Source organism: Alosa sapidissima, chromosome 21, assembly GCF_018492685.1.
Source record: "Alosa sapidissima isolate fAloSap1 chromosome 21, fAloSap1.pri, whole genome shotgun sequence".
Classification (NCBI taxonomy): Eukaryota; Metazoa; Chordata; class Actinopteri; order Clupeiformes; family Clupeidae; genus Alosa; species Alosa sapidissima.
In genome coordinates this window covers 19,127,414-19,199,502 of record NC_055977.1, presented here as the reverse complement: position 1 = coordinate 19,199,502, position 72,089 = coordinate 19,127,414, and the positions used below count along the sequence as shown (strand labels likewise).

Here is a 72,089-nt window from a genome sequence, read left to right as displayed (position 1 = left end):
GCTGCTTAGACAAATCCACTTGAGGGGTGGGGCAGGGGGCGCGATCGTAACACACACTGAACCTGTCATGAAGAGGCCAAAATGATTGACCTGTCACCCCCCCAATCCAAATGGATGCAACTGCATTTATAGGCTAAGCCTAGGTCTACATGACGGGCCGCAAATAGGCTAAATAACTTTTAAAAAAAAATCCCGGAGGTCACCGGCCCACATATGGACCGGCCCACCGGGCATTTGCCCGGTTGTACAGATTACCAGTCCAAGCCTGTGCTTGAGTCAACTTAGGTTAGCTAGCTGGTAAGTAATGGTTCACGTTAGCCAGCAGCACATCATCGTCAGCCTATCATTTTGACAGTAAAAGTTTAAACTCAACAAACATTTTATGTAAATCATATGAATATAATAAACTCTAACTTACTGACAACTAACGTTAAGGAAGGCCTAATTATAAATCAGACTGCCGAGTAACGTTAACGTTAACATTATGATTAACTGCTAACGTTAACGTAAAACATTAATTTGACCAGCAACGATAACGTAGCTAGCCTAAGTTGACTCAAGCATGAATGAGTTTGTAAGTTAGACAGTAGGCTACGATGTACATAGACTGTAAACATGCCCGAATTTAATGTAGTACAATTTCACATTGAAACATTATCGTTAGATAAATAAATGCTTGCTTACCATTAAGGTGGAGCGGCGAACTTGACAGAGCTGAACACGGTTGGTCTGACTGAACCGTAGCTCAAAATGATCTCCCGCCGGACAGTTCAAACGTCGTCGCGCGGTCAACTAAAAATCCACTACTTTTCAATCACCACGTCAAAATTTCACAGTAAACCATACATCCATGACTTTTCAATATCTTTTACTAAACTATGTATCGATGCTCTATCGATTATGGCAATATAAACTATAAACCAATGTTGTTTCGATGTCTCTCTATCTATGCTCATGCACTGTCGGGGTTTTGTCAGGATTGTAATGCTGATTCAATGTCTATTTACCATTGAGATTTCAATCTCAACCAAAATGATTTGGATGGAAAATCAATGTCACCTTGCTATCTGGGATGACTCCTACCCACTGTAGCTAGTTAGCATGGTTAGCATGTTAGCATTGTTAACATTGTTAACTGCTAACATGTTAATTGCTAACATGACTCCTACCCACTGTAGCTAGTTAGCTAAGTAACATGGTTAGCATAGTAAGCATGTTAGCATGCTAGTTAGCATTTTTAGCAAAACTGTTTAAAATGATTAGCTAAGTCAGCTAAATATGGTTAGCATAGTTAGCATGTTAGTTAACATAGTTAGCATAACTGTTAAAAATGATTAGCTAAGTTAGCTAAGTCACATGGTTAGCATACTTAGCATTTTAACATTGTTAGCATGCTAGTTAGCATAGTAACTTGGTTAACATTATTATCTTTGTTAACATAGTTAGCATAACTGCTAGCAAACATTAGAGCCATTCCAAGTGTCAGTTATCGTCAACTATCTACCTAAATCTCATGCCCTCATACAGACTTACACTACCTCCAGACCGCTGCGCTCCTCTGACGAACGACGTCTAGCTCTACCACCGGTACGCTCAAGCCAATCCAAACTTTTCTCATCTGTTGTTCCTCGTTGGTGGAACACACTGCCAGTTCCTACAAGGGCAGGGACATCCTTTTCCATTTTCAAAAAACTCCTGAAGACCCAGCTCTTTAGAGAACATCTACTCTCATAGCAACACTTACAACAAGTCTTACTGATCCTAGCACTCACCAGCCGTTTTAAACTGACAAGTAACTGTTAAAAACAGCACTCACCGACGCACTTATTCTTACTGTACTCTAATGTTTTTTTTTAAACTGTCCTAAAATTGTGAGAATTGTTCTAAAAACTTACTGTTTACCATGTTAGTCGCTTTGGTTAAAAAGCGTCAGCCAAATGTAATGTAATGTAATGTAAATAATTTAACCATTTAAACTATCCACCTATTTAACTGTTCAGTCATTCCAACTATATTAAACCTCATCTACTTAGCAACCAATATAGTTAAGTGTGCTTGCAAAGCAGCACACTTATTGTTAAGTTTTATTATTATTTTTCCCGTCTCCCTAATTTTGTCAGCCCTAGCGCCTAGGCCCTTTGAGACAGAGACACCGTTCCAACTTTAAAACGTCCGGTCAGTACCGGTGTAAGTTGGTCGCGAAGATGACGTCAGGTGGGCGTGCCGTTCGTCCGCCATATTGGATTGAACAGAAAGCGAAACAAAATTTTCACAGGTCACAAATTTGGTCCGAACGCCACGAAACTTGACGTACATTATCCTTGGACCAAGCCTCACAAATGTTAGCGGAAGGATTTTTGATTTTCGAAAGCGTTTGCCCATCACAGCCAAACGAAATCGGCGGCGAAGCTCCGAAACAGGAAGTCGTCCATATCTCAGGAACACTGTCACATATAGATACCAAATTTTGTATATGAACTGGGGACTCCAGTGTGAGGGTGCATAGGCAAAAAAAAAAAAAAAAATATTCCAAAAGTTTCAATCATTTGGCAAACCACCCACTGGTATTTTGTAACTCACACCATTCACCTTTTCACCATTCACCTTCTATCACAATGCCTTCCATGTATGCACAATGTCTCAGAGCAGACACAATGTTTCCAGGCAACCTTGCCCAATCATGAAATCCTTGCTCTGCCATGGGATAGTATGGACTTACGAACTGAAATATCAAGGAGAACAGTAGCTATATATAGCTTACATAATAGAGTTGTTTTCACATTGACGGTATTCAAATTAATTTTTTTATTATTGTTACATATCATTATGGGAGAGTATTATTAAAAATGTTACAAGTATGCAAATGCATATGTTTACGGGCATTTAGGTTTTACTGTGTTTTGTTGTAAAGACATGCAAGGCATTCTAGGCTATGTAATGAACAGTGGTCGGCAGCACTCCATAGGCTACGTATTAATATGAATAGGTGTTTCTGTAAACCTAGGGACAATAAACAGCTATCTCTGTTACAAAAACGAGCTGGTAATCGCTCATTGAAGAGGGAACTATGATAAAAAGATTGTTTTCCTAAAAGCATGGAGTTGACGAAAGAATAAACGAGCAATGTCACGTTAATGTTAAATAGCCTACCTATCTGAACGCTAGGTGGCAACGTTGTATTACATTTCACTAGTGTAGCCTACTTGAAATACGGTGTGAGATTCACAAGTAATGAAGGTGCAAATATTATGTAATTTATCATGGGAAATTATTGGAAATGTTTATTCTTGCAAACCACACACATCCATTCGGAATCACACGTACACATTTAATACTGAAAGACTATCATGTCGTTTATTTGATGTCGCCTAGCAACACAGCCTTCAGAGCAAAGATTCTAGAACAGAGCTTCAGAGAGACACGTTTTGAGTTTGTGGCCAAGAACCTAAAATATCGGTTTCCATGTGCTGGATGGTGTGCGTCCTTTATGAAAGTAAGTGTTTTATACAGTTAACGTTACAGACATAATGAGTCATGTTGTAGTGGTCAACATAAATGTGCCCCTTCTGTTATTAGAATGCTAAGCGGAGAAGCATGCTAAGCAGAGATTTAGTATCATTCATTTCTTGTGTGGCTAGCTATAGGGAGGAGATGTATTTGCTAATTGGGATTTATGTTGTTTAGCGTAATGCCATGGTCATTTGATATGAGATGCTTGCACTCGTAACTTCGTCACGTGTAACTTTAGGACTGCTATTTTTTTTACTAACAGTAATTCACGAAGCACTTTAGCCCTAAAAGTACAGTAGCACCTACGTCTGTGACCGCTTAAGGGAACTTGCATTGTAGGCATAACTAAGGGATGCAATAACACCACCAACAACCAAAACTAGCCTACTCATTGTCAACATGTACATGAAATGTAACGTTTCATGTGAATCAAATTAAAATGTTTTCTTTGCAAACGTAGGCATAGGCGTATGGTGACAGATTAATTTAATAATGCTGCTGTGTGAATCAAGGTAAGCGTGCAGGAAGTGGCCACTTCTTAATGGGACCCACTGTATGGAAGTGGGCTAAGTAAAATAGAGATGTTTTAAATAAGATAAGGTTAATCAGAATTCAACGATATGCCCGCTTGACAACGGCAGAGATAGAACTGGCCTTTGGCCATAGCAACCATCCATTTAGAACGACTGGCCTTCATAGCAACCAAAGATCTGAGCTGTGTTGCAATGTGAGGCAAAGTATAGAAAGGTGATGAAACAGAGACAGGTCAAGAAATATAGTGCAATGTAGACAGTAGTATACAGTTGATTTACAGACGGTGGTTTAGAGTAATATGAAGTATTCCTTTATTCTGAGAGAGGCTACATCAATAGGCTCTCAAAACCAACCCCAGGCTCACAACAATCCCAAACAGACATTAGGTCTTTATAGAGCAAATCCATATAGATTATTTGTCAAATAAACCAGTAAAACATAATTTGTGGGATGGAATATATAACATTCACACTCATAGCTCATATTTTTTTATTTTTTTTTTTTAAATAAATCAGTGAAAAAGTATCCTGACAAACAAGCAGCTTTTTAATGCCTTGGTCATATTTCATCATTTCAATTCCTCTGTAGGTTACCTGATAGCCCAGTTTGAGAGGCGCAAGACGCGTGACATTATTTATTTTTTGCAGCCAATCACTGCTGTCATTTTATTTTATTGATTTGATCTCAGTCATAGAAGCTAAATTCGAAGGCAGGCCAAAGGTAAAATCCAACGAATCGCATTCAAACCCGCAAGGCAATAGTTGAATAGAGCTTTTGAGGTATTGCCACTGCTCCAACACTGAAAGGCACTGTTAGAATGCTTGGATCAAGCCAGGTTCAGCATAGCGTATGTCACTGTCTGCTCACGTTGGTGACCGGACCAGGGCAAGCACACTTTCGCAGTTCCCGCCGGAAATGTAGTCTAGTTTGTTTTTACTCTGTATGATATTTTACATCATATTTTTGCATTTTCATGCACTGTATTTCCTTCAGGAAATGCTTTTCTAGTTACAGTGCATGAAAATGCACTGTACTGTTCTTCCTAGGCTTCTTATTCTTCTTCTGCTTATTACAGTGCATGAAAATGCACTGTACTGTTCTTCCTAGGCTTCTTCTTATTACAGTGCATGAAAATGCACTGTACTGTTATTCCAAGGCATTTTATTATTACAGTGCATGAAAATGCACTGTACTGTTCTTCCTAGGCTTCTTATTACAGTGCATGAAAATGCACTGTACTGTTCCTAGGCTTCTTATTACAGTGCATGAAAATGCACTGTACTGTTATTCCAAGGCTTTTTACAGTGCATGAAAATGCACTGTACTGTTCTTCCTAGGCTTCTTCTTATTACAGTGCATGAAAATGCACTGTACTGTTATTCCAAGGCATTTTATTATTACAGTGCATGAAAATGCACTGTACTGTTCTTCCTAGGCTTCTTATTACAGTGCATGAAAATGCACTGTACTGTTCTTCCTAGGCTTCTTATTACAGTGCATGAAAATGCACTGTACTGTTATTCCAAGGCTTTTTACAGTGCATGAAAATGCACTGTACTGTTCTTCCTAGGCTTCTTCTTATTACAGTGCATGAAAATGCACTGTACTGTTCTTCCTAGGCTTCTTCTTATTCTTCTTCTTCTAACGCGTTTAATGCAGCTTCAACCGTTTAACGTAGAAACTTCATTCAAACTATGTTACGTAGGTCTTACTTAGGACATGGGTGCTATGTATTTTTCAACTTTGTAACTTTTATACTTTTTAAACTATTAATTAAAAACTAATCAAAATTTCCCCATTGACTTAACATTATGATTATGACATCACAATACGGCCGTTAAGCAATTAGAATCCTATGGCAGGTGTTCGGGCCACCTGGACCAACTGCCAGTCTCAGGCTTTAAGCATACAAACTGGCCCTATTAAGACTACACATCCTGTTCAACTGCTTCCTCTGCCAAAAACTGTTTCAAAATAAAAGTCCTCACTACAATATTTTACTGTTAAACAATTTAACCCTTTAAACTACTGAACTTTTTAACTGTTCAGCCATTGTAACTGTTACTTGTCATCAACTATGACTCCTACCCACTGTAGCTAGTTAGCTAAGTAGCATGGTTAGCATGTTAGCATGCTAATTAGCATTTTTAGCAAAACTGCTAAAAACGATTAGCTAAGTTAACTAAGTAACGTGGTTAGCATAGTTAGCATGCTAGCGCTAGCATGTTAGCATGCTAGTTAGCATTTTTAGCAAAACTGCTAAAAATGATTAGCTAAGTTAGCTAAGTCACGTGGTTAGCATAGTTAACATGCTAGTTAGCATTTTTAACAAAACTCTTAAAAATGATTAGCTAAGTTAGCTAAGTAACATGGTTAGCATAGTTAGCATGTTAGTTAGCTAAGTAACATGGTTAGCATGCTAGCATGCTAGTTAGCATAGTAACTTTGTTAACATTATTATCTTTGTTAACATAGTTAGCATAACTGCTAGCAAACATTAGAGCCATTCCAACTGTCAGTTATCGTCAATTATCTACCTAAATCATTTAACCATTTAAATTATCCACCTATTTAACCGTTCAATCATTCCAACTATATTAAACCTTATCTACCAAGCAAATCATTTAACTATATAAACTATCCACCTATTTAATATTTTTTGCATTTTCATGCACTGTATTTCCTTCAGGAAATGCTTTTCTAGTTTAGTATAGCGCATTTTAACATGCACAAAGTGCAACCCAAAGCGCTCCACATACAAGACATTGACAAAAAACAAAAGACAATAAGACAAAAAATGCCAGACGGAGCGGCGTAGTCGCCAGCGTTGACACCACATTTAAAAAATAACAAACACAAAAGAAGCCGGACGGAGCGGCGTAGTCGCCAGCGTTCCCGTGACACGAAGACATACAACACAGCAAATTGAAAATAAATAAATAAAATAATAATAATCATGTTAAAATTAGTCCAATTTCCAACCGGCTGAAAGTCCAAGGGCAATGATGACCCACGTGAAACTGCCAATGCAAGACCAACAAAGTTCTTTCACTGACCAACTCAGAGAATTTACTGGCAATCTGGAGAGCAGAGCACCGGAAGAACAACAGTCTGAAGTCATGATGGGCAATCTTCCTGCTGATCAGCAGCTTGGTGGCTTTAGCAAGGACCGTTTGTTGCTTCATGGCTCCCGACGTCGTCATCAGAGCTCCCCACGTCAGCACTCAATCCAGACTGCAGGCACCCAGCGTCAGAGAATATACGTTAACGTTATGGCAGCTCGCAGGTCAGCCGCAGCTGGTGGTCGTGACAGCTGCAGACTTCTCGCAGAGTAGGCCCATTGCCCTGAGCAATCTTTCCGTCCAGACGAGTCCAGACAGCATGTGCAGCGTCGAGGATGACTAGTCAAGGCAGCTCATCAGCCCAGTAGAATAGAAACTAACGTTACCGTTAGTTATCAGCCAGAAAAAAGGACCAAGAATAACACAAAACTATCGAAAATAACGTAAATAAAAGGTGAAAACATTTAACTTGACAAATAAATACAAAAAAAAATTTCTCTTCATTCTCTTCAGAATTCATAAGGGCTTAGGGCTGTCCCAATGTCTAATTTCAAAGGGTGTGAAGGTTTGCGATACACACTTAACAAGCCTTTTCCGTAGGTCTGAATCGGTGCAGACTTCACCAAAGGGAATTACCCACAGTTCAAAGCGTTATGACGTTTACCGCGGAGACCATAAGGAAATTACAAAGGTAAACAACAGCACGACACACGTGCATGGTGCACGTGTCCGCAACGTCTTTGTTATTAAACATTGTAAAGTGCTGTCCCAATAAGTGTGTGTGTGTGTGTGTGTGTGTGTGTGTGTGTGTGTATATATGTGGGTAGATGACAAATAGCAGAATTCAGACTGTCCATGTGTCACACACTTATAAAAAATGGCAATTGTTAAGAATTGATATGGAAATGTTGTAGGTCTGGTAGGTTCAAGTTCTGTCATATTAAATTTATTGGATTTGTATTTCACTTTTGACTTAAAATAATCATCCAAACATAAAAAATGTCATATGGTGTGACTGTCCACCATGTGTGCGAACTTCCTAAAAAGAGTGTATATCCATAAAAGGTATAATTACTTTAAAGTTTTACCATGCATATAAAATAATTGGATGTTTTTTACAACCACAGAAAGTTTTGATGTTTATGCATGCTGTCCAACTAAGTTATAATCAAATATATTTTGTCCATAAAATGGTTGTCATATGGCGTGACACTATATTGTATATTTTGAGTGGGCATTCATTTGGACATTATTATTGTGAAGAGGACCCTGCTTAATCAGGAAGTAACAATAGAATGTCAGGAGTAATTGGCATGGTCAAGAGTTGAGTTCAGCTTTTTAGATTTTTATATGAAAAGCTTTGAATTGGACATCATCAATCGTGGCCAAATTTTAGTGTCTTATGGTGTGACATCATTTGCCTAAAAAGTAGCTATTTTCCACAAATATTCTTCATGAATTCTTAAAAAGCACTGCTGCCATGTGGTCAGTTGCATGCTAAATAATAGTTAGCTGTATTTAACTGTCTAGAAAATTAGCTTAACTGTCAAAATGTCATATAGTGTGACGCTGCATCATATGGTGTGACAGCTTTTTTCAAGTCACACTATATGACATTTCTGTCACCGTATGACCAAATTGCATTTTTACATAAAAGTTCTTGTAAAAACATGTTTTAAATTCAGATATTATGTTTTTTTGTTAAATCTGTGATAATTGGGAAAAAAATGTATCTGTACAATTCATATTTCTCATACTTTTTTCTTTTATGTTACCATGCCATGTAAGTTTAAAAAATAAATACTAAACTTTCATCTATTTTGCTGTTACACACATACACCATTCATAGAGTGACTTCAAAATTCATTGTTAATGATTTTATTGTCATTAAAAACCCTGTTTTGCTCTGACACATGGTGGAGTGGTGCAGTTCATCATATGGCGTGACACCATGTCATTTGGTGTGACATTAAATAATGTCACAAAAAAGACTTTATAATTGAAAAATCATTAAAACATCAATAGCACACAAAGGAAATGGTATCTGCGAGAACCTCAAGAATTTTGAGTGAGTTCTTACAAGAAATATCAGAATTAAGCTAAAATATCTGGTTACACTTAGGAGCATTCTCCACCTTGACAAAATAACTTGTTAAATTTTAGGTTTTTCTTCTAAATATTCACAAGGAAATGTTGCAAATCAAAGCAAACATGATTAAAATGTACAGTGACATAAATTAAAGTAGAAAAAAGTATCTAATTTTCATTTTATTTCAAATTATTTTCACGTCACACCATATGACAATTTTAGGCACTAACATGACAAATTGACATATAAATATATATTTCACTTTTTTTTTTGAAAAAAAAAATGTATATTAGTCAAGTTTAGAGATACAGCAACACATATAAACACTTTTTAGGTAGATATTTGAAGTTTTTTTAAATTCCTTTTTTTCAGGCTTATTTGTCATCCACCCACATACTCTTTTGATCCCGTGAGGGAAATTTGGTCTCTGCATTTATCCCAATCCGTGAATTAGTGAAACACACTCAGCACACAGTGAACACACCGTGAGATGAAGCGCACACACTAATCCCGGCGCAGTGAGCTGCCTGCAACAACAGTGGCGCTCGGGGAGCAGTGAGGGGTTAGGTGCCTTGCTCAAGGGCACTTCAGCCGTGCCTACTGGTCGGGGCTCGAACTGGCAACCCTCCAAAGCGCTAACCAGTAGGCCACGGCTGCCCCATCTGTACCTATCTGAGCCCATGTGGTCTCTCACACTCAGTCACTTAGCAACTGAGATGAATTAAGTCTGTGAGTCTTTAGTCCTTAGTCCTCAGGGCTCACTTTAGGATTGGCGCACTCTGTCTATAAGCAGTCGCGTGCGGTCCATATGGGCAAGTGGGGCAGCAAACTACCTGAAACATCCTCCACAAAAAATAGTTCCTTATTAAAGGGAAACTTGGCAGGATTTCCCCCTCTGCTGGAGAAATTGTGCATTATGCTATTTCAAACTGTGGAAAAAGGTAATGATGAAGCACATGGATTTGTTTACAAGCTAGCAAAATGGTTAGCATAAGTTCTGTAGACAATGTGGATGTTACAAGGTAAGAAAGACGATTTAAAACAAGTTTCTTGTTTCTCACTTGTCTTTCTGGGACGGTAGTCTCAATGTTGCAAGGTTGGTTTTCCGCCTGGGGACGCTAGGGGCAGCGGGAAAAGTCACCATTTTCACCGGAACAGGTCTTTTAACCATCCAAATGATTTCTAAACGGGTTTATTACGTTGAAATAGTTGCCAAGTTCCCCTTTAAATCATTTCTCCAAGTCTATTTGTAATAATGTGATAGTTAATGTGAGACTATAGTTTCTGTAGGCTCGATCGATCGCATTCCTCCATATATTTATCGCATGACCCTGGTGGCTTAAATAAGGATTATAGCAACAACGGTTCGCTGGTTTAACCCATAGCCTCTATGGCTCTGTATCTACAGTACTCTGTCTCATACTTTAAAGGCGCTCTAAGTGGTGCCACACATTATTTAGGCTAAAACATTTTATGCCATTTACTGCAAACATCACCTTTTCGAACCGGAGTTCACTGAAGAGGAGCTGCGAGCTTTGGATCTGGGAAGAGAGGACGTTGCAACTAGTCAAGGCGAGTCGGATGAGAGAACGAGAGCAAACACGAACTGGTGGTGTGAGTGTGGAGTGTGGAAAAAAAACTGAGGACTGCAGGATGGATCATTGCTGAAAAGTCATCGGTAGCAGTGACACAAGTGCGGTCACGCTCCTCTTCGGGAGCGTTGCCCACCATCGATGGCAGTATTTTATCCCACTCTGCACAGCATAAACACTCCATTTCAGTCGGCATGGGTTGGCACACTCCACACTCACACCACCAGTTCGTGTTTGCTCTCGTTCTCTCATCCGACTCGCCTTGACTAGTTTGAAAAAGTAGGGTCTTGGATGTTGGTAGTCTAAGTCATCATCTTCGTCTATCGTGTAATCTTCCATATTCATCGCCATTAGAACTCTTAGAGAAAGCCCACCTGTCAGTGTCAGCCTAGTAGCAGAGAACTTGGTAGTCACGTTGGTGTATTGCTGGAAGTTGAGGGTTTACAGTCTTTGTGTTTTTGCGCCTGGCAGCGGTGCTATGCCCAAAAATAGTTCCAAATCTAAATTGGTCTAGTAAATCCCTTCGTGTTAATTTGCATTGATATTTGTACTCGATGTGAATGTACAGGTTACGAGAAATAATTATAAAAAATCTTGAGTTATTTGATTCACTTTTGCAACGACATGCTAGCTGGAATCTCCGGATTACAGCGACTACGCTAAGCTAAAGCTAACCGGGCCGTTTCTAGATTAGGACAATGGCTGGGTCGGCTATAAAACGCTTTGGCTCACTCATCCAACTCTAGGGACTGCGGGGAGTGACTCAATTTCACCTAGGGGTGGCGTATTCCTTTAAACTACTCAACTATTTAACTGTTCAGCCATTTCAACTGTCAGTTATCATCAACTATGACTCCTGCCAACTGTTTCCTCTGCCCACAACTGTTTCCAAATAAAAGTTTGTTTTTGCATTTTATGTTTGCATTTTCATGCACTGGTAATTCCTCGGAATTACATTTTCTGGTTCATTATACTACCCTTGTGTGTAGTAGGCCATCTCCAATCACATTATATGTTCGAACAATAATAGTATTATGGTGTTAGTAGGCTATTATACTGTAGTATTATATCAATTATATATTATAATACTGTAGTATTATATCAATCCACAACCTGTGTTTTTTTTTTAGAGTTTTCCCAGTTAAAAAAACATGTAGGGGTGACATGATTTGTAAATCATTCTTTTTTTATTCACATTTTACAAAGCGTCCCAACTTTTTTGGAATTCGGGTTGCATTACAGACTGTAGAGACACAAATTGCAAAAAAGCTAAGGAGAGAAAGGTTGTCTATTTGGTGAGGTTGAGGCAATTCTACTGTGGTCTACACAACACCGGTTGTTACAGGAGAAAAGAGAAGCATGCTAATAAGAACTGTACAATGTGCTGGCATATTAAAGCATGCATACCCTCACATATAACAAAGCGACTAACATTTCTAAAGTGACTCATGTAAGCAGTCTCAAGTGTATCTGTATCTATCCATTTATCTGTATAGGTCTTCACCTGTGCCTTTTGGATTTTTATATTCATTGCTGCCGATTTTCCCACGGTCAACTAAATGCAGTTCCAGTTCCATATCCAACTTTATCCCAACCCTTGGTATCTGTACTAGTCTTATGATATGAAGACTTGCAGCAGTGACCTTAGAGGAAGATACTGTTTGGTTGGCCACTGGGGCTCCTGGTATTTTTCTTTTACTTCATGTCTATAAAGTATTTTTAAGTAGAGTGTCACACATGCTGGCTCAAGTATGTGAAACATAAAGGGAGGTCCATGCAAGAGTAACAATAAAGTATATTTATTAAATAATTATAGAGAAGTCAGTATGTGGAAGCTAAAAACTAAAATGTAGTGCATAGTGTCTAGGGGTATGAGTACAAGTGTTACATAACATAACATAACATAAGCACTATAACGACGGCCGAGAGGAGAGGGAGCCCATCTGCATCCTGAGAGCGGGCCGTTTTAACGTCTGGCTCATTAGGACCAATCGACAGCACACCTGTGCACACCTGCACGGCTACAGCCCCCTGCTGGAAGATGGAAATATTTACAGAACAGGGGCGGGGTTTGGTGCAGGTCTGACAGGGTCCTGACACCCCCCCCTTAAAACAGACGACCCACCTTGGTGGGACGTCTGCACCAAGGGCAAACATAATCAAACACCAAACATTTTAAGCTATGAAATATTTAAAAACATAAGGGCATAGACAACAATAGAAACCAAACACCATCAACACCCATAACCCAACCAGACTTAAGCAACCCATCCATCACCAGCCTGTAACATCCCACTACCCTCTAGACTCCCCCAAACCTCCATGTCCCAGCACACCCAGCAATCTCCCGGCGCCTGGAAAAAGCAGATCTAAGGATAGACCGGACAGGAGAGACACAAGGACAGATGAGACAGAACAAGACATGACAATCACTCAGTCATCCTCATCCAAGGCACGGGACAGGGCATCAGCCATGACATTATCCGTACCACGGATGTGACGAATGTCTAAATTATAAGGCTGCAAAAACAGTGCCCAGCGCATCAGCCGCTGGTTGGGGTTCTGAAGTGTGTGCAAAAATGTAAGAGGATTGTGATCCGAGTACACAATCACCGGCTGTGCACCACTTTCCACAGACATCAAAATGTTGTAACGCCCACACCAAGGCGAGGGCCTCCTTTTCAATAGTTGAATAATTGAACTGATGCTTGTTAAACTTACGTGAAAAGTAGCATACGGGTCTATCTATGCTAGCATCATCTGTTTGCAAAAGCACAGCCCCTGCACCTACCTGGCTTGCATCCACTTGAATCTTAAATGGTCTGTCTGACCGAGGAGCAGCCAGGACAGGTGCTGAGCTTAACAGCTGCTTAACATTCTCAAAAGCATCTTGACACTCTGACGACCAAACAAATTTCACCCCTCCCTTTAGGAGGTCTGTGAGTGGTGACACAACAGTGGAGAAGTTGGAGCAGAAACTCCGATAATATCCTACCATCCCCAGAAAACGCATCAACTCCCACTTAGTAGTAGGAGGAGGGAAACGGTCAATGGCCAGCACCTTAGCCCTGACAGGGCATACCTGACCTTGACCCACAACTTTCCCCAAGTAGACTATGGTAGCACGAGCAAATTCGCATTTGGCCAGATTTACTGTCAACTTTGCCTCAACCAGCCTCTCAAAAAGCGCACGGATACACGACAGGTGTGACTCCCAGGTGTCACTAAAAGCCACCACATCGTCTAGGTACACCGCACACCCTTTGAGACCAGATATAACATGGTTCATTAAACGCTGGAACGTTGAGGGCGCGTTGCGTAGGCCAAAACTCATAACAGTATATGAATAAAGACCTGACGGCGTCACAAATGCTGATACTTCCTGTGCTCGTGGCGTCAACGCAACCTGATAGTATCCTTTCAATAGGTCAAACTTACTGACGAAGCATGCAGAGCCTACTTGGTCTATACAATCATCCATTCTGGGGAGTGGGAATGAATCTGGCTTTGTAACTTTATTGACCTTACGGTAATCAGTACAAAAGCGATAGGTATTATCTGGCTTACCCACCAGTAAGCAGGGAGACGCCCAGCTTGAGTATGAGGGTTTAGCCAAACCATGATCCAGTAAATAGTTAACTTCAGCATCTAAAAACTTCTGCTTTTGTGGAGCAACTCGATAAAAATGTTGACGATAGGCTGTGCGTCGCCAACATCAATATCATGCTGAATTAAATCTGTACAAGAGAGATTGTCTGAAAACAGGCATTTAAACGCCAGATTCAAAGATTGTAGCTCTTCTTTACATTGAGGTGACAAGTGATTTAAAAGACAGTCCAAATTTGCAAGAGTCTCCGAATTTTTCAGCCGAGGCTGTAACACTGTGTCGTCTGGACCAATCACATCATCACCCGCTGCCACCAGCTGAGATGTAATGGGCCCACACTCTACTACAGCCAAAGCAGCAGATTTAACTTGCTCGCCACTGGAGTCAACTCCACTAGGTTGAGAATAATATGGCTTCAGCAAATTAATGTGACATAACTGCGTTGATCTTTTTCTGTCTGGCGTTGCCACCAGATAGTCACGTTCTGTCACCTGACGCACAACAGAATATGGCCCGACAAACTTCGCGCAAAAGGGCGACCCAGGCATCGGCAGCAAAGCCAGCACCTGGTCTCCAGGACTAAAAACTCGCTCCACTGCCCGGCGGTCAAAATAGGTCTTCATCCTACCCTGGGCCTTAGCAAGATTTTCACTAGCAAGCTTACCTGCCAGGAACAGCCTGCGTCGGAAACCATTTACATAATCGATCACATTTTCCGGAGGGGAAGATTTCTCCAACCCGTCTTTTAAAACAGATAATGGGCCTCGAACATTATGTGCAAAAACAAGATCGTTTGGACTGAACCCTGTGCTGTCCTGTACAACTTCCCGTGCTGCCAACAACAGCCACGGAAGCCCATCCTCCCAGTCCCGATTTAACTCCACACAATAAGCACGCAGAAGAGACTTTAGAGTAGAGTGAAAATGCTCCAGAGCGCCTTGACTCTGTGCGTGGTATGCGCTACTTAATTGTTGTTTAATGCGTAGCTGAGTCAACACTTCCTTAAACATCTTCGACGTGAAATTGCTACCACGATCACTTTGTATGACTTTGGGGATACCAAAAATAGAAATAAATTGAGACAGCGCTTTTACTACGGGCTTGGTCTTGATGCTGCGCAATGGGTAAGCGGCCGGATACCTTGTAGTCTGGCACATAACAGTCAATAAATACGCACACCCTGATTTCGCACGAGGCAGTGGACCAACGCAATCAATGAGAAGATGTTCAAACGGCTGTCCTACTGCTGAAATTGGGCATAACGGCGCAGGTTTGATTGACTGATTGGGTTTACCCGCAATCTGACAGACATGGCAGGTTTTCACAAACTTAGCCACATCACGTTTCACTTTCGGCCAATAAAAATGCTGTAACAGCCGACGGTACGTTTTGCGGACACCAAAGTGCCCGGAAACACCACCATGGGCAGTCTGCAAAACTAAATCACGATATTCCCTCGGCATAACCACTTGCAACACCGGTTCTTGAACGTCATGATCAGATGGCAACCACTTACGCACCAATAACCCATCCACAGTAAAATAACCACTCATTGCGCTCCTCATATCACCCTCAGACAATGCTGCATTAAGTAGCTCAGTTAACTCTTGATCATTTCTTTGTGCCGCAATTAAATCAACACGAGACAGAGAGGACGGTAACACAGGTAAAATTGGACAAACACGGTCATTATTGTCAGACTGATCTTCCTCTTGTGCGCGACTCATGGCCCGAGTCACCGCACAAGCCGTAAAAACATCTGGGAACTCATTGGCACATACATCAGACTCAACTGACAAAACGGGCTCAATTTTCACAACAGGAGGGGGTGGCACACCCAGCCAAACACATCCACCAGCTATATTGTTCCCAATTATCACATCCACCTTTGGCACAGGCAATGAGGGACGAACAGCCATGACAAACTCTCCTTGCACCAAATCAGAATTCAACTCCACCCGATGGAGAGGAACGGAGATGGTCTGCATCCCAATCCCACAGATCAGGACGCAGCTCCAAGTCTCGGACTTGATTAAATGGCAAGACTGACTGAACGATAAAGCTCTCACTTGCTCCTGTGTCGCGCAATACTCTTACGGGCACTTTAACAGAACTACCGACCAAGGACACATAGCCCCTTGTAATAAATGGCAATTTCCCTCATCAGATTTATTTCGTGCTCCACAATCTGCTCTAGGGCCACTAGTAAAACGTCTGGGGCGAAAATCATCACGGCTAAAACTATGGGGGGCTTGATCTCTTGGCTTATTTTTGTGAGTCAGTACAAATTGATCTGCGAGGACTGCAGCTTCTGCCGCGGTTTTGACTTTATGTTCATTTATATAAGTTGCAAGTCGGTCTGGAATAATATTCTTAAATTGTTCCAACACGACCAAATCGACTAGACCCTCATATGTTTTAACCCCTTCGGCCACGCACCAACGCAAGAACACCCCATTTAACTCACGAGCCAGTTCGGTGTGTGTTTGCCAATCACCTTTCCTCCAATTCCTAAAACGTTGCCTGTATGCCTCCGGAATGAGCTCGTAAGCCTTCAGAATAGCGTCTTTTACCGCTTTATAACTTTTACGCTCCTCTGCGCTAAGGGCGACAAAAGCATCCTGGGCCCGACCCGTAACCACTGCCTGCAATAACAACGTACAATCATCATCTTTCCAACCACGATCATTCGCTATATTTTCAAACAATGAAAAGAAGACATCGGGGTCACGTTCTTTAAATTTAGGCAGAAATCGGATCATATTTGACAGGTTTAAAGGAGAATTCCGGTGTGATATTGACCTAAAGTGTATTGAAACATGATACCGAGTGTGAACGTATGTCTCATAGCCCATCTCGGCTTGTCCCCTGCACTCCAAAATCTGGCGCTAGTTAGCCGATGCTACCAACAGCTTTTTCAATAGTGGTGCTTCGGCATCGGGCTAGCCATGCAAATAAATCACTGTTTTACACCCATTTACGAGACTCAATGTATCTCCACACTTCATTGGTAGACTTCCGAGGGCCCTGACATTTAAAACGAGACATTGAGAACTTTGAAAAAGCACTGGTAGTTTACTTACAAGACGATTTATACAGACAGTATCTTCACGAAGTTTAGCGTTTGCAGCCATCTTGAATTTTGTCACGATAAGTCGAGCAACGAGTAAGAATGAACAGGTATGATAAGGGATCAGATTCCAAAAATAATTCAGTGGAAATGCATGGATTCCAGTTTCTTCCAGTAGCAGCAACTGGAATCCATGCATTTCCACTGAATTAATTTTGGAATCTGATCCCTTATGATCCCTTGGTTCTACATTTAAAGAAAGAACATCCATTTCTACCAATCTTTCCGCAACCAATCGTTTTATTTCTTTCTTATTAGCCGATTTCGGAAGGTTTAAATTAAATCGGTAAAGCTGGGCGACTTGTCGCAGTTGTTCTTTCGTAAGACTATTCAAACCCTCTTCCGATGGCAAAGAAAAAAAAGTCACTGAGATTTTCCATGTAAACTTTAGACCAACTGGTAATTCAACAAAACTTCACAGAACAAACAGGTGCCAAATGAATCTACGTTGTCTACTTCAACGAATGCCTCTCACATTCAAAAGCCCTTAAAATCGACCAAATCGTGCACGTCTTTTATTCAGTGAAACCAAGCGTCAGAGAACACCGGGGAAATAACCTGGCCACTAACAGGAGCTGCCCCAGCATCTAACTACACGCACACACCCTGAATATTTCCATAGCCTATGTCTTCAGCGTGCCCTCTTGCGATTAGACTGCTAGCCAGTCTCCCCACGTTCGACACGCCAACTTAAACTAAACAATTTACAACAAAACAAAAAACTTTTAGGCGGTCTCACCTAACACCAGGGGTTTACGTAGCTCCAACTTACCCTAATTTGGTCTCCACCAGGCCTCAAACGCCAAGCTACACGTGAACAAAGCCGCATGCAAAAGGTAATCCTGCATCTATGCACAGGACGCCGTGGAACTCCCTCTCACCGTCGCAGCAAACCGGAAACCGCAAATCAATTAACCAAAGTAATTAAGCAAACACTACCAAATAGCAACCAAATCCAAATTGATTCCGGACGAGATCCCCCACATGTCACACATGCTGGCTCAAGCATGTGAAACATAAAGGGAGGTCCACGCAAGAGTAACAATAAAGTATATTTATTAAATAATTATAGAGAAGTAGGGGTGTGACTTTCGAAACCGACGTCTCGAATCAGTGTCGAGGCTTCGAAGCACAAGTGTTTCGAAACACTGCTTCGAAACGTGGTTCAAAACAGCCATGTCATGTGACCACTGCTTCGAAACATCGTTCAAAATCCCCATGTCATGTGACCAAAATTAAGTGAACCTTCGGTGCATTTCACCGGTGTCGGCAGGCGTGCCCGCGTTCAATTAACAGTGTAGCTTTCTCTTAAGCAATAACCATGATGGTGTAGTGGTTAGTGAGGGTGTTTTTTGCACGGTAGCCCAGGCTGCTCAAATGTGGTTCGATCCCCGTTTGATTTGTAAGGTATTGTTTCAGATCGTATCTGTTTGTGTTTTCCTAGGGTCTTACTTCACCATTAACCACACAATTTCAACTAAACTCTCAGAATGGTCAAAAATCGAGAGTTTTTATAAGAAGAAAGTGATTTAGAGAACACATAGTGGCAGCAATAAGATCATCTTTATTGTGACTTCATGTGGTCTCCCATCCAGTAATTGACCAAGGGCATGCTGCTTAGCTTTTGTCAAAGACTGAACACAGGTAACACAGCGAGCCACGCACTTTAAAGACTACATCTCCAATACAAAGCATTTGACAGATTTGTTTCACCCTAAACAGCTCTGAGGCGTCGGAATTGTTTCAAAGCTTCGGAACAATTCGGCACAATTGCTTCGAACGTTTCAGTGTTTCATAAAGCCTCGCTTTGCCCATCCCTATAGAGAAGTCAGTATGTGGAAGCTAAAAACTAAAATGTAGTGCATAGTGTCTAGGGGTATGAGTACAAGTGTTCCATAACATAACATAACATAACATAACATAACATAACATAAGCACTATAACGACGGCTGAGAGGAGAGGGAGCCCATCTGCATCCTGAGAGCGGGCCGTTTTAACGTCTGGCTCATTAGGACCAATCGACAGCACACCTGTGCACACCTGCACGGCTACAGCCCCCTGCTGGAAGATGGAAATATTTACAGAACAGGGGCGGGGTTTGGTGCAGGTCTGACAGGGTCCTGACAAGAGTTATGGACATAAGGAGATGAACACCAGTTTATAAATCAGAAAAGCATAGCGATGAATTATTTGTGGCAAATTAGCATGCTATCTTCTCTGCTACTCATCTTATGTATGGTCTGTTAAGAAGTTAAGAACAGGGATGGATTACTGCACGGGCCTACCGGGCCCAGACCCAGGGGCCCAAGGGGTCAGGGGGCCCTGAAGCTCAAGCCTTTGCATGGAATCATTGCCTCAATATCAACACATCAAATGCACCCAAAATGCACCAGAATACAGGAAATCACATCAAACAAATTAAAAATGTTCTGGGGGAAGACCCCCAAACCCCCCCTCCCCCATATGCGACAATTAGTGGGGGGCCCTTAAAACATCTGGGCCCAGGGGCCCGAAAGTTCATAATCCGCCCATGGTTAAGAAGACACATTTTGTTGTTCAGTTTTAAACAGATGGGCTTCTACAGGTTAGATAGAAAAGTCTAGAATGAAAATCATGTAGCGTCCACTATGTGTGGTCTGGCCATTTATTGAACCAATCAGAACTGTGATACCAAGCATATTATTTTAAACACTCTCCATACACTGCCAGTATATGTATTAGTGAAGTAAAATCATTGCCTTGCCCTTGGGTAAGTCTTAATTCCAGTCATCTCCAGTCATTCCAGATCTCAGACCTAAACTAAACTATACACACAAATAGAAAGTTCTTCATGGCACAAATTTTATCAGGTTTCACACAATGACATTTTACAGTCCCTGGATTCGTCCATTAACATTTATTTCAAATCACATGTTTTGACACAGTGGAGGTATGTTTGTTTACTTATGACACCCAGCTGCCTATTGGTTGGTTTAAGTTAATCAAATCAGACATTCAAGGTTAGATATGCAAAACAGGACACTGCCTTTAATTTCTGCACATTCTCCTTTGCTTCATCTGTACTTTCATGGAGACAGAATCATAGGGAGTTTTGCACTGTAAATTACTTCTTTTTGAGCTCATCTTTTCTTTATTTCTATCTTCAAAAAACATGGTTAGGTTTAGTTCAGTATGATATGTAAAAGGGACCAGAAATATTAGTGAGATAGAACATATAGATAGGGTGGAATTGATTGTAAGAATAAGATGAATGGGCTAACAATGCATGCAGCACCAAGGTCACATATACTGTACCCTCCAGAATGATTGGCACCTCTGCTAAAGTTGACTAAAAACCTGTATCATACATAATCTGTTGTTGATTTATTGTAATCTCACAATGAAAAAAATAGGAAAAATCCAACCTTGAAGAGAAGCAAATTTACTCTGAGAAAAAGGAAATTCTCATAAAGAAATAAATATTTTTAACAAAATCACATCGCTCACAATTATTGGCACCCCTGCTTGTAATACCTTCTTAAGCTTCCCTTTGCCAATAAAACAGCTTGTAATATTCTCCTATGACACCCCAACCTGTTCGTCTTTACCAAATCTCCCCAGATCGTCCAGATTCCTCCTCACTTGTGCATTCTCCTCTTTGACTCACCTCACTGTTTTTCTATGGAGTTTAGATCAGGGGACTCAGATGGCAATGGCCGAAGCTTGATTTTGTGTTCAGAAAACCATATTTGTTTTGATCTGGACGTTTGCTTTGGTTCATTGGCCTGATGAATGATCCAATCATGACCAACTTTTCATGTCAGAGATTGACAGATTTCCTTTGAAAACGTTCAGGTTTTTCTTGGCGTTCATGGTACCATGCATCGCAATTCGGTTCTTAAGGCCTTTGGGAATAAAAACAGCCCCACAGCACAGCCCCTCCACTATAATTCTCTTTAGGTATGGGGTTCTTTTCAGTATAGTCATTCTTCTATGTAAGCCAAACACACCTAAAGTGTTTCTAGCTAAAGAGCGCAATTTTCATTTCATCTGACAATAGACCACACTTCCAAACAAAGTCACTGTACCATTCAGTAACTCCTGCCATTTACATTGGTAATTAAATGACTGGACAGGCCTTTACCTGGCATGCCCTCTAAATAATAGTGAGATCACTTTTGAAGATTTTTTGGGGGACTTGGTGACCCCAAGATGATACCTTTTTCTGTAACTTTCAAACAGTGGTTCTTATGAAGTTTTTTTCTTACCATCCTCCATAATGTGTGTGGGGGAAAGATAACCTTGGGTCTTTGTCCAAGCATGTTTGTCACATTTCCAGTTGATTACAACCTGTTAATCATTGTTTTAACTGTAAATATAGACATTTTCAACAAAGTACCTAGTTTTTATAGACATCCCCTGTCTTACAAATGTCAACACGCTTTGTTTTTATTTAGATTTAGTGTATTCTCTTGTCTTTCCAATGTTGAAAATGACTAGAGGATTTAGCCTCTGTGTGACTTTATGTTCATACCTTAGTGAAAAAGAAAGTCTTGTTTTTGTTAAAAATATTTATTTCTTTATGAGATTTTCCTTTTTCTCAGAATAAAATTGCTTCCCTTCAACAGTGGATTTTCCCTCATTGTTTCATTGTGAGATTACAATAAATCAACCAACGGATTATTTTTTATACCTGTTTTTAGTCAACTTTACCAAAGGTGCAATACTGTAATTCCGGAGGGTATATTTTCTTGGTTTTATTTACTTCATTTATTCATCACAGAATTGATGTATCTTCTCTCTACAGTACATGCATGTAGGCCACATAATTTAATACATGAATTGAAAATGTTTTAACTATATTAGAGAAGGGAAAGATGCTTCTCCCTGCATTGCACATTGGATTCAAATGTCTATCACAGCAGGAAACTTAATTTGGACTCATTGTATAAACTGTTCATATTTTCCAAGACAATACTTTTTTGTTTGAAAAGAACATTCTATGTGATCTTTGATAGGCATAAGGTGTAGATGATGTGATTGTAGGTGTCTTATGAACCAAATATTCAGATAAGAATGTGTCATGGTTGTTTCAGGAATGTGTTGTGGGCTTGTCGTTAGTGGTGAAATAGGCTAATTAACTAGAGAGCAGGAGAGTTTGCTGAAATGCTGTTTTGGAAGTATTTTGGAGTAGTAAGCTCTAGGTTAATGTGCATGTGTTTATAACATAAAATAATCTGTGGTGGGTCATGAGATACACTTACCAGATATAAATGGAATTTTTCTCAAAACGCCAACATATTCCAATTCGGTATCTGTCTCACATATATGACATAGGCCTATGGCTACATGTATCAACTCGTGCTGTATTGTCTATGAAAACCGTTCATCCAGGCTCAGGTTTATCATGACCCATTAGGCCCAGCTTCAACAAGTAGGCCTACTTTTTAATTGCTGGTTTTGTCACAATATGTATGAATGTCACCGTGAAATATTAATAAGGATCCATTTCATATGAGTGAAAAACACTGCTGCTCTTATTGATACCTCCAGTAGAGTGTTGCAATTGTGTTTGTCTTCTCACTAACCTAACTGCTGTCACTTCCAAAATGTTGACGGACAGTGAGGGAAGGCAAAACTGGTGCAATAACTGTAGTGCCCTGACTGCCAGTTTTGACAGCCTAACTGCCCATAGTTTAACTGATTGTAGCTTATGGCAAAGATGATCTATTGTCTCACTTTTGTTGAGAGGAATTACTATGATTAAAAACATTATGGTCTCACACATGCTATTTGCATTTCTTTGTGATCTTTGCCACCACCTCCTGGAAACAGGGAGAAATTGCAACCAGTACATTTGTAGAGAAATTGCAATGGATTCATTTAGAACATTTGGTACTGCTGGCTATTGAGCAAAGAGTGGGGATGATTTTTCTTCAAATATAAAGTTTAGCTTTCAAGTTTCTTTCAATAGTGAATATGTTTGTATGGTTTGTTCGGATTCTAATATTTACCCAATACTGAATTGGTTTAATTCTGCCTGATTTAGACTAGCAATCCAATAGAGTAATGGTCTCACCACTGTCAACAATGAAGAAGCTTAATTCTTATGACCTGTATGTTGCAAGTGGAGAGCACACATTATTTGTTGATTTGAGATGTGCTTACCTGTGCCCACTGTCGTTATTTCCCTGGCAGCGAGTCCAGCATCTGATAGCTTCTGCACCGCCATCGCTCTTGTTCGCAGTGGTTCGTGTAGGCCTACCTCACCTTCGTCCCTGCCTCTTCGCATATTTTGGACAGCATTTGCCCAAGTTGGTTTACAACGAGAGGGAGATTGTTTAGTTTGGCGAGACAAGCCGCTTTGGTTGGAGATAGAGGGCCTTAGCATCAGGCGGGGTTTTCTACAGGTAGCCTAAACTACTTTGCCAGAGAGGCCACGGGGCAAAGGGGATTCCCTGGCTCTTCATTCATCTCTCCCCTGTGATTGTCCTAAGTTGGCTACAGGGGATAATGTTGAAAATGTTGCTGTAAAGTGGCAAGCTTTAAGCCCAGCTGTCAGTATTGGAGGAGGCCTGAACGTCTCGTAGATGAGACTCCCTGGGTTATTTTGTTTCGACATTATTATATTTTAAAACAGCCAGTAATTGTAGCCTACGAGGTCAGGTTTGCCAATGTGTGTTTTATTTAGGCTATTTATTTATTTTTGTTCCTGTGCTCCAATGGAGTTCACTGCTGATGTTCTGGGGATACAACATAGCTATACTTAGCCTAGAAATCTAGACGCGCCCCTAGCGGCAGCAAATTACATTTGCTGCCAGGGCTAGTCTAGCAACTCTCCGTTGGCTTGTGAGCTCCAGAAATCGAAACTTAATCAGGGCATTGAAATCGTGTATAGAGTCGTTTGGTGGGCTTAACATAATGATTGATGGCATTGTTGCAACGCTTTGGCTTGAATTCCCTGCTACTTGAAAACAAATATCCTATTGCGTCCTATTGCGTGCAGAGGGAATTTGAAAGACAACTGATTATCCCGGCCCTCGGACTGAGCACTGCGAACGGTGAGTGCCCAGACCCTACATTTTAATGTGGGTCTGGCTCGCCAGGCTAAGCTAGACTAGGACTAGCCTTTAAATATCTTTGCTGCATTGGATCCGTCTTCTTACTAGAGCTTTCTAGCCTCAGGTCAGGATGGATGGTAAGTTTTGTGATGCGGTTGCGAATGAAACTAGATGTACCGCATAGCGGTACAACATATGACAGCCGCTCAGTCCTGTACATCCGTTCCGCGAAAATAAATCATATTAATGAATTTGTCTCCATCTTCTATTCCATCCCCCACTCTTGAAACTTTTGTGTATGCTTGTTTGGAATGTGTGTTTGCGGGCCGCACACAAAGTAGCCTACTGGCGCTGCAAAGGTGAATAGATTTGTAGCATTGTTATAAAACCTTTAAAATCTCTAAACAATCACAAGTAGGGCAGTTCATCACAGTCCATCCATTGCAACTGGACTGATGAAAGGTACACCTGTAGGCTACATTGTATTTGGGAAAAGCAGAAGGTAGCAGCATAATGTATTTATTTATTTATTATTAAGCAAAACAATCCCTGTCAGTTCCATGCAGTTTTCAACAGCTATCAAGAAGAGAGGTCATGTCATGGATTTTTGTGAATGTTTCTTCTTCTACATATGCATAAGTTTAGTCATCTAGTTATATATGATATTCAGCTTTATTGTCAATGCACAAATTAAATACCAGTAGGCCTAGTCTAAAACAAAATGCCGTTTTAACCAGTGGTGCAAATAACTGACATGTCCAAAAGGGCCTTTAGACTGTTCATACACATTTTAACGGGCCAAGTTGAAGAGCTACTGTCCTGTGCAAATAATATGTTGATTCATGTTCCCTTGCATTTTGCAACTATGGGGGGGGGGGGGGGGGGGGGTCTATGGCCAAAGTGCCCTTTTGAGTGGCCATTTAAATGATCAATGCTTCGTAAAATTACACATGAACATTTAAAAATGAACGTGTGAATCAATTATTCGAGAATGAAAAATGTTTAAAAGTAATAATATGTAGGCTAAAGTTGGTAGCCTCGTGTACCTGCGCTGCTGCCGGTAGGTGACGTCATTGCAATTGTCGCAAAAATGCAATTGTTGCCGTTACTCCACTATTTAGATTACTCTGCTGTATCCTCTGTATTGAGATACATATAAGGCTTGGATGGCAACCAGGGTATCAAATTAAATAAAACCAGAAGTTCTCATACACATGTAAGTTTCATTCCGGACATCCTATGAAGATAAGAAGACTAAAAAAATTTTACTTCTCCAAAGCTCAACTCTCCTCAACATTTAGTTTGAACAAGGAAAATAAAGATGACATATATTGTTAACAAATCTTGTTCCATGTGCCCTTTTTGAATTTGAGCCCCTGCCCCTCAAAAGGTCTCTGCATGGCCCTGTCACAGCTCATGTCAAAACTTTCACTAATTTTTATCCTCTGTTCTCCTCCCCAGAATGATCAAACATTAATGTTGATTTATGCTGACCTAAATGGAAGACTCAAAAAAGTGAGGGTGTCTTGTAGTAAGAAGCATTCATCACGCTCTGCAAGGTCCATCAATGACATTTTTTGGGAATATCAAGAAATTCCAGAAGATGCATACTGGCCCATTACTCCATCTCCAACACAGGAAATCAAACCCTTCCTCACTGATAACGAATTGGAACTACCCACTGCAGACCACTTTGGTCACTTTTGGGAGTTTTGGGGATTCCCAGAAATACCGGAAGGGTCATACAGACCAGTGACCGATGCCCCAAAGATAACCACAAAATTGCCTGCTGTAACTGCAACACCTGTGACAACATTACCCCCTATAAGCACTCCTACTTCTGACATGTCATCAGGGGCGGTTCTAGGGGCGGAGCCACAGGGGCCCAGGCCCCATCTGAAATCTCATTGGCCCCTGACTGGCCCCTGTACCGTCAATCATCAATAAGTGTCAAACTTGATGAGAACGACGATCAGCAATGCAATTCCATTCCCAAACAACTGGTGGCAGTAATGTACCTATGAAGCTTGAAAGCTAAAGCACATAGTGAACTGTAAAAGAAAGAATACATTTGGCCAGAGAATGTCCAGAGCCCGTCTACGGAGAGCCTCCCCACTCTCTATTAATCCCATACAAACCGAATTTGGCTGCAGTTCACCAGAGTTCACCTAGATGGCGATCGCGGGCGAGTCCAAAATACATGGGGTCCTATGGAGCTACATGGCTACATTTATTGTTTCCACCTATTTAACAACTGAAACCCTCAGATTTTATTTAATTTTTCGCAAAATGGATATGGATTATCAATCGGAACGGAGAGCCGGATCACTCCCTACTAACTCAAGTGGAAAGAAAAAACGTCACACAATCAATGTAAATGTCTGCACTCTTTTACGCAAGCTCATGGACTTTGACTGGCTTGGTTTTTAGGCACTCGCAAAGCCATTCTCTCATTTTCTAAATGTTTTTTCAATGTCTTTCAATTTCCAGGCTATTGATCGAATAATGGTGAAATTATGCTGAGTTTGAGTTGAATGAATGGCATTCTTTTGCTACATTCGAAATAAAGTTGAAGTTTAACTCTGAACCTTCTCAGTCATCATTATGAATTAGCCTAACTCCAGGGGATTAGTTTAGTTGAAAAGCATTTAATGAGAAACAAGATTAGGCATGTTAGCATTCATTTTACAGTAATTTTACAGTACTTTTAGCATGCAGTTTTTTTACAGTAACTTACAATAAAGTATTGTAAAGCAAATCAGTCACAGGTTGTTGCTGTAAATAATAAACAGTATTATACATGATTTATTCAGTTAAACACTGTAAAATAACGTCAAAAAATCACAACACAACTACAGTATTATACATTATTTATTCAGTTAAACACTGTAAAATAACGTCAATAAATCGCAACACAACTACAGTAAGGTACTGTTTTTATTTTACAGTAATGTATTGTAATTCAGTATTACTGGACATTACTGTAATTCTACAGGTATTAGCTGGCAACTTAATTGCCAGTAATTTAACGTAAATTTCACAAACATTTTTTTACAGTGAATGTGTGCAAATATAATGGTTTTAGAGCACAAAACTACTCCTGTAATGGGAAATTTCACAACCAGCAAAATTTGCAAACTATTACTTGTGGACATAAATCATTAATCTACATTAAAGTCCATCATCACGATTCTAGACATCACTACCCCAACAGAAACAATGGAGTCAATGGAGATTTGTTCTCCTAAGGGTGGGTATCCTTCGAGTTGCACCATCTTCCCATTTTGCTGCATTACACTATCTGTTACACACTAAAGATGTCCATTGCTCACCACGGTCTCTGTCTCTGTGTGGTAGGCCTCCCCTCAATAACCGAATAGTTGGCGGACAGGGCAGCTCTCCAGGAAACTGGCCTTAGCAGGCAAGCTTACAGAGTACAGTGGCTACATTTTCTGTGGAGGATCTCTCATTAACAAGGAATGGGTGCTAACTGCCGCACACTGCACTAAAGGGTCAGCTTGAATTTGTTTTCTGTGGATTGTAGTGTGTCTGTTCACACTGATCCTTTTGACATGAAAATGCTCACACACGTTCCCATTATTGTTTCCAGGTATGATCAAAGCTGTCTGTTGTCATTGGTATTCACTACCTGGACATTAACAGCCCTATTGCTGTAAGGATGCCTGTAAATCCAGCATCCAGGTTATAATTCAGAAGGAGACAATGACATCGCTCTGCTTCATCTAAGCTCTCTAGTTGCTTGTCTTCAGGATCTTCTCCAACACACATCCTCTACATACTTACAGCACACTGCCCCCACCTACCCACACACACACTACACACACACACACACAGTCACTGCTCCACTCCCCTCCCGCCAACACACACATCTTCACTGTCATCACTCACATACATCATACATACAGTACTCTGCTTGCAATAGTAAGTCCCTTCACCATACTTGCAGTACACTGCCCCCCCCCCCCTCTCCCCTACATACACAGCACATTATTTCATCAGGAAGCTTCTCCAACACACATCCCCAACATACTTACAGCACACTGTATTAGTGTCGGGTGAATTGAAATGTTCTCAAAGTAGATGGCTGAAAGCTGCTTGGGATCCCCACCGTCAAGCAATATAACCATACAAACGCGCTTCCTGCATTCATTGTTTCAAAAGGAGTAATTTTGGCTTTGTCAGAACTGAAGAGCTGCGGACGGCACGGCACGGTATGCCCAATGAAAATAAATTAACGCAACGCAACACAACACAGACCCCGCTTCTCTCGCGTCAGTCACTGACAGTAACCTAGAATAAATGCATGGGGAAAAACACTTCCCCATGACAAAGACATCGTAAAACACTGAAAGTTAATATTTTGTCACTAGCAACATACATCTGTCCTTTGTTAAATGTATTATGTTCCAAGTAGCCTATGCGTAATTCTGCTTGAAAGTTGAACAAATACATTTGCTTATTTCACAGAAAAATATAAATAGCCAGTTAGGGTCTACAGTGCAGAGTTGGTAAGTTATGGTAGGCCAACTTGCAGTGAACATACAAAAAGGGGAAATTCTTTCTCTTGTAGCTGAGCAGGGGCGGTTTTAGGGGCGGGGCCACAGGGGCCCTGGCCCCACCTGAAATTTCATTGGCCCCTGAATGGCCCCTGTACCGTCAATCATCAATAAATGTCAAACTTGTTGAGAATGATGATCAGAGATGCAATTCCATTCCCAAACAACTGGTGGCAGTAATGCACCTTTTGAAGCTTGAAAGCTAAAGCACACAAAGAACTGCTTAGGTCTGTGCCAGAGCCATATAAAGGTAGAGTTGCGACAACTCCATTGACGCTAATGTTCCATTTTTTTTCAACAATGGCGGCTAATGGAAGCCTCAAATAGTTCCCAGAAGTTAACAATTTATAATAGCAGCAGTGCAGTTACAGACTGTTTGTAGCCAACATTTCAGACTCAGATTTACATTATTGGCTCATCCGAATAATAATAATAATAATAATAATAATAATAATAATAACAACAGTAACAACAGTAGGCTAATAGTAGTAAAGTAATAGTATTAATAACCTAATTATAATAATAAACTATTTATGTATCGACTATGACCGCTTTTCTGCTGCTCAGTTTTTATCAGTTCCTTATCAAATAAATTAAAAGAGGCTAAAGCCCAATAAATGTGCCACACATAACCTAATATAAGATAAACCTTGCCTATACCATTTCAATTAGGCAGCACTAGGCAACACCACGAACGAGCTGTCATTAAGTTTTTGCGTTTGTAGCCTACAACTTTTATGACGTGACGTGTCTTGGGCATTTAGCTTTACCATCATGTCAACATAGTTGTAATGTTATGCGCAATGCTCATCTAGGCTATGGATTTAAGTGGTTTAATTTTAAAAAGGGCAGCAAAAGTGGGATAAAGTGCAACTGCTTCCCCAAAACAATTCCTCCATAACTGTGGATTTAATCGTTTGATATGTGGATAACTTTCAGTGGAGTAAACACATAAAAGGTAAGATTTTGTTATCACAAAGCTAGCTGGTTTGGTTAAATATGGCGAAGCATATTTACAGCCAACGTTGTACTTGCAGCAGTGAAACTGAGTTTGTTGTTAACATTGTTGGTAACGTAAATGTTCCCTCAGTTAGGAGCAGGACTGTTTTTTTTTTTTTTTGCATTAATTTTCATTGGCAAAAGCTAGCCTAATATGCATGAGAGAACCTAGATTTGAGGGAGCTGCAGCTGTTAGCATCAGCACGGTCATATTAACACAGCAGGGCACACTAGCCCAGTGATGAAGGATCGTGTAAAATCCCCATCCCCAGGCCAGTCTGAATCTCAAGCTCTTTAGCCTAGCATCTTAATGCTGTTCACAGCACGGTGAATGACAAACGATGACAAAATGCTGTTCATGTTTGTGAGTTCATAGCCTGGTTATTTATCGAAGGACTTACATGTCACGTTTTATATTTTATTATGATCACTCGCATTACCATGGGGTTACTAAATAGGTAGGCCTAATGCTACGGTTAACTTAGAATGCCCACCATTACACTGGAGATGTTAAAAAACGTTTAAACTTTTTTTTATTCTCCCGCAACGATATAGGCTTGGCTAGGTAATTCACTCATTAGCTCAGATCAGTGACTACCAGAGGAAACGCGGGGTAGAAAACTCAAACAACTAATGTTTAGACTAGCTGTGTTACAGTTTCTCGTTGCAAAATCAAAATTTCACATGAGCTCCATACGCTTTTGTAGGCTACACGCAGTCTCAAAAACACTGTTTACAGCTTTTCGAGTCACTGTACGAGGTCATTTATTTTGTATAGCAATAATTTAGATACACTTATGGGGTGGGTGCAATTGCGTTTTCTAAAGAATCTCCTGTCTTGATTTTGTACAGAAAAATATCAAGTGACACATACGTAAAAGGACAAAAAAAGGTCACCATATATAGCAGGCTAAGATAAGGTCTGGAATTTAATTTAATATTGTTGTAATGGTAGGATAACTACATAGTTTACACAATAATTACACTGTGTTATAAATATTGTATATCAATGCATTTATTGACTGTCAATTACCCAAAAATCGTGGCTCGTCTATCATTGAACAGTAGCCTATTTAATGCATTCTAATCCATTGTCAATCACTTCCGGGAACTATTTGACGTTTACATGAACCACGTGACCTTAACGAATTTTGAACACCCATTGTCGCAACTCTACCTTTATATGGCTCTGGTCTGTGCACGAAAGAAAGAATACATTTGGCTAATCAGAGAACTCTCGGCTAATGTGAAGAACTGATACATTTGGCTAAAGAAAGTATCAGCTAGCGTGAAGAACCGATCAATGGCAGCGTTTCATCCTCCACATACGTTTCTTGGTGAGTCACAAATCTAGGCTATGTGAGTTATCATTAATATGTGAAAAGGACGTTTATTTGTTGCTGTTAGGTTTGTCAATTAAATTATGAAGCAGCAGCAAGCTGCTAATGTAACTTAGTCAGTGAACTGTTGACATTAACTTAACGTTAGGTTACCTGAGTTCAGGTTTGAATTCATTGTTGGCATGCTGATAGATTTTATGCATGGTAAGGTAACATTAATGAGAGTCAGGTTAACATTAATGTATGACATTTTTGAATGGCGTTATATGAAATGGCACTGCAGAGAAATGGACATCCTGTTTGTTTGGGGTCCAACATTACATGTGCCAGTGCGTTTGATTTTTCGCTTGAGGAAAAGGTTTAGCAGCTGCTAACATTAACGTTAAATCTCATGAGAATGCAAGCCTAATTGAGTTGTAATGTTAGCTAACACTACGTTTTTGTGGAGTTAATATGAGCTATCATTGCAAAGTTATTAACCACTATTCTGAGTTTATTTGATTCATGGACTTCGCATGAATTCTGTCTCAAAGTAGAGTTTCATTGAGATAAATTGGTTAAATGTTCTACCCTATTCACTCAAGCTTTATATGATTTTTTTTATTGTTAATTGGTTTTACAGTTGCTAGACGACATGCTGAATACAAGTATGGATTTTGTGACACACCTTTTGTGTTTCACCTACAGACTGGGATGGCGTAGGCTCAGATTGGAGATGGTGACTTTAACCCACAGTCTTCAGAGCCACCAGAGTCACCAAGCATAGCTGCTCCTAATGGTACGATGCTATTTCCTGTTGCCACTACAGTGAGCATATTTTGTCATTTATTTTAGAAATGTTGACAGTGCTGTTTAGATTCTATGGGCTAAGCCCTGAATGTTTTCAACTGCTGGCGCCACCCCTGCTTCTAGCCATCAGTAAGCTCACGTCATGTTTGCTTGTCAAGTGCTCACCAGAAATTAACATTGCATGACACTCCTGCGATCCAAGCAGGCTTGAATTTCACCATTGTGAAATGTGCCACTTGGCCTTCAGTTTGGCATATTTGGTGGGGGGCACAAAGGCCACATGTCAGGGCACCAAGGCCAAAGTTAACTATACAGTAGTATGCTATAAAAATGATCAAAGTTGTATTCACTGCAGTAGACCTGCATCACTGTATGAAACATTACAAAAACATAAAACATGACATATTACATATAACTGTAAATCATTTGATCATCTAATATTTTCAGATATCTAGGCTATATTTAACATTTATTTTGTATTTGGCCTGTTATGAAATCATGTATTGAACAATTTAAGCACAGCTCAGCTTTAAGAAACTCAAATAGCCTAGATACATGCTTAGCATTTTGTGATCATTAAGGCTACTTTCACAAACTCTTATTGTCAGCTGTCCTCTGATTTACCGATATCTAGGCGACATTTGTAATATTTATTTTGTATTTGGCCCGTTATGAAATGATGTGGAACAATTTAAACACAGTGTAAAACTTAAATCCCAAATTTGGAGACATCCATGTATGTTGAAATTTACGGCAAATTCAAAACGGGATTAGTCTGGAACGGCTAACTGTACAGGGGACTGTTTTACACCTTTCTGTTCGGTAAGGTCTGCTGTTTATTCTGATATATGGTTTGTCATATGTTAAACGAAGGGTTCATGAAGTATTCCACCGAGATGAATGGGTAGGGAGATGGACGCAAAACCTTCAGTAGAATTTATGATTAAATTGAATGATATTTACTTTTCTCGCGAACCGTTCACCACAGCAATTAGCGGCTAACATCGTTTAAAAGCTGAGAAAAAGCTCGTTCATGTGATACTTGTGATGTCTGTGTGATGAGTAGGCTACTTCGCGAGTAGTTCAACTGAGAAGAATGGGTTAATTTGGACGCACTTTCTTTCTTGCACTGTCACTTTCTCCACTGCGTAATTTGCGCTGTGAATGCTAAGATTATTGACAGGCCATAGGCTAAATATATATCGCTATTAGTAGGACGCAAAGCAGAATATTTAAAGAAGGGGGCACCAAGGCCACCGTGGCCTGTAAACAGTGTTGCCAGATGCCAGCAAGGTTTTCCAGCCCAAAACCTCGTCAAAAACCGCGAGAATGCACAAAAAACCGCCCAAATTTGCTTTTGCTTGTTTCTCATTTAAACACATTGAAATCATTAACAAGCTTTAAAATGACCCATTTTTCGACTTAGCCTATCCAATTTCAGAAACAATATTCAATCAAATGAACGCAAAAGTAGGCTACACGGACGTCAGACTATTATTCTATAAGCATATGTTACGGAAAATAATGCAATAGGCTATTAGGGCTATAGGCATAGACTATTAATCTGTCTGTTTAGTGTCAATAGACGCTTGGAACAAAAGCATTCAGTAGGCTAGCCTAACATAAAAACATTGAGTGGATATATGAACATACAAAATAGCCTAATGCACAACATTTCAATTATTTATAATAGCAACATGACACATGCATATTCATGTATAACATTAGATGAAAATCGCATTGATTATAGAACAGGGGTGTCGACTCTTTGCAGAGGCAGTGCGTTCATAACTGGTGGGCCAACTGTAGGCTACACAAAAAATATTTTCATAGGCCTACCCCAAATGTAGGCTAAAGGCTTGAGTTAAACTTGAGTCTGACACCTGTGTCAATTAATTAATAGCCTACCTAGGCGCTATATATTCCCTGAGACAGGCAGTTAGGCCTAGAGTTTTCATGAAAATCGCGCTGAATAGGCTATTTAGGACAGTGTCAGTGCGCTCTTTGCAGAAGCAGTGCGTCCATGCATGGCAACTACACGCAAAAAATATTTTCATACGCCAGATATAGGCTAAAGGCAAACTTGAGTTTGACACCTGTAATTTAGAACAATTAGTAGGCCTACCTGACAGGCAGTTAATCCTAGTTTTCATGAAAGTCGCGTTGAACGAACAGGGGTGTCAGTGCGCTCTTTGCAGAAGCAGAACGTTCATGCATGGGCCATCTCTACACAAAAAACATATAGGCCTATGGCCCTAGGCCCTTCGTGAAAATCGCTTTGAGCAATTGTTATTAGGCCTAAAAATAATGAAAAAGTTCTAGTAGGCCTAGGCTTTGTCAAACTTCCTCAACAACTGTCGGGCTGGACGGAACGTGGGCCGTAGTCTTATGTCAAGCCATTCGCGCAAGACCTGCGCACATCCATCAACCCTGAAAGAAGGGGTAAGTCCATCCTGTCTCGTAGGTAATCTTTCAGCAGTGTGCACACTCATGAAGAGATTGACTGTAATGACAAAATGCTCTTTGCCCACTTTGGCATATTGACATTGTCAGTCAGCTAGCTAAGTTTGAAAACCCCGCGAGCTGTGTGTTTGAATGGCGGTCTGCGCCAGAGTAGGGGAGAACCGGACTGAAACACTTTTTAATTAAACGTAATTTACAAAGACATCGTAAAACACTGAAAGCTAATATTTTGTCACAAGCAAACTACATCGGTCCTCTGTCAAATACAGTTGCATTTTCAGCTCTGAACAAAACCATTCAGGATTTATTTAAGGAGAAATCGAACATGCGTTTTGTTTCATTCGTCCCTCCAGACCGGGATAAATGAAACGACATGGGGGACGAAAGAAACATACAGCTTAAACTTCCCACAACTTCAATATTTGACAACATCATGAATGGTACTTGAAATATGTGTTAATTTGGATAAATTACTGCTGGGCTTTACTGTCTAACAACTAATTGCGGTCATTGTGAAGCGCATATCTCGCGGTTATGGAAATACCATGCACTATGCCATTTATATGGCTAGAATGCATGTTTCGATACATAAGGTGACGTGAGCTGAGAGTGTCTGTTGTGAGTTTAGGGGGGCACGTCAGCCAGAGGGTGTGTGAGTGAGTGAGTGAGTGAGAGACTGCTGCCTGCTGACCAGAGACGGTCGCTGGAAGAAGGGTCTGAAGTGCCTTTGTTTCGGCTACAAAAACCCGCCGAACTGATCCGAAACCAGCCCAATTTTTATACACCCGCCCAAACCCATTTTTGCCCGCAAAATAGATTGCAAAACCGCCCAATTGGGCGGGAAACCGCCCAATCTGGCAACCCTGCCTGTAAACCTCTGATTTTCAAAGGGGCGTCACGGCCAACGCAAGGGCCGTCGTGGCCGCCGTGAAATACCTACCCTGGATCCAAGACAGGTTCTCTTCAAGTTGTTTGTTTTTTCAATATTTATTTTAATTAATCAAACAGCAAACATCCTGACTTACATCCTCATGCACATCTCATTTCCAAATAATAGCCTACTACAGACAAGGACACAAGTTACTCTCCTTCTTAAAGTGAAAGGCACCTAGACTTACACACCACTAATATAATGTAATCATGACATTAAAGGTAGGTAAAGAAAGTAAAAAGGTTGACAGTGGGTTATGAAAGTTAATAACAATTAAGTTACTCAAACTTGTTTCATTTTCTTTCTCTCCAGACATTTCCCATTATAGAGCAGCTGGTTCTGTGCAACCAAAGGTATTCCGCAAGATACAGCATGGAAATAGGAAGAGGCCACTAAATGACTTCTATAGTACAAAGACTTCAAATGGTAGGAGTATTCCATATTTAGTGTTTTGCTACCCCTTCCATAATTTTTTCGCTTCCAAATTCCCCATCGTCTGTCTTCAAATCAGAATCAGACTTTTGTAACTGGAAGCAAGACGGTGATTCAAAGACCATTCCAAATCAGACCATTGCAAAAATAATTGTTGAAAAATAAAATAGTGTAAATATGATGTAGTTGTTGCTCACATGCTGTGTGTGTGTGTGTGTGTGTGTGTGTGTGTGTGTGTGTGTGTGTGTGTGTGTGTTTGTTTGTTTGTTTGTTTGTTTGTTTAAATGTATGCAAACTGGCAGTGAAGGTGGTTTCTCTTATCAACAAAAGGGAAAAGAGTTGAAGTAAAACTTATCCAATTGAACAAAAATGAATATGATTGTACAAATATGATGTATGATTTCTGTTTAAAATATCAATGCATTTCCGCTGAAGTGTCTATTATATTTTAGTTTTATATATTGTGTTTTCAATGCACATTATAAATAAATGGGAAAAAGATTTATATTGGCTTTTTAGTTTTTTAGCAAAAGTATTTGAGGTGAGACTGGTGAAATATATGCACCTTACTGCTGTGGTGTAGTCTAGTTAGCTGTAGTGGGTATACTGTGATCAACCCCAAATGTTAATACCTTTCCTTGCCTATTTTAAGTGGGTATACTGAGATGGTGATGCTTTTTAAGTGGGTATACTGCATAGTCTTGCATATCACATAGACTACACCACTGACTTACTGAACAAGGGATTTTCTGTGCATGGATGTTGACCGGTTCTTGGCCCCTCAGTGTATGATGTGGCCCCTTTGTGGCCCCTGTCTCAGAAAAATCCTAGAACCGCCACTGTAGCTGAGTAGCCTCAGGTGCGCACGTAGACATAAGGCCGAACATGCAAGCGCCAATGAATCGTGCTCTCATGACAATCACGCCGTTAAACTTAAATAGGTTAACATCACTCTAAGTTCGCCTTCAAGCAAGGAAAACGATGATTTGAAGACATCTGTTTCGTTGGAAGGGCAAGGGGTAGCAACAGGGCAACACAGAGACAGGCCCGATGGCAGGGCTGTTATGAGAGTATTAAAATATGGGATACTCTACGGGAAAACATTAAAACGGCAAGACAGCGGGGGAAAGTTAAAATACGTGATAAACACGGAAAAAGTTGTGAAAAAAACGGCATGCATTGTTTCGGTCCCCGTGCACAGGGATTATTTGTCATATTATTAATCACATATGATTATTTGTGAAATTGTGCAAACAGGCGCAACACATTTGAAAAGGAAGGACTGGTAGCATGCAAGCTCACGGGAAAGATTGATTTAAGAACGTTATCACAGTGTGTGGCTGTGGCGCGGGCGGAAGACAGCGACAATTGGCAGGGGAGGGTCATGTCTTTTTTAACAATTCTGTCGGAGGGTCATTGAACAATTTCTAGCAGGCAAGAGAGGGTCATGCAACTTGCAACTGAAGCACTCAAAATTCCTCTGGTGGCCCCTTCAATAAATAACGAACAGTCCCTAGATTGCTGCTGGGCTACAGTATATGTCTTGGTTTATTATCTGTTAACAACTCATTGCCGTCAAACGCATAGCCTATCTTGAGGTTGCACCCATTACAAACAAACATGCAATGTGAACGTCTGGGATTGGGGAGAGCACTAAATGCTCTACTGAATAAGCACGAAGTCAAACCTTTAAATGAAAAACACTCTTTAATAATCAAAAAAAATAAATAAACCGCTAATGAAGTAAACTTCTGACAATCAAAAATCGTTTATCACCTGTAACTCCTGATAACAGGACGTAACAGGAAGGCATTTGGCTGAGCAACGGAGGTTAATATGCTCTATATTTTGTCCAAATGATGTCTGTCTATCATCGTTGCACTCGGAGAAAACCAGAATGTTTAATTTGTCCTGCGTTTTTTCTACGGCTGCAAACGGGATTCACGGAATTCACATATTAACCAAATATTTCTTTATTAGGGCAGGGCAGGCATATTTCTGGTCTGCTAAAGTCTGCTAAAGTCTGTAGTGAAGTCTGTGTAGGGTTTTCCAGGCTCCATTTCTTTTTACGAGACACCCTGCTCACTTGAGCCATCTACCGGTTGTTTGGGTTGTTGCAGCGTCTCACTGGAAAAATACAAATTAAAGTCGCGTGATACCGTGTGATCCCACGCGCGGACCGCGAGTGAAGCTGGCCAAGTCGAAGCACTGCCCACTGTAGTGTTCGGTGTTCTTGTGAAAGTTTTGGGACTTTCAAGAAGTGAACTCATTTCAAGAAGTGAACTCATTTCAAGAACTCATTTTCATCTCGGTTTATCTTACACTTGATTAACTAATTATCTTGTTTATGTTTTTGTTGATATAAAAACTCATTATGTTCATTGTTGATATTTGATATCATTATTGATATTGTTGGTATTATTATTTTGCTCAATTTAACTAATGTAGTGTTCATATACAGGTAGGCCTACTGTAAACAAAAATGTCTGCCCAAATATGGTAACCATAATAACATTGGAGAGATTTAATGGTGACTGGGCATGGCAGTTCCTGTGCTATCTCAAACTTCAGTTTGCACTTTTAAAGCAATACAACAAATGGTAAAGATCTAAGCACATTTCATTTTCATTTCATTCCAGGGAGACTATGGTGGTCTGATGGTGATCCAACAGAACTCTGTGTGGATCCAGTCTGGTGTTGTCAGTTTTGGTTATGGCTGTGCTCGACCCAATTATCCTGGAGTCTACTCAAGGGTGTCTCAGTACCAGGCTTGGATCCAGTCCCACATCAACAGTGACCAACCAGGGTTTGTCCAGTTCTCCTCTGTTGGAGTTGGTGATGATGATAGCGTCTCTTGTCCTTCCACCACTATATACAAATAGTAACATAGCACCCACATCTGCACCTCAGAGAGGGCTGACATGGAAGCTCCCAAAAGTAAGTTCCCCATAACGAACACTTAACTATACACTGTTCTAGCGTAAAATGTGTCATATTAACTAAAATACATAATAACCAACCATATCATTTGTTGTTTTATCAACATCAAATTATCAATGATATTATGAGTAATATTCTATGTAATAGTGCTAATACTACATGGAGTAGCCTTACCCTAATGCAGTTTCAGTAGAGTCTTTTACAATGGTGACTGTCATTTATGATGAAACACCAGAAATATCTATTTTATAGGCAAATGTGTTATTTAAAGAAAAACATAATTATCACACACAATTTCCATTTTCATAGTCTTTGAAGTTACAGCCCCAGCTTACTTAAAGAGAGGCTCTGCTGATGGTAAGTAACATTATTTTACATAATCTCTTTTGAAGCACATCTCCCATCATATATTTGGCATGCTACTTTTTGAAGGTATAGGCCTCCCAAAGGGGAGTTGTATTGTCTGTCACAAAATTATCAGTCATCAGAAACAACCAACCATCATTCAGTCATTCCACAACAGTAGTGTTCTCCTGGTATTAAAATGAAATGATAAATTACTCTGTTTCATATTTTTGGATGAACTTTCCCACCAATGCTTATTCTCTTCTCTCAGTTTGTGGTAGGCCTCCCCTCAATGACCGAATAGTTGGAGGACAAGACAGCCTTCCAGGAAACTGGCCCTGGCAGGCAAGCTTACAGATTTCTGGCAACCATTTCTGTGGAGGCTCCCTCATCAACAAGGAATGGGTCTTAACAGCTGCACACTGCTTTTTTGGGTCAGCTTGGATTTATTTTATGTGGATTGTAGTTTAGTATGCCCTTTTACATTTGGATATTCACACAATATCTTTCCCTGCATTGTTTCCAGGTTCAAACAGTCTGTCAAGGTTAACTGTGGTCCTTGGTCTTCAAGACCTGGACACCCGCAATCCCAAACGAGTAACAAGGGGAGTGAGGAAGGCTATCAAGCATCCAGGCTATAAATCCAGTGGAGTTCACAACGACATTGCCCTGCTTCGTCTTAGCTCTCCGGTTCGTTTCAGTGACTACATAAGGCCTGTCTGTCTGCCTGCCAGTGAGAGTGTTTTCCCTAATGGTACTCCGAGCTGGGTCACTGGCTGGGGAAAGATAAGTGAACGAGGTATGCAACAAGTCTTCAACAGAAAAATAAAGAATATATTTTTTGGACCTATATATATATATATATATTATATTATGTTTATGTTAAAACAGATATGTACACTGCCGATCAAAAGTTTGGGGTCACTTAGAAATGTCCATTCCACTCCATTATAGGCAGAATACTAGCTGAGATCAGTTGCATTGTTTTTTAATCAGGGCAACAGTTTTCAGATTACATTATGTGCTTACATAATTGCAAAAGGGTTCTCTAATGTTTTCTCAATTAGTCTTTTAAAAATGATATCAGATTAGTAAATAGAATGTGCCTTTGGAACATTGGATGAATGGTTGCTGATAATGGGCAATGTAGATATTGCATTAAAGATCAGCCATTTCTTTCTACAACAATAATTTACAACATTAATGATGAAAACAAGGACATTTTCTAAGTGACTCCACACTTTTGAATGGCAGTGTACATAAACTGTTTTAATATAAAAAAATATATATGTGTGGGTCCAAAAAATATATTCTTTATTTGGTTGTTTATGTGTCTTATGAAAAGTGGAAGAGTGCATCAATTTTGGGTTTGGTATGCAAAATTCACGCAGATATCTATGATGAAGAAGAGTAAAGTATTTGTGTCTTCTTTTTATCTGGCCACTCTTAGAGAGCCTTCCAAATCCTGGGACCCTGCAGGAAGTTGAGGTGTCTGGGAACAGACAGTGTCAGTGCGTCTACGGAGCTCGCTTAGTCACTGATAAAATGATCTGTGCAGGTGTAAAAGAAGGAGGCAAAGACGCGTGTCAGGTGATGTAAAGCCCAACATGAACCTTACTACAAACAAATCTGAATTCCTAATAATAATAATGCAGATCATTGGTTGTAAAGAGAGAGATTAAATTCTGATTTCCTATTAGTTCAGTGTCATGATTGTGCAATTGTGTAAAGAATCTTATGCATTTTCATTAATTAAATGAATTAAATTAAATGAATACCCTCTTTGTTTGATTATTATGCTGTGGTCTGCATTCTTCAATCCAGGGAGACTCGGGTGGTCTAATGGTCAGCCAACAGGACTCTATATGGATCCAGTCTGGGATTGTCAGTTTTGGCTACGGCTGTGCTCGCCCCAATTATCCTGGCGTGTACTGTACACCCGGGTGTCTCAATACCAGGCTTGGATCCAGTCCCACATCCGCCTAGACCGACCAGGCTTCATCCAGTTCTCCTCGAATGGAATAGAGGCAGACAGTGACAGTGGCCTCTCCTGCTCCTGACCTCCAGTGGCAACTGCAGCTCCTTCAGCTACAACTAAACACCGGTGACAAAATATAAGATAAAATATTATTGTGTATATTACAACCATAAGTAAATACAGTATGTAGCTAATTATTTCTTACCTGAACTTCTATGAAAGTTTTCTGTAAATACCTCATGGTGCATGCCATAGAATTGCAATACATTATAATGACAATTGTACAGGTTGACATCAAGTTAAGTACTTTTTACAGTGACCTTGTTGTACATACAAAATCCAGAGGACATTCCAGTTGGGCAGCATTTTAGATTTTCTTAATGCAACGTTTTTAACTTATTACTTATTACAGGATATGTGCATACAGCAAGTTATGGCTGTATTCATGATGTGTGGTGCAATGTATTGTATAATATTATTTGCATTTAAGCCCACCTGGGTGTTAATAAAGGACATGAAAATGGTGATGAAATATGTGAAATAATTTGTGCTTTTCTATTGTTTCTAACTGAATGGCACATCCAATGGCCATTTAAACAGTGGGAGCTTTGTGTACACTCAGTCAGTAATTGATTAAAATGAAACTCATTAGGTTCCTGAGTAAACATCAACCTCAGAAAATATTTCCTTTTGTGGCACGCAAGGGAGTTTGTGTGTTTGAACAGTTATCAGATCTTGGCAGCTGACATGTTGTTATACAGATCAAGAACAAGTTTACTTCTGTCTCTTAACTTTATGTAGTCACTACCCCGGCTTGAAAATGTTAAATTGTCTTTATACCACAGACCAAGATGCCAAAATGGGAAATGCATAGTGTTCAATTCTATCAAAAGAGAATTTAATTGAATTGAATTCCTCTACATCAGTTTGACTTACTTGAGTACAGCAGTCTTGGAGAAACGTGACTCCTTAACTTCAAAACCTGGTGATACATTGCCTGGTGAAAACCTGTTATTCATGTCCTGGGAGTGACATACTCTACACACACAAACTTACCGTTTACATGTTAATCAGCATGCTGAATGAAGCAGCGACGTACAGTAGAAGTAGTATCTGCGTCATGACGTCTCCACAGTCTCTGTCCCTGAATTTCATTCATGACTGTGAAATAAGTGTATTGACTAGATTAGAGCCGATATTAATTTGTATTTTAGCCTAATAGGCCGCTTTGAGGTGTTTTCACCGATTCTTCATCTGTTGGTAGTGCGCGCAAAACCTGCGTCTTTGAGCATTACTATACTTCCATCCACCGATACATTACATCTTGACATTAAAACTTTAAGTTCCTACACATACATTAACCTCATCTTCATTCTAGAAGTGCAATTTTTTTGCCACACAAGTGTCATGGCATCAAAACAAGCTACCAAAATTCATTGAACGAATATGCGCAGATATAATTTCCGACGTGCGTTTCCATGCCCACCATATTCCGCTTTTATTCGGAATATTGGCAATATTCCGATTGAGCATGAGTCATGTAAACACCTTAGTCCAGCTGCCATAAAACGATTAAGGTAATATGTGACTATCTGAATACTAAAAACCTGAAATAACACCCCTAACACTGTCTCTTATAACCGAAATATTGTGGCATGCAAACACATCGTCGAACAGGCCCGTTGTGGGTAATCGGGAGAATAGGAGAATTCCTGGTGGGCCGCTTCACTTTTGGCCGGTCGACCGGTCGAGGGGAAAATATTGGCATTTGTCACGTTAATCTATCTTCTCTTAATGTTGGCTACACACGTTCGCATTCTATGCCTAACACCGCAACCTCTGCATGGGTTGTTCTCCCCTCCCCTATATGGGTCCATATAGCCCGTCTTTCCTAAAAAGTTTTCTCAGATACCAGCCGGGCCGGCCCTACCGTAGTGATAAGCGTCAGGGAGGATGGATAGTAGAAAGATGCCATGAGGGACTGAAAAGGCCAGGTAAAAAAGACTAAAAGTATTGGAGGGAAATGCTGCCAAATGTGCCATGATTCCAATTTTTTTTGAAGAGGACAGACATAAGTGGCAACTGGTAAAGAGAGATAGCCATGATTAAAACAGCGTAATTGGGCTAATAACCTACTAGACGTTATAGCGTTGTCAACCTATTCGCAAGTAACATATTAAATTAATTAAAATATTAGCATTTGGTATCATCCAATATGGCTATTCATAGACTTTGCAAATATTATGCAAATATTGATAACAAAACTCAAGCTTTATCTGTGTATGCAGTAGCCTATAGGCCTACAGCAGATCAGCAGTCCCCCGCTGAAAATGATGAGCCCGAAATTAACTATGACTATAGGGACAAGTAGAAAGGATAATAGTTAACCATATGAATTAAAGTTATTTTATTTAAGAAAGAACAGTAGGCTACATGATCAACCTATATGACTTGTTTGCTCAGAAGTGGATGTAGTAAAGGAGCAAATCACCAAACATGATAGCTGACCCATGCAGAAAAAAACATGTAAACAATACAGTAGTTCAATATGCCTCTTAGTGGAATTGTGGGATACATTTCAAATGCTTTATTTCTTCCTTCCTGTTTTTGGTAACTTATCAACCTATCCTTGTGGAATAGTGGAATATTAGCCTATAATAAAAACTACAAGATAGTAAGAGCTGAAATGTTGCCTTATTTATCCAATTTCCACCACCACTAAAAAAGTGGGCCGGTCTTGGGCCTGAAACTCCCGGGCTGAAAAGTGGCCCCACTCCGGCCCTGTCGTCGAATTATTAGAATGTTAAATTCCGTCTGCGCACGTTCATGCAAGGGATTTTGGTATCTTGGTTTGATGCTCTGACACTTCGCAAACATAGCGAAAAGTGTGGCAGAAAGTTTGCACTTCTAGAGGGAAGGTGAGGTCAATGTATGTATCCCATTAAAACCTGAAGCATAAATATCATGATGGAATTTATCGATGGGCATCGTAATGCTCAAAGAAGCATGTTTTGCGCGCACTGTTGACAGATGAATAATCGGTGGACACTCTAAACTAAAAGTGGCCTATTGTAAGGCAGCTTTAATCTGGCCATGAATGAAATTGAGGGAGACGAGACATGCAAAACAATAGCAACTGTAATCTGGCCATGAGTGAAATTCAGGGAGATACCGTTGAGACGTCATGACGCAGAAAATACTTCTGCTTTACGTCGTTGGTTTATTCAGAATATACAGATAAGCATGTAAACGGGAATATCTGGTTTCTGATGCACACGGAAACATATTATTCTGAATATTGCCATAACTAGAATATGGACATTAATCAGAATATAGTGTGCATGGAAACGTAGCCTAGTCAGTGTCACTGGATAGGATAAACTCTGGTTGGTTAATTTCTGAATAAATAAATGAATGCTACTTTCTCCATACACGCAACCACGCACACAAGTGTACATAGACTGAATAAATTACAGTATTTGACCACTGTTTGAATGTCATGCTTTTTAACTAAATATATTTCTATTGTATCAGTAGTAATCTTCTAAAATAGGTTGCCTCTTCACTAACCCTAGGCATACTGAGGAACACACCCTGAAGCTTTTACACAGGGAGAGAGAAACAAATAATAGTGTTTTCGGCATAGTGATTTCAGCAATTAAATTATGTGACATTCTAAGAAGTTGAATCATTAGTTAAGCTAAAACTGGAGTGACAAAGTGGGCACCACCGACATAAGATTGTCATTTTTCATCTAACCATGCCCAGATAACATTTAAATATATTTTATAAAATGCCCCATCAAATATCCATCACAAAAACACAGGAACATATAAATGCAGATAAGATTGGGTGTACTTGGGATGACCACCTAACCATGAGATCAGCAAACATCTTGGGAAAGGATTTATCATGAGAGGGTGTAACGTGATGGCAAAGAAACAAGCTGATTGGTTGTGACATCACTGACTAACCAATTTAAGGTTGCTGTACCTGGTCACTTTCAAACAACTTGTATTGCTGATTCAGGTAAAAAGCCCTTGAATTCCAGTATGATCTTAATTTTCCAAATCCTTGCCTAAGTGTTATCCAGGACATGAATGTTTTTGCAGATCTGCTCTTCAGCTGTTCATTGCCTAATGCTTACACTGTTCACTGTGGGACAATAGAAAGAGGAAATTGACTGAGCTTTATGCACCTTTTCAGAGACCATGATGATGTGGGTGAGAGTGGTCTGCACTGTAACCCTGCTAACCTGGGGTGAGTCTCCCCTGATGGCTACTTAGCTTTAGGTTTAAGAAAAAGGGAAGGGAAATTAGGCTGGGTCTTCAGAAATAATGGCTCAATGGATAACGTCAATTAAAGAGTCAATAGACCGCGGATATCATCCTAAAATACAGCCTTGTGTTTCTTTCTCCTAGGGCTCTATGCAGCCAATGTGGGAGGCAATCAACTGCCTCAGTCCATATTGCAAAAACACAAGAACATCTACAGCAATATGGGCATCTGCTGGATCATGGGCAACCCCCACTACCGCACCTTTGACAACCACTATTACAACTTCATGGGCAACTGCACCTATGTCATGGCTTCCAGTAAATGCAGTGACAGCGGTAACACTCCTTTCTTTGAAGTGGAGGTCAAAAATGAGAACAACCCAAAGTCAGAGATCCCTAATATAGAAATGGTTGTTGTCAAAGTCTATGACTACACCTTCACTATTTACCGGACAGAATATGGAGTAGTGAGAGTAAGTGGGATTTTTTTTTTTTTGTTGATTATAATTACTTTCCTTTATGTAATTTTCAATCACTATTAACTGAAAACTCAGACAATTACAATTTATGTTGCTATACATAAATAAAAGTTTGTTTTTGTTGCTTTTGGTTTAGAAAAAATCTAAAATGGCCATGTATTTTTTCTTGGTTTACTTCAGCTCTACGATAACCTGTGGAACCTCCCAATGCACCTTGATGATGGTAGAGTGGCCGTGCTTCCCAGTGGCATGTCTGTCCTGCTGAAGACCGACTTTGGTGTGACAGTGCAGTATGACTGGGAGCAGTACCTGGTGGTCATGGTGCCCAATAGCTTCAAAGGCAAGACCTGTGGCCTCTGCGGAAACTTCAACAGCAAAGATAGCGATGACCTGCTTCTGCCCAATGGCAGCCCCGCAGGCAGCACCACAGCACTGGGCAAGAGCTGGAGAGTGCCAGGCGTGGCTGGCGACTCCACCTGTCGGGATGAGTGTGATGGCGAGTGTGGGCAGTGCCAAAAAACCTCAGAAACAGGCTCCCTGTTCTTCCACAACAACGTCTCCGGGAAGGAATTCTGTCAGGGGCTCACAACCCTGATGGAAGGACCGCTCAATGATTGTGCAGCTTTGATCGAGCCCAAGGTGTACACAGAGAACTGTCTGTATGACGTGTGCATGAAGAAAGACCTGAAGAGCTTCTTGTGTGACACCCTGAAGGTGTTCACAGAAGCCTGCCAGAGAGCCGGCTTTAAGGTGCAGAACTGGAGACGTGTCATTGGCTGTGGTAAGTTTACTGAAAATCTCAATTTAAAATTAAACGTGTCTTGGCATGCCAATCAGTGCCACGTACTGCCAGAGGTGATTCAACATGCACAAAAGATAGGAAAACACTACAATGTTACTTTGTTTACTGCATGTTATGTTATGATGCTATGCCACAAAAAAAGATAATAAATTGTTCTTGTGGTATTTATTCCATATCTAGCTGCTCCGACATGCCCTAAGAACAGCCACTATGAGGAGTGTGGAATCTCATGCCCTGCAACCTGCGACAATCTTCAGGCTCCATCCAAATGCAAGAGCCCATGTGTTGAGAGCTGTGTGTGCGATGACGGCTTTGTCCTCAGGGGCAACGAATGTATCCCCCAGTCCCAGTGTGGATGCCTCTATGAAAAGACAGGAAGTTATGTGAAACCTGGAAAGTCCTTCTGGACAGACAACTGCCAGAAATTCTGTACCTGTGAACCCAGTAATGGTCAATTGGTTTGCCAATCAGAGGGGTGTTCAGACGGACAACAGTGCAAAGTGGTGAAGGGAATCATAGGCTGCTATGCCTCATCTAACGGCATTTGCACCATCTCAGGAGACCCCCATTATAAAACATTCGACAACCACCTCTACTCTTTCCAAGGCAATTGCACATACACTGCTGCCAAGGCCACCCACATTGAGGGCACACACCTCCATCCCTTTACAGTGGTGGTAGAGAATGAGAAGTGGCAGAATACAGAGCTTACTGCTGCCAAAGCTGTTGCTGTGGAGGTTTATGGGCAAACATTGGTACTGAGGAAAAACCAAATTGGAGTAGTCATGGTAAGGTGGAAAGTTACTTTGGTTGTTTTCGAATGCTACAACAAATTCAATTCTAAGGCAAATTGCAAGACATACTGTAGAAAAAGACATGCTACAAAATAGCATGTTGCAAAAAGTGTATTGCTGTTGTCTCTTCTTTATTATTCAATTTCCATGTTTATTCATGGTTTCATTTTCAGGTGGATGGTGTTCTTATGAATTTGCCAGTGAATCTAAATAATGGCCAAGTGGAAGTTTATCAAGATGGCAGCTATGATGTCATCAAAACCGATTTTGGCCTGATAGTGACATACGACCTGGTATACCGCGTCACTGTAACTGTTCCTGGCTCATATCATGGTAAGACCAGTGGCCTGTGTGGCAACTTCAACGGTAACAAGAATGACGAGTACATGCTGCCTGACGGCAAGGAGACAAAAAGCATCAAGGACTTTGGTGCAGCCTGGAAGGAATCTGTGCAAGGTGTGGTGTGTGATGATGGCTGCACCGGTGATTTCTGCCCCAAGTGTGCTGAGGATAAGAAACGCATCTTTGAGGCTGACTGCAGCATCATCAAAAACGCCAATGGCCCCTTTGCTGCCTGTCTCAGTGTCATCGATCCAGAGTCATACTTCAGGGACTGTGTCTATGATGTCTGCATGGGCAATGGAGACCGCAACATGCTCTGCCACAGCATTGCTGCATATGTATCTGACTGCCAGGACTTTGGTGTTGCCATAAAGGACTGGAGAACCCCAACCTTCTGTCGTAAGTGTCTCTTTTAGATTAGATGTATTTGATTAGTTCATAATCTTCACTCAACTCCACCTCCTCTTTTCCAGCCCTGTCCTGCCCTGCCAACAGTCACTACCAGATCTGTGCCCAGACCTGCAACTCTCCCTGTCCTGGCCTCACAAATATTGTCAGCTGTCCCAAAACCTGTGCAGAGGGCTGTGCCTGTGACTCCGAATACTCTTTCAATGGGGTCGGCTGTGTTAAATCAGATGAGTGCAGCTGCTACTATGATGGACGCACATACAAGGTGAGATTGAAAACAGATCGTTCTTAATCAATTGTGAACTTTAGCTGATGCAGATCCAGTAATCTGTCTAATCAGAAGAAGCAGAGGATAGAACTCAAGATAGTACTCAAGTGTACACCGTGCCACACACGAGCACCGGTGGGTCAGTGCACAGACATGAAGTTCTTAGTACATTATTTAATTTAATAGTGACACAGTTTCCATGAAACATCTGAAAATCAGAGACAAACTCTAATTTAGAACTCTAATTTAAACTCAACCTCCGTCATGTTACTCTAGATGTTGAATAAAACATGACAAATTACTCAACTGATTTCTGCCACACTGATTTATGAAAAGTAAATAAATCTGAAAATATTGGTATGACCGCCTGTTACCAGGTTTCTGTTACTTGGTAGCTGTAGGGACAATTCTCTGTGAGTTCAAATTAATACCTTAACTCTAAGTATTAGTGATATTCCACATACATGCTCTACTACTTTAAAATCCTGATCATTACAGCCTGTAAGAGATTGCTGAATGGTTCTCTCACTTTTAGATTGGTGAGACTGCTATCAGCGACGACTGCACTGAGCGCATTACCTGCCAGTCTGCTGGTGTTGTGAAGCGAGAAAGCATCCACTGCAAGAGCGACGAAATCTGCAAAGTGAAGAATGGTGTCCGTGGTTGCTTTAACCCCAGCTGCGTCTATAATGGACACACATACAAGGTGAGAGGATATTCGCCTTATTCACTATACACTTGCCATTACACCAGCAGATGGTGGTAATGCACTCCGTTTGCAAACTGCCAAAAAAAAAGCTCACAGAAAAAGAAGGGTTCGCTGGCCTGCTAGAGTAACCTTCATCTTCTTCTTCAGTGAGTTTTTTTTAGGGCAGTTTGCAAATGGAGTGCATTACCACCATCTGCTGGACTGAGGTGTAATGGCGAGTGTACCCTGTAGCCTCTTTCTGGCACCCGGATGAATAAGGCAAACTGTGTTTGTTGCAAAGTGTTGACCATCTTGTTGCTGCAAAGGTGTCACACAGGTGGTTCTTCATATTGTAGATCACCTAAACACTGGACAAAGCGTACACATTCTCAGCTGTTTTCTGTCTCTCTCCCTCAGAGTGGTGAGTCTGTGGTCAACGAGGACTGTACCGAGCGCATTACCTGTCAGGCCTCTGGTATACAGCACGAACGCATCCACTGCAAGAGTGGCGAAATCTGCATGATCAAATACGGTGCCCGTGGTTGCTTTACCCCCACCAGCTGTGTCTATAATGGACGCACATACAAGGTGAGATGATAATGTGCTTGTTGCAAAGTGTTGATCATCTTGTTACTGCAAAGGTGTTGATCATTTTGTTGATCACCTAAAAACTGTACGAGGCAAACACATTCTCAGCTGTTTCCTGTCTCTCTCCCTCAGAGTGGTGAGTCTGTGGTTAACGAGGACTGTACCGAGCGCATTACCTGTCAGTCATCTGGCATTGTGCAGCACGAACCCATCCACTGCAATAGCGATGAAGTCTGCAAGGTGAAGGATGGTGTCCGCGGTTGCTTTACCCCCACCAGCTGCGTCTATGATGGACGCACATACAAGGTGAGATGAAATGTGCTTTTAGCAAAGTGTTGATCTTATTGTTGCTGCAAAGGTGCCGCAAAAGTGTTGATCATTGTGTCGATCACCTCAAAACTGGACAAGGCAAACGCATTCTCAGCTGTTTTCTGTCTCTCTTTCAGATGGGTGAGTCTGTGGTCAACGAGGACTGTACCGAGCGCATTACCTGTCAGCCATCTGGAATTGTGCAGCGCAAACCCATCTACTGCAATAGCGATGAAGTCTGCAAGGTGAAGGACGGTGTCCGCGGTTGCTTTACCCCCACCACCTGCGTCTATGATGGACGCACATACAAGGTAAGATGATAATGTTGTTGTTGAGACGACAAACTCTCATTTAAGCTCATCTCATGTTACTTTAATGTTGAATAAAACATGACAAATTACTCAATTGAGTTCTGCCACACTCCTTTATGCAAAGTGAATAAATTCAAAAATATTGGTATGATTGCCCGTTACCATTGCATGGTTTCTGCTACTTGGTAGAGGCACGGACAGTGCCCTGCGAGTTCAAATTAATGCCTTAAGTATGATATTCACCATACATGCTTTACTACTTCAACATCCTGATGATTACAGTTGGTAAAAGATTGCTGAATGGTTCTCTCACTCTCAGATTGGTGAGTCTGATATCAGCAAGGACTGCACTGAGCGCGTTACCTGCCAGTCTTCTGGTGTTGTGAAGCGAGAAAGCTTCCACTGCAAGAGCAACGAAGTCTGCAAGGTGAAGAATAGTATCCGCAACTGCTACCCCCAAGTCAATCAATGCTCAATCGCAACCAGTGGAGCCCTCACCATGTTCGGTGGAATGGAGGGCACCATTGACGTCTCGGGGGCCTTTGAGATTGTGGAAGTGTGTGATGATGCTGTAGTGGAGGAGTGGTTCCGCGTGGTGGTGCAGCTAGAGGAGTGTGGACACTCTGGCCTCAGACGCATTGAAGCAATCAACATCTTCTTTGAGGATCTGGTCATCGTCATAAACAGAAAGCATGAGACTTGGGTGACTACTATTTGTCTTTGATCTCTCTCTCTCTCTTTCTCTATGAAACAATTCAGCTTACTGAGGCTTGTTTCCTTGTTCTCAGTGCTCGGACACCCATGTAAGCTTTTTATCATTCTATCTTGTAGGTCAATGGCAGGATGGTCAACCTGCCCAGTCTGCTTCAGGACGAGATCTCAGTGAAAATATCTGAGAAGATGGTGGTCGTTGAGAAGGTGTCAGCCCTGCGGGTGATCTACAGCGTGACACAGGAGATCACCGTGACTGTCAATGACCACTTTTCTGACAAGGTGTGCGGAGCTTGTGGGAAAATGACTGGAGATGTCAGCATCACCATTGACAACAAGTCCATCAGGAAGTGGATGGACTCCTGGAGAGCACCTGACTTCCCAAGCTGGTGAGTTTGATGCTGAAAACCATATTTGACTGATATTCTTAAATTCTTCATAACAATATGATAAATTTCCTTTTTCCATTCTCCAGTGTGTTGTAAAGGTACTCTGGTACAAGAAATTGGACTTTGGCATATGGAGAGAAGTCTACAATTTCTACAGTACATGTTGTCTGTATGAAGCAATCAGACTGCCAATTGTTTTGATTTTTATTTGTAAATTCTGTAGAAATATGTTTTAAATGACACATTGTATGTAAAATACTGGCCAAATAATAAAGACAATAGAGTTGCATTGCAATCTTTGGTATGGATGTCTGTTAGCACGCTAGATCAAATATCTATGTGTAAATATGTTTCAGCTCTAGCATGGCCGCAATAAAGTACAGAACTTGACTGCAAACTTTCATAAGGCCATCCTATTGTTTGCAGTAACAGCCAAAAAAAGAAAAAAAATGGGTCAGTAGGTAGGTCTATATATTTTTTCAAGATTAAAAGAAAAAAAAGTACAATTTTGGTCATGGTGATTACGTAGGTATGAATTTAAACAAATCTGCATATCGTGACATCACAGACTGGGTCTTCAACCCTTGCCACCACGGTCAAACTGTAGCATGTCCTCAATTGTTTGAGTTTCCTCCACCAAAACTTTAGTGGTCTTCTTGAGGTCAGTCGACACGGTCACCGTTAGACTAGAGGCAGGGCTCCAGACTAACTTTTTGCGTTGGTTGCACTGGTGTGCCTAACCTTTTTATTTAGGTGCACCAGAACAAAATATAGGTGCACCCAATACATTTAATTTCTGAGCTGTTGTAAGAGCATGGAATGGGAATGATTTGATTTGGGGCACCCACCACCTTGACGGCATCAGTAATTGTGTGATCAGTGGCGATCCAAGTCTCTGCTCGACCCTCCACACATACACGGAAAATGCTGGCTTGTCATATGTTTCTATTTCATATTTTGGAATTCATAAACTATATATTTTGTAAATAATTTATAGTATTTTATGATCTGCATAAATACTAATAACTAAAAATATTTAGTAATTTGAATACTTTTTTAAAACTATTACACTTATATTAATGTCATTACAGTGGTGGTGTTTAGGTCTAATTGAGTGCCTGTCACTTTAAGAAAAACGTGAAAGTAGGCTTATATTTACCGATGCAATTCATTATGTTTTTTATGTCATTATAGACCCCTTTCCGGGATCATAGAAGAGATGCGTGTCTTGCAATGTTAACTTCTATGATTTTGGTGAGCACTACATTCATGATAGACATGACTCGTGAGCTAGCAGGATAGGATTAACTAGAAGGAACTCTCTCAAGATGTAAAAGTTTGCCAATCGGTTGTGTAGCTTATTTCGAAAATGTCATTAAACCCAATACTAGGCCTAAATTAACTAAATTCCATAGCCTACAGTAGGTAGGCCTCTCAACACAAAGTTGAGAGGTGCAAGTCAGCAAATCCACTTAAAGGGAAACTTGGCAGGATTTCCCCCTCTGCTGGAGAAATTGTGCATTATGCTATTTCAAACTGTGGAAAAAGGTAACGATAAAGAACATGGATTTGTTTACAAGCTAGCGAACGGTTAGCATAAGTTTGGTTACGATGTTACAAGGTAAGAAACACGATTTAAAACGAGTTTCTTGTTTCTCACTTCTCTTTCCGGGACGGTAGTCTCAATGTTGCAAGGTTGGTTTTCCGCCTGGGGACGCTAAGCGCAGCGGGGAAAGTCACCATTTTTACCGGAACAGGTCATTTAACCATCCAAATGATTTCTAAACGGGTTTATTACGTTGAAATAGTTGCCAAGTGCCCCTTTAACATTAGCCTACTATATTTGTTGCTGTGCGGCACACAGCTGCAGGTTAAAAGCTGCGTGTGTGTGTAAGGCTACGGGAAGTAGCCTTTAAAGGAACCGTAAGATTGTGACCAAAACTGGTACTGCAATCACTTTCAAATTACTGTAGAGCGGTTTATCCCCTCCCCCCTGACTGGCAGGGCTGGCAACCCGGATGCCAAAACACTACTGACTTCATGATTAGTAGATAGGTGGAGGGTGGCGCATCAGGCCAAAACACAACATGACAACATCAAAATCAATTGAGGGCTGCAACTTCACTTTTAAAATGACAATGACTACTGTTTTCAGTGATATAAGTATGAACACAATTTCTTAATGTCTAGTGACATATCAGGGCCATTTTATTAATTGAAATGTATTTCTGTATGTGGTGACCGTGTAGTAAAAATTATTTGTAAGTACTTACTGTACACGAATGTGATTAACTTCATCAGTCTGTCTGCCTCATATTTGCATTAACTGATGATTGTGCCTGGTGAAGACACGCCTCGACCATTTGCAAATCAAGTCTTTTGTCATGTACGACGGCCCAGCTTTTGTCTTATGCCAGACTTCACCATAGGTGGTCGGCGCCAATTAAAGGAGAATTCCGGTGTGATATTGACCTAAAGTGTATTGAAACATGATACAGAGTGTGAACGTATGTCTCATAGCCCATCTCGGCTTGTCCCCTGCCGGATCAGATTCCAAAAATAATTCAGTGGAAATGCATGGATTCCAGTTGCTGCTACTGGAAGAAACTGGAATCCATGCATTTCCACTGAATTATTTTTGGAATCTGATCCGGCAGGGGACAAGCCGAGATGGGCTATGAGACATACGTTCACACTCTGTATCATGTTTCAATACACTTTAGGTCAATATCACACCGGAATTCTCCTTTAAGCACGCATAGGTCCGGGGCATGTCTGAACTTTTCCACTGGAGCAGACAAACAGCCTACTAACAGGATAAAAGGCAGTGACATACGAGAGTCGAAACATAGCGAATGTAGGCCATAGTAGTGTGACATGCGTAAACCAATGGTTTAATCATAGATGATGCCACGGGTTTTTATTTAAAAGAAAGAACGTAACCTATGTTTGTTTGTAGCCAATTTATATTCACAATACTTACTAAAATATGATTAATATTATTTTATTGCATTTGTCGGTCGGGTTACAGCATGGCCTAATGCAGTGGTCCCCAAACTTTTTCTTCCGAGGGCCAGCTCACTATGCCTGGCTCTAAGCGAGGGCCAGAGACTCTGAGTATCAGTAACCATAAATAGCTTAGTGCTGTGAACAACAGCAGTCTACCTTAGTTGAATATTCCATTACATTTAATCATAGGCTACTGCAATTTAATACCATTGTTAGCTGTGTTTATGTTGCCATCATATCATATCAGTGTAAAATGTAGCTCAAATGAAATAATACTAATAAAAAGACTTTAGCATTCCCAAAAGTATTAGCAGGGAGTCCCAAAAGTATTTTATTCAAAATGTGTGAACTCTATGTTTGCATACACAGCTCAAGTTGTGAACAAGCAATATTCTACAAATAATTCAAAGTTCTCAAACTATGAGAGTTTTATGAAGTGCTGGCAAAAACATCTGAAATCACCTAATGAGAACTTTGTGAACTCTATGAACATTTGAACGAGTGGATAAAAAATAGAAATAATTATCCCAGAAAGTCCCAGAAATATGACTTGAATAGAGGTTAGTTAGTTATTAACAATTAATTAATAAACTTTTAGAATACTTTGAGCATTGATGCAGTCAGCATAGGCCTCTTACATTGTTTGCAGGTAGGCCTACATTTCATTCCGTTTTCAATGGCAAACGTGAAACAGCGCCAAAACAACCACCAGTGGACAAAAAGAGTATTTCACATGTATTGTTAAGACTCGCCATAGAGAATGAATGGGGGAAATTACGGAGGTCATAGTTTGACAATGTCGTACTCCAGTGCGGGCCAGATGCTATATACCATGGACATGTTTTGGGGGGCCACCAAAAATGAACTTTATTGTCATTGTGCAGAGTACAAGTACAGAGACCACGAAATGCAGTTTGTATCTAACCAGAAAAGTGCAATGTGATATACACAGTATAGGCAGGTGGTGCATAAACTATATAGATATATAGTGCAGTGTATACAATAGTATACAGTTAAGGAGGTGGAATGGTTGACAGTAATATAAATTAACTATAAATATGTGCAGTGTATTAGTAGTAACCATATAAAAGCAGAATAGATATGGGTATGCAGTATGAACAATGTATGAACAACATGTAGGCTACAATGTGCAGTGTAGTAGCAGTAACATTATAAGAGTAGTAAATTAATATAGATATATGCAGTGTATTAACAGTAATATATTATCAGAAAAACTGAATAAATATGGATATTTAGTATCTAAATATATTTTAGTATTTAGTTTAGTGCAATGTGATATACACAGTATAGGCAGGTGGTGCATAAACTATATAGATATATAGTGCAGTGTATACAATAGTATACAGTTAAGGAGGTGGAATGGTTTACAGTAATATAAATTAACTATAAATATGTGCAGTGTATTAGTAGTAACCTTATAAAAGCAGAATAGATATGGGTATGCAGTATGAACAATGTATGAACAACATGTAGGCTACAATGTGCAGTGTAGTAGCAGTAACATTTTAAGAGTAGTAAATTAATATAGATATATGCAGTGTATTAACAGTAATATATTATCAGAAAAACTGAATAAATATGGATATTTAGTATGAACCGTATAGAGAGATGTACAATTATGTGCAGTGTAGTAGCATTGCAGTGTAGTAACAGTAATATTATAAGAGTAGTAAAATAAGTGCATGTGCAGGATGAATAGCACAAAGAGCAGTAGAATATGGCTATGTATAAGTGTAATTATATGTACATTTAATCTTAATAGAACACTATGGGTGGGATAGTGCAATTGATAGATAGATAGATAGATAGATAGATAGATAGATACTTTATTGATCCCCAGGGGAAATTCTCAGTAGCATACAGACAACACACACACATTCACTAACAGCAGAAAAAGTAATTGTAAAAGTAAAAGTAATTGTCTAGGGGGAGGGGGCTGTTGAGGGGCAAAATGTTCAAATCCTTGTCCCTGTCAAGGCTGCACTAGTCATGGACACCTCAACAGGCACAGGTAGTAGGTTGTATTCCTTCTTTTGTTGTACCTCCTGTGTTATCCTCTTGTTGGTGTGTGTATGTAATTACCCTTTTCATGGATTGTGTGAGTGGCTACCCTTGTGTGTTATCTGTAATGGTCTCTGTGTCCTCCGCTTCCCCAATAAGCGAGCATTGAGCTAACTTGTATGTAGCACCAATCAAAGTTACAATATCTACTGAATTTAGCATGATGTAAGAGGCAGTAGTGATAGTGCCTTCATGTCGGCTTTAAACTCGGAGGACCCAACTTTAAAAATCCCGACCTCCGAAAAAAGTGTGTTCATGAGATCAGCTCGGAAAGCAAGTACAGGAAACGCATAAATATGCATTTTGGGAGGAGGAACCCCAAAATCTGGGCGTATAAACAACTTCTTGTTCAGACTATGGTCATCTCCAAGCTGGACTATTGTAATTCACTATTAGCTGGCTTACCCGCTTGTGTAATAAGATCATTACAGCCGATTCAGAATGCTGGAGCACACCTGGTCTTCAATCAGCCAAAGACATGTAACTCCTCTCCTAGTTACTCTCCATTGGCTCCATATAGTAGCCAGAATTAAATTTAAGGGCCCTATCATGACATTCTAAAGTGCATCGTCACTCGTCAAAAGTCTATTCAAATTTAGTAGGATGTCCAGTTCACATTGGGAGGGGTTTCGTTATCAAACTAGGAGCGCATGGCGCAACAAGGTGTTCCTAGGTTTTTTAATCAGTCATATGGGTGTGTTTGGGGCGTAACATCATTTAAACCAATGAGAATGACACCTGTCATTCCCTTTAACGGCGCAAAGCGCGATATGTCAAATAAATGCATCGGTATTTTGGCATTCAACGACGCATTTGAAGGAGGCTGCTTGCGAGACCCTATGGGATAAGCATTCCACTAAATTCCACATGCTTTACTAAAACCTATAGCCTTCACGCATTTGCAACCGTCTATTATTTGAACTCATTGGCAAAGTGAAACTAACTTCACCAAGGAGTCAGTCAACGACAAGACAGTAATATGCAGTTACTTTCACTATTGACTGACAATGGGTTACCATCGAAAACATAGGCTGGAAAAAGCAACACTTACCCTAATATTGCTTAAATGACTAAATAAAACAACATTTATCCTGCAGGAGTTGCTTATATCTCGTGACCGTGCTTCTTCAGCTGTGCTCCATACGTGTCTCTCACCTCTCCCCTAATCACTTTTAACCGTCATTACCAATTTGCAAATGATGGTGAATAACTACTCATCATGAGATGTACAGTATTCAATCTTTATTACAGTGCATGAAAATGCACTGTACTGTTCTTCCTAGGCTTCTTCTTATTACAGTGCATGAAAATGCACTGTACTGTTCTTCCTAGGCTTCTTATTCTTATTCTTCCGCTAACACATTTAATGCAGCTTCAACCGTTTAACGTAGAAACTTCATTCAAACTATGTTACGTAGGTCTTACTTAGGACATGGGTGCTATGTATTTTTCAGCTTTGTAACTTTTATACTTTTTAAACTATTAATTAAAAACTATGAACATTTCCCCATTGACTTAACATTGCCCTTTATGACATCACAGCAATTAGAATCCTATGGCAGGTGTTCAGGCCACCTGGACCAACTGCCAGTCTCAGGCTTTAAGCATACAAACTGGCCCTATTAAGACTACACATCCTGTTCAACTGCTTCCTCTGCCAAAAATTGTTTCAAAATAAAAGTCCTCACTACAATATTTCACTGTTAAACAATTTAACCCTTTAAACTACTGAACTTTTTAACTGTTCAGCCATTGTAACTGTTACTTGTCATCAACCATGACCCACTGTAGCTAGTTAGCTAAGTAACATGGTTAGCATAGTTAACATGTTAACATGCTAGTTAGCATTTTTAGCAAAACTGCTAAAAATAATGAGCTAAGTCACATGGTTAGCATAGTTAGCATGCTAGTTAGCATTTTTAACAAAACTGCTTAAAATGATTAGCTGAGTCAGCTAAGTAACATGGTTAGGATAGTTAGCATGTTAGTTAGCATAGTTAGCATAACTGCTAAAAATGATTAACTAAGTTAGCTAAGTAACATGGTTAGCATACTTAGCATTTTAACATTGTTAACATGCTAGTTAGCATAGTAACTTGGTTAACATTATTATCTTTGTTAACATAGTTAGCATAACTGCTAGCAAACATTAGAGCCATTTCAAGTGTCAGTTATCGTCAACTATCTACCTAAATAATTTAACCATTTAAACTATCCACTTATTTAACTGTTCAGTCATTCCAACTATATTAAACCTCATCTACCTAGCAACCAATATAGTTGTTTTTACTCTGTATGATATTTTACATCATATTTTTTGCATTTTCATGCACTGTATTTCCTTCAGGAAATGCTTTTCTAGTTATTACAGTGCTGTTCTTCCTAGGCTTCTTATTCTTCCTTCTAACGCAGTTAATGCAGCTTCAACCGTTTAATGTAGAAACTTCATTCAAACTTTGCCACGTAGATCTTACTTAGGACACCCGGGCAATGTATTTTTCATCTTTGTAACTTTTATACTTTTTAAACTATTAATTAAAAACTGTTCAAAATTTCCCCATAGACTTAACACGGGCTGATGACATCACAATAGAGCCGTTAAGCAATTAGAATCCTATGCCAGGTGGTCAGGCCACCTGGCTTAACCCTTAAAGGAGTACCGTCACACCGGTGTGACGGGAATGTTGGGAAATTAACATTCTAAAGAATATCTGGGTTCATTGAATTCAACATAGAATTTTAGAACCTTCAATTGTTGCGGAACATAGAATGTTCAAAAACCTACACATTTAAGGGTTAACTGCCAGTCTCAGGCTTTACGCATACAAACTGGCTCTATTAAGACTACACACCCTGTTCAACTGCTTCCTCTGCCAAAAACTGTTTCAAAATAAAAGTCCTCACTACAATATTTCACTGTTAAACAATTTAACCCTTTAAACTACTGAACTTTTTAACTGTTCAGCCATTGTAACTGTTACTTGTCATCAACTATGACTCCTACCCACTGTAGCTAGTTAGCATGGTTACTATAGTTAGCATGTTAGCATTGCTAACATTTTTAGCAAAACTGCTAAAAATGATTAGCTAAGTTAACTAAGTAGCATGGTTAGCATAGCTAACATTGCTAGTATTGTTAACAAATCTGCTAAAAATGATTAGCTAAGTAACATGGTTAGCATAGTTAGCATGTTAACATTATTAGCATGCTAGTTAGCAGAACTGCTAAAAATGATTAGCTAGGTTAGCTAAGTCACATGGTCAACATAGTTAGCATAACTGCTAAAAATGAATAGCTAAGTTAGCTAAGTCACATGGTTAGCATTCTTAATATTTTAACATAACTGCTATAAATTATCAGCTAAGTTAGCTAAGTCACATAGTTAACATTGTTAACATAGTTAACAGCATTAACCCTCTAGGCGCCACAGTCGACTATAGTCGACAAGATGCGGTACTGAATAAAACGTCCGATTTAGTCAAATAGGGTGTCATATTTCGTTCGACTTCCACTCCACTAGATGGCAGACATGTCATACGTCATCCCCGAGTCGAAAAAAGGACACGCTTTAAACAAAACTTTCTAGCTACAGCGCATTGAATCAGTGCATGAAATACCGGAGCTAGTGTGCGTGTGAGCAACTTTGTCAGAGCGATATTGTCAACGTCAGCGAGTATTTGCATTAGATTATCGCCTAATGGCATCAAAAAAGTTTACCTGAAATGAAGTGTTGGGTCTTCTATTCGCGGACCCTGATTCTGAAGGGGAATATCTGCCTTCAGAAAATGACGGTGATTCGTTTAGTGAGGCTTCAGATGCGTCCCTGCCTTGCAATGATGCAGCTGGACAAAGTGAGAGTTTACTCCATAGTTTAGCTTACACCAAGCACAAACGTTGAATCGTTTGCCCAATGTCACTGGTGGGAATAATGTTTCATGGGTTCGGAGTGTTCATCGGGAAGTTAGCAGGGTGTTAGTGGTGTGGCGAACGAGGCTGGAGGTAGCCTAATATCCATAGCGCTAGCTTCTGTCTTCTGAACGTGTGCCTCTCCACAATCGCGGCGACAGTAACGTGGTGGAGCCTTTGTCTAATGCCACTGGGTATGTTAGACGAGGTCGAAGTGCTCATAGGACAGTTAGGGGGGAACGTAGTGGCAGTGTGGGGAGTCGCAATGAGAATGACAGTAGGCCTAGTCCGAGCTGCGCAAATTCTCTCCACTCGGCGCGCGCGAGGCAGATCTGGCCATGCTGCTCGCATGGTGGAGGTGGTGACACGCTCTCTCCCTCTCCCACACACACAGACACACACATGGATAGGGATAGGGAGTCATTATCTCTACAGCAAAAGGCCTGCTACATAAAAAAAAAAAATGTCAGCCATTTAGTAATGATTTACACTGTTGATTTGCTATCTACTTCCCTGATCATTTAGGACATACAGTACACTATGTGTTCCTTTTTGTGTGTTCATGTCCTTGTGATGTGTGTGTCTTTGTCAGCTAAGAAAAAAAACAAAAAGAAAAAAAATACTAACATTGTCTCTTGTCTTGTCTCGTCATCTCACTCCTGATCTGTGCCTTGCCGTGGCAAATGAGCTTTTGAACTAAACAGGTCTTGTCTACTTGTGTTTGTGTGTCATCTGAATAATATATATGTGCCCCATACATGGAATCAGAGTGCCTACTGTATGTAGTAAATGGAAAATCTCTACAGCAAAAGGCCAGTCTACCGCTACATGCATTTGGTTTGTTTCTGCCATTTATTAGTAATGATTTACACAGTTTGTTCACTACTTACTATTTACCTGAGCATTCAGTATTGTGCAATATAGCATACAGAAGGTGAGGGACATTTTGGGGGGAAAGAAGTGGTGCATTTTATCATTCAAACATGCAATTTTTCATGAAAATTCTATAATCCAAGATGGCCGCCACCATATGACGTCATAATATGCAAATTAGATATAAACATTTAATCTCTACATAAACTTTGGGTCATCCTTAATATTTCTCTAATTTACAGAAAGTCTCTATCTCTTATCACTTTTAAGATATAGCCTTTTGAAATGAAGATGTCAAAATTGATCGTTTCGGAAAAAAACCTCTGGCGCCTAAAGGGTTAACATTATTAACATTTAAAAAAAAACTGCTAGAAAACATTAGCTAAATTAACTAAGTTAAGTAACTTGGTTAGCATTATTATCTTTGTTAACATAGTTAGCATAACTGCTAGCAAACATTAGAGCCATTCCAACTGTCAGTTATCATCAACTATCTACCTAAATAATTTAACCATTTAAACTATCCACCTATTTAACTGTTCAGTCATTCCAACTATATTAAACCTCATCTACCTAGCAACCAATATACTTTGTTTTTACTCTGTATGATATTTTACATCATATATTTGCATTTTCATGCACTGTATTTCCTTCAGGAAATGCTTTTCTAGTTCTTCTTCTAACGCAATTAATGCAGCTTCAACCGTTTAACGTAGAAACTTCATTCAAACTATGTTATGTAGGTCTTACTTAGGACATCTGGGCTTTGTATTTTTCATCTTTGTAACTTTTATACTTTTTAAACTATTTATTAAAAACTACTCAAAATTTCCCCATAGACTTAACATTAGGCTGATGATATCACATTCACAATGGAGTAATTACAGTGCATGAAAATGCACTGTACTGTTCTTCCTAGGCTTCTTATTAGAGTGCATGAAAATGCACTCTACTGTTCTTCCTAGGCTTCTTCTTATTACGTTATCAGACCCCAAGCATTACAAATGCTGGAATCGTTTAATTAAGTGGTGCATGGGTGTATTAAGTGGTTTTACATGGAACATTTTCCACACTTTCTTAAAAATAAACTGATCTATCATCAAATCATCTGACTCTAAGATGCTCAACATGAAACATTGCCATATGATCATGACATGCAAAGTGCTTGCGTTTGGTTTGGTGTCATTTGATTCATTGGTGTAATTCAGTACTTGCTTGGTCTTCTGGTAGGCCTCAATGCAGTTGAACCAGGCCAGGACAGGTCCCTTGTCATCTGTGGAGCCTCTTCCATACAGCTTCCCTATTGTAATTACAGACAGGAGTGAAAAGCTGCAGGGGGAACACTTCAGTAACCAATTAAATCAGGGTAGTAAATGTTCCAACTTTATGTAAACAAAGCTTGCTTGAAAACTGAGAAAGATGTTGGCTAATCCAGGGTGCATCGATCATGCAATGTCAATGGTGGAGTTCTATTCATGTCGCACAGTATTTAAATTCCATTACCCTAATAATTGATAATTGAAAGCATCTTCAGAATTTCCTTGTGTCTATAGACTTTTGCAACCTATCAAACTAAAAGCACAAACAGGAAGACAAGAGGCTGGAATTTATAAAATCATTGGCTTAGCACTGATATCCACATTAGGAATTTTGTGCAAATTTCCAGTTCCTATCCACATGAGGAACTGAAAGCAAGAGTGTCTGCAGTAAGTACAACATGTGTAGATCAAATGACAAATCATGTGACTGAAAAATGTCTTTAGTCATGCAAAATAAATGTGTCACTGAAGCCTTTTAACCACAACTGCACACTTGGCATTGTCCTTTTAATTGCATTGTAAGCTTGGTGATCGAGTGAATCCACCTACCATCCTTCTCCACCAGCTTGAAAGGCTCGGTGTCCCAGCCATCGTCAATGTTTGCAGGCTGGACGTCGAGGTGACCATAGATGCACACAGTCTTCTTGCCAGGGTCTGAGCCGAGGCGACCCAGAATAATGGGAGGAAGTGGGATCTCCTGACCGTCCGCCAACTATACAAAAATGCAATGTCTGTATTATGCATGCAAATTAAACCGCAATTACATATAAGCTCCTTAATTTCTTTTACATTTTTTTGGGGGGGGCTTTAATGCGACAGGATAGTGGAGAGTGACAGGAAGTGAGTGGGAGAGAGAGTCGGGGAGGGATCCGGAAAGGACCACGGGGCGGGAATTGAACCCGGGTCGCCAGCGTACGGTGCAGGTGTCATAAGCTCCTTAATTAAATGGGCTTGCAAACAACTGGACATCAAATCAGAATAGCATCTAGACATTTAGGCCTACCTCCTGTTTGCCAATGTCAACCAGCTCCACCGTTCCGCCAAGTTTCTCAATATCCTTTGCTGCCATCTCCATCATCTTTTTAATCTCTCCACGTTTCTCTGGCCATGCAGAAACACTCTGAACTGATACCCATTCTGCCAAACGCTTCAGAGAAAGACAAGCACTTAACAATACAACACCTTTGGTCGATTTGACATTCCACGTACTTAAAAAGTTCTGGAAGAGAAGTCATCTTTCCAAACGTTCACCCTTAGGCCAGAGGAACTGAGCTCGAAGTGGACTTTTACCTGTGAAATGTAGTCTTTAACCAGATTGTTATCACAAGAGAGGCTCCACCTATCCTATTAATCTTGACGTCATATTGATTGTGGTGACAGGACTACGATAACAGACAATAAGACGTTTTTCAAATTAACTGGTGAACTCAGTCAATCAACTGATATTGCATTACTTATTTTAATTGATCTTTACACGATGCGTCCAATTAACTCCGCGGGACACAACGCTAACAACAAAATGCACACTTAACAAGCATATAATGTTACGTAGCATGATCGAACTTCGATACTTAACAGGGAAGTAACATTAAAATCTGGAGTTTGTGGTGACAAGGGTGCCGTTAATATTACCTAAGATTATATTTTATGCAACAAATGCAAGGCACATGTATCTTTATATAAAATATTACCTTGATAATATCACACCAAAATGATCAGCAACAGTGTCGTTATTTCTGCAGAGTCAGACCTCACTCACTGCCCGAGTTGTGTTTTCAGAAGGCAGCATGTGATACTTTTTCCGGTTTGTCGCCATCTCGTGCGTGACGTTGGTTCCTAAAACCAATCAGATTCTTCTGTAGAGCGTCTTCTTCAGCTGTACAACAGTAAACGGTTTAGTGAGCTCAGCTGTCACATTTCTATAATTTCAATGTAATTAAATGTAATGCATTTCCCTCACATGCTGGCCAGGGTGGTTATAATCTATCAAGCCTGTTGAAAATTAATAGCTTTGCCAGGTTTCCTCTTTTAATCATAGCCTGCTTCAGCCTCTCCTTCACAGGTGTTCTCAATGAACGAAAACTTAAGTGGACCACGCGCCGTCTTCATTGATTGAACAGCCTATATAGGCTATTGCAAAATAACACAACTGCATAACGTGCAGTTTAGTCACTGACGGTTGACTGCAGCCATTTGCTGACATGTTTGTGCTATTTTGGTTAGTTGTGGGGTTAGCCCTTACACAAACTCTAGATCTTAACAGTCATCTGGAAGATCTGTCAGAAGGAGAATATGGCTCCTTTTCTTTTGTCCAGAACGAGGATGACTATACTGTAGGCCAAGCTGTCATCCAGTTATCAGAAACGGCTGATGACCACGATTATTCTAGCTCTGAGAAAGGGTTCAAGGTGTTGGCTCCAAGTTCCCAGGAATTGCCAGTGGAGTGCACCAACAGTACAATCAAGGTGGAACTTCCCGCTGGTCCACTCGAGGGGCTTAGGATACTAGGTAGGCGCCTTTTACCCAAGGCTACAGATAGACCTGTGTCATGTTTAGTTGATCTGTGTCTTATTTTCTTTCTTAAAAGGCTCAACAGCTACAGAGCCTCTACTCCAGGCTGTCAAGTCATGTGGATATACACTAACAAAGACACAGGAGAAGAACACACTCACTGTCAGTTTCAATGGCTGTCACGTAACCTTGGAGGTCAGTTAGACCTACAGTTTCCCCCTTCCCCTCCCATTTTGGTTGCAGCAGTGGAACAAATCCTGTTCTAACGAACTTGTTTTCCTCTCAACAGAGCGATCATTATAAAATTCGCCTGCTTTATGTCACCAATGACGGCAGAGTAGAAGTCAACACCGTTTCCTGCCCAGTTCCTCAATATTCAAACTCGATGATGTCTGATAGCCCTGTCAGGAAGTCTGGCGTGAAGTGTGATGCCACTACTACTGTTGTTCCCGTGATCAGACCGACTCTAAAGCCTGTGCCAATGCCTGGTGGTTTGTATGACTAGAGCTCTGCTCCTTCATGAAGTATACTTTGGAACTACGAACAAGATGGCTACAGACCTTTCTATAAATACTCAATATTGGTTGATCATTACCAAGTCCAGTGCAAGTAGCCTACTTTATATTTGTGTAAGGATTCATTTTATTTTATGTTTCCCTAGGCTGTGGTGTTCCACAAGAGCAGCAGATTGCCTGTTGTTCTGGATTATCTGCCTCTGAATGTCTGGTAAAGGGGTGCTGTGTGGACCCCACAAGTCAAAAATGCTACTATCCTGTTAATGGTGATCTTGGGCCCAGCCATTTTGATTTTCTTTATTTTTTTTTAAACAAAGTTGGGCCCTAATAGTTTTTTTTTCTTCTCCCCAGTTTGCACGTTGGACCAACACTTTGTTTTTGTCATCACACGTGATCTGGTCAGTCTACCAGTGAGTCCTACTTCTCTGGTAATTGCTGGCAACCGTAGTTGCAAACCAGTGGTTGTCAACAGGAACTTTGCCCTTTTCAAGTTTTCAGTTACAGAGTGTGGAACTCGAGTGTATGTAAGTGTTTTCAAGCTGTGGACTACAGCATCTTTGAAAGACTGCAGCCGTTAACAAATATTGTTCAGAATATTTATCTTGCCTGGAAAACAAAGTATTTTCTTTTTTTCCCAACTATGTAGGAAGTTGGAGACAGTCTTGTGTACCTGGCTGAAGTGCAAACCGTTAGAAGGCTCCACAAAATGAAATATGCAATTATAAGCAGAGACAATCCCATCAGGTTGCTATAGTGTGCTGTATATTGTGTGTGTGTATATACTCTGGCCTCACAGGCTATTAGGCATGATCTCTGGGTATATGACTCATCAATCTTGTGCCTATTTCCGCAGGTTCATGGTGGAGTGTCGTTATCCTAAGAATTCTCAGCTTGATATGGTCAAGCTTGCCAGTGCTGGGTTTCTGGTGATGAGCCCCATTTTACCATCTATAGTCACTTCAGAGGGATTGTATGGTGTACAACTGCGAATTGCTGAAGGCTTGTTTTTTTTTTTTTTTTTTTATTATTATTGATTTTTATTCCTTTAATTCATCTGCCTTTCTTTATTCATTTCTATCCTTTGTGTAAAATTACTCCCTTCTATCTACCTTAGATAAGACATTTTCCAAGTTTTTGCCCCACTACCACCAACCCTTGCGTCTTTTACTGGGAAACCCGGTGTACCTTGAAGTGCGCATCTTCTCCCCTAAGGCAAAAGCCGCTGTGCTTCTGGTCCATTATTGTGTGGCATACCCTCGTTCTGCTGAAGTGCTCTTGTTCTTGTTTATGAAGGGTGAGCAGTATTTAAAGCTAATGATCATGGCCTTAATGGTGCTGTCAATTTTCCAAGAATTCAGAGTGTCATTCGTGTGTGTCTTTCAGGTGTCCTGATGCCTTGGATTCTCCCTCCACTGCAATTCTTCACATGGGTAATCTGCCGCAAAATCGTCATACACGTCGTTTCATGGTCAAGGCATTCCAGTTCATGGATCAAACGACCAATAAGTTCCTAAATGAGGAGGTGCGTGTGTGCGTGTGTGTGCGTGTGCGCGTGTGTGTGTGTGCATTTTGAAGGAAATTCACTCAATGTCTCTTCACAGATCTATTTCATGTGCTCAGCTGAAGTGTGTCTTCCTTCACAAACTACTTGCAAAGAAACTTGCTTTGATAAAAAGGTATGTCTTCAAATTTTACTTTTCCTTTTTTTTTTTTTTTTTTGGCATTTCCACAGTTCTGTCAATCCATTATTTCTATTTTCTTATAGGTTTCTCCATAACAAAAGCGACTGCTCCAGTTTCATTATGTTCTGAATACATTTTATTGATTTAATGTGTTGGTCATTGCTGATGGTTCAAGTATCAGTGTTTGATTCTTAATAAACATAAGATGCAGCTCTCATTAATTGGTGAGTGGCACCAAAAAATCTAGTGGGATTAACTCCGTTACCGTGTTTTTGTTTTGTTTTTCCCCCTCAGTAGTGCAGTACCAGGTGCCAGAATGAGGTTCAAAGTGCAGGAGCCAGATTAGTCTGAGTGAGTTGAGATTGAAGGTACATATTTGGTACCATTGAAGCTGTAATTTTAAGTAGATTAAGAATATCAGGTGCCTACAACTCCTTCAAAAAAAAGAAATCCAGAGCTTTCAATGAACCACATTAAAATCAATAGGCCAAAATCAAATTACATATTGCATCAGGCATGCATCGATGCCAAAGTTGAGCAAATTGTTCCATCTCTTGAGTGTCAAATCCATAGACGTGAATGTTGTCGCCAGTGGCTGTTAGCCTTAGAGAAGCCCTATGCAACAATTTTAGCAAAAATTACCTTAATTATGCAGGTTGAGTCGTTCTGATGGTTCTTTTTGTTTGGTGGGAATAACCAGACTTGCATAAGTCAAGTCAGTTTTATTACAGTGCATGAAAATGCACTGTACTGTTCTTCCTAGGCTTCTTATTACAGTGCATGGAAATGCACTGTACTGTTATTCCAAGGCATTTTATTACAGTGCATGCAAATGCACTGTACTGTTCTTCCTAGGCTTCTTATTACAGTGCATGAAAATGCACTGTACTGTTCTTCCTAGGCTTCTTCTTATTCTTATTATTTTTCTTCTTCTAACGCACTTAATGCAGCTTCAACCGTTTAACGTAGAAACTTCATTCAAACTATGTTTTTTTACAGAAACATTTCAAGTAACTCTGTTATTGCAAGCACACATTGGCACCAGGGTTGTGCAAAATTTCAGAATTGAATTGACACTGGCTCTTAAATTCCAATTCAATTCTTGAATTTCACTTGCATTTCAATTGAGAAACAGGAAGCAGAATTGCAATTCGAATTTTGCACAACCCTGGTTGGCACCACGTTGGCCCAACGGTATAGCAGCCGTTGGCATGATGTTTACTGACTTTGGGCCAACGCTATTTTGGCTGGTGGGGTAACGTTGTTGTGATGTTGGCAACTTGGCATTCGTTGCCATTTTGAACAATAATCATTAAACAATCTGCAAAGCACCAGCATAGGTAACGGATGCATAGCAGAGAGTTAACTAGAAGATTATCTTTATCATTGCAACATGGCAAGGTTATAACCTACAGCTTAGACCAACCAACATCAACCAACAACGTATCATTGCTTCATAGGCTACTCACTAGAATGCAAAGTATAAGTATAAGTGTATAGTATGTATACTCTTTTGATCCCGTGAGGGAAATTTGGTCTCTGCATTTATCCCAATCCATGAATTAGTGAAACACACTAAGTACACAGTGAGGTGAAGCACACACTAATCCCGGCGCAACAACAGCGGCGCTCGGGGAGCCTTTCTTCCTGCACTGCACATAATGTAATTTGTTTAATATAGTGTATAGTTCACTGTTAATATTTCATAGTGTTATAATTTCATGTAAAGATGTGAACTATGTAGCATATTGAGCTATTAGACATTAATGAGAAATGAGTCAGCATATCTGGCTAATATGGTAGCTTGCGGTGTCATTCCTCTCATAGCCACAAGGGCTACATGTGATTTGTGTAGCCTACTGGTCGTAACACCCCCAATTATCACCACGTTTGTTCTAAAACAACAATGTTTTTTAACACTTCAAAATTACATTTGCTAAATGAACCTTACATTTTTCAGTAGCCATAGGTGTGTAGATTTGAACAAAATCTGGTTTGGTTCTTAACGGGAGCATTTACTGCCTGAAATATCCGATTTTGTTTACCACGCTCGGAGTTATAGTGCTGGCCTGATGGGTCGCCTATTTACGCCGTTTCAATGGCACATGAACGGTTAGACCGAGAATTCTCGTCAAGAAATTAAAATTCCACTGCAGCTCCAAGCGGATGTGTACACGCAGCCTTACAACACTGTCTACAGCTCTTAGAGTCACGGTAAAATGTCATTTTTGGTAGCCTACATAGCTAATTTAGATACACCTATGGTGTGGGTGCTTGCGTTTCTTTAGGAATCCGCCGTCTTGGTTTGTATAGAAATGGATATTAAGTGACACATACACGCAGGACGGCGGAAATACGGGACCGACGGTAATAGGGGGAGTTCTGATAGGTAGCTGAATGTATATGTTTATGCTTTGCAATTGCCAATATCCCACCAAGTATTTGTTATTTGTATTGGGAAATTGTATTGTAGTGAATGTTGCTCATTGTGTTTCCATATCTGTTCATTACAGAACCACACACACACACATACATCCACACCAACACCCTGCACATATGCACATACAGTATTTGATTAATACTATTGGAGTGAACTGACACCCCTGTGTAAGTTGAATACCGAGTAAAGTGAAGTAACCTCAGACTGACTCCTGTTATGCTCTGACCGGCAAACCTTATCCCACTATTGAAACTATACAGTCCTACCCAAACCACGCCTACAGGTGACGTTCCTATATGATTGCTTGGCTAGTGCTTGGGTGTTCATCTAACCTTTTGATAGGAAGTTGGATTTCAGTTCTATCGTGAACAACTTAGCTGAACTGAATACTCATAAGAGTGAATTTGTAATGGGTGAGACCAATCAGAGGGCGGGATTCACGTAGTTAGGGAAATTCCAGTAGCCTCGCGCAGTCTGGGGTCTTGGGGACTGAGAGTTCATCGTTAACTGTGAGGAGTTTGTTGCCTCCGAGTAATGTGTGTAAACGTGACATTCATGTGCCTGTTACAAGTTACAGATCACCTTTCTGGAAGTTGCATGTGTGTGTAATGAATCAAAGTAAGTGACAACTTTATAGGAACCTGTACTTTAGCATTGTAAGTTGTTCTCAGCACTATTAAGTGAAGATGCTAATTCTCCGCTTAGCATGTGGATAGGTTCTTGAACATATGTAGCCTACAGTAGCTTCCTGTCAAGTACTGTCTCTTTGGAAGAGACAGTAATATGTCTGTATTTTATAATGCATAACGTTATGCGTTAATTATCATAGTGGCTGTGGCGCCCTTCTGTTAATTTAGCAAGCTGTTAGCGAGCTGCAAAGGGTGACACTGTGTCTGTATAAGACGTTAATGGCCATGAGGGCTCTGCATGTGCAGTCATACTTGCGTAATACACGTTGTACACATTAGCCTACTGATACAGAACGTATTGTATTTCATTTACTTATACTTTCCTTTCCCCTTTTGTATTGGTTTATTTCAGAACCACACAACAAAGTATCTCAACTCCGCTTCAATAAAGATTACTTGGAATAGGTGGTGCTCGTCTCATTCAAGATTAGTTTAGCAATCCTGACCGACTGGCTGTAGCACTTCAAATTACCTCCGGAACAGAATATTTGTACAGTCCTTTAAATTAGTATTCCTCCATTTCATTATGGTCCTTCGAGCCGGATTCAGTGTTGTCGGACTGATGCCCGAACTTAATCCAGAGAGAGACGCCCGTCCCAAGCCCGAGGTGAAGCAGCCTGCGTATCTGCGAGATTTTGTTGTCCAAGGATTAGGCCCGGCAAAGGAGCATCCATCATCTTTTCCATGTGAAGATCCTGAAGTAGACGACGCAGCACAGGCATCAGAGCAAGTATCGAGAAATCCTACTCCAATAAGCCAGGTATCAGGAAGGAGTGAATTGTTGAGGGAAGAGTGGCAGCTCACTATGGATGAATTACAGCAAGAAAATGATGAGCTTCACGAGCATATTGGTCAGTTGCCTGAGCTGACATCCTTCTGGAGGGATATGAAAAAGGAAGAATGAGGAGCTGCGTAACCACGTGCGTCACGTTCCAGAGATCATGGCGATGCTGAAGAGCCTGTCACAGGAGAGTTCCAGCAGCTGGCAGCACAGCGACCGACATTGCCAACACAGCCAGTGACACAGTCTCTTCCAGCCTATGCCTCACAGTCACAAGGAGCGCCTGGCTATTCCCCTCATGTTCCAACCAGACCAGAATCGCTGTATGCACATCACCAGTATCCTGCTGTCGTCCCAACAGTATCCAGTGTCGCCTGTTCCACAGCGCCAGTATCCAGTAATGCCCAACACACAGTTGGCAGGACAATTGAGGGGCCTCAGTTTGTCAGATGAGCCACCAAATAGTTCATCACGTTCCGGCTTCCAGACAGGGCATAGGACCAGTCAGCAGTATACTGAACCGAGGCTCCAGTCATCAGCAGCTCATCACCTGCAAA

The 72,089-nt window shown here is 40.4% G+C and overlaps 2 protein-coding genes and 1 long non-coding RNA gene across 6 annotated transcripts; 2 read left to right on the top strand and 1 right to left on the bottom strand.

Moving 5' to 3' along the window:
* Nucleotides 1-31,059: 31,059 nt before the first annotated feature.
* Nucleotides 31,060-39,705, top strand: LOC121695693. Its single transcript, XR_006026139.1, has 5 exons — nt 31,060-31,477; nt 32,168-32,258; nt 35,976-36,089; nt 38,735-39,392; nt 39,652-39,705. It is a non-coding gene; the product is annotated as an uncharacterized LOC121695693 (long non-coding RNA).
* A 200-nt stretch (nt 39,706-39,905) lies between these two features.
* Nucleotides 39,906-64,732, bottom strand: LOC121695692 (cytosolic non-specific dipeptidase-like). 4 transcript variants are annotated; one of them, XM_042076756.1, is made up of 7 exons: nt 64,606-64,732; nt 63,918-64,061; nt 63,464-63,626; nt 62,807-62,895; nt 49,308-49,412; nt 42,295-42,340; nt 39,906-41,474 (listed from the first exon to the last, which is right to left on the bottom strand). In XM_042076756.1, the coding sequence occupies exons 2-7, from the start codon at nt 63,990-63,992 to the stop codon at nt 41,329-41,331; spliced, it is 624 nt and encodes a 207-aa protein (XP_041932690.1). In that variant the 5' UTR covers nt 63,993-64,061; nt 64,606-64,732; the 3' UTR covers nt 39,906-41,328. The 4 variants fall into 4 exon arrangements, with proteins under 4 accessions (XP_041932690.1, XP_041932692.1, XP_041932694.1 ...); XM_042076758.1 differs by lacking the exon at nt 49,308-49,412 and having other exon boundaries at nt 64,606-64,722; XM_042076760.1 differs by lacking the exon at nt 42,295-42,340 and having other exon boundaries at nt 41,454-41,474; nt 64,606-64,718.
* Nucleotides 64,733-65,046: 314 nt separating this feature from the next.
* Nucleotides 65,047-67,843, top strand: LOC121695691 (zona pellucida sperm-binding protein 4-like). The gene is given in 12 exon segments (XM_042076755.1): nt 65,047-65,422; nt 65,502-65,620; nt 65,715-65,916; nt 66,087-66,206; nt 66,292-66,464; nt 66,587-66,684; nt 66,794-66,939; nt 67,055-67,204; nt 67,207-67,234; nt 67,324-67,462; nt 67,542-67,616; nt 67,706-67,843. Coding segments are annotated over 12 exon segments (1,569 nt in total). The 5' UTR covers nt 65,047-65,115; the 3' UTR covers nt 67,718-67,843.
* The last annotated feature ends 4,246 nt before the right edge of the window (nt 67,844-72,089 follow it).

Coding starts and splice junctions, on each gene's coding strand:
- LOC121695692 (XM_042076756.1), bottom strand. CDS start 63,992: ATGATGGAGATGGCAGCAAAGGATATTGAGAAACTTGGCGGAACGGTG. Junction 63,627..63,917: donor TTGACATTGGCAAACAGGAG/GTAGGCCTAAAT, acceptor ATTTTTGTATAG/TTGGCGGACGGTCAGGAGAT. Junction 62,896..63,463: donor CAAGCTGGTGGAGAAGGATG/GTAGGTGGATTC, acceptor TAATTACAATAG/GGAAGCTGTATGGAAGAGGC.